This window comes from Podarcis vaucheri, assembly GCF_965113315.1.
Source record: "Podarcis vaucheri genome assembly, chromosome: 5".
Taxonomy (NCBI): domain Eukaryota; kingdom Metazoa; phylum Chordata; class Lepidosauria; order Squamata; family Lacertidae; genus Podarcis; species Podarcis vaucheri.
In genome coordinates this window covers 98,009,434-98,070,381 of record NC_138763.1, presented here as the reverse complement: position 1 = coordinate 98,070,381, position 60,948 = coordinate 98,009,434, and the positions used below count along the sequence as shown (strand labels likewise).

General features: G+C 43.3%; 3 protein-coding genes across 6 annotated transcripts in view; 2 read left to right on the top strand and 1 right to left on the bottom strand.

Moving 5' to 3' along the window:
* Nucleotides 1-278: 278 nt before the first annotated feature.
* On the bottom strand, nt 279-11,260 carry RAD51AP1 (RAD51 associated protein 1). Its single transcript, XM_082223326.1, has 7 exons — nt 11,140-11,260; nt 8,813-8,868; nt 5,927-6,062; nt 5,485-5,594; nt 4,863-5,021; nt 3,992-4,102; nt 279-922 (listed from the first exon to the last, which is right to left on the bottom strand). Exons 1-7 carry the CDS (start codon nt 11,157-11,159, stop codon nt 795-797), a joined length of 720 nt encoding a protein of 239 aa, XP_082079452.1. The 5' UTR covers nt 11,160-11,260; the 3' UTR covers nt 279-794.
* Nucleotides 11,261-11,264: 4 nt separating this feature from the next.
* On the top strand, nt 11,265-42,142 carry FERRY3 (FERRY endosomal RAB5 effector complex subunit 3). Of its 4 annotated transcripts, XM_082223152.1 has the most exons (15): nt 11,307-11,389; nt 12,989-13,041; nt 17,059-17,248; nt 18,063-18,208; nt 20,970-21,151; nt 23,826-23,925; nt 24,006-24,124; nt 25,171-25,277; nt 26,551-26,748; nt 27,719-27,847; nt 28,152-28,226; nt 32,443-32,645; nt 39,086-39,143; nt 40,585-40,652; nt 41,654-42,142. In XM_082223152.1, exons 3-15 carry the CDS (start codon nt 17,071-17,073, stop codon nt 41,744-41,746), a joined length of 1,656 nt encoding a protein of 551 aa, XP_082079278.1. In that variant the 5' UTR covers nt 11,307-11,389; nt 12,989-13,041; nt 17,059-17,070; the 3' UTR covers nt 41,747-42,142. The 4 variants fall into 4 exon arrangements, with proteins under 4 accessions (XP_082079275.1, XP_082079276.1, XP_082079278.1 ...); XM_082223149.1 differs by lacking the exon at nt 12,989-13,041 and having other exon boundaries at nt 11,265-11,389; nt 17,054-17,248; XM_082223150.1 differs by lacking the exon at nt 12,989-13,041 and having other exon boundaries at nt 11,271-11,389.
* An 11,079-nt stretch (nt 42,143-53,221) lies between these two features.
* Nucleotides 53,222-60,948, top strand: part of FGF6 (fibroblast growth factor 6) — a 15,692-nt gene continuing 7,965 nt past the window's right edge. Inside the window, exons 1-2 of the mRNA XM_082223321.1 lie at nt 53,222-54,048; nt 56,286-56,389. Of these exons, the coding sequence (XP_082079447.1) occupies nt 53,526-54,048; nt 56,286-56,389 (627 nt within the window). The 5' untranslated portion in view covers nt 53,222-53,525. The remainder of the gene's footprint in view (nt 54,049-56,285; nt 56,390-60,948) is intronic.

The window sequence follows — 60,948 nt, the reverse complement described above, 5'->3', positions numbered from 1 at the left end:
TCCTTCACAGGCCAAGGCAGGGCTTGACAACAAATAGCATACAATGTGGGAATGAACAATTGCGGTGATCCAGCACACATGGCAACTGTGATCAAAGATCAGCTGGAAGGAGCTGGGGGAACTGGCTTCCGTTAAGTGCTTGCTGTTGTGATCCTTAGCCATTAGGACTTTTCTCCAGCTCAAACTGAAACTGAACCAGTTGTTTTGTGCATTTTGTTTCGTGTATTTTGCTCAAGGTGTCAACAAGGAAGACTTAAAATGGCTAACACAAACAGCTCTTTGCTCTTTATACAGATATTTTATTTCACTTAAAAGGGACAGAGATACATAATATACATTTACCAATAAAATCCACACATCAAACATCAGAAAATAACAGCATAAATTTCTGAAAATATGTTTTCTATCAAAAGGATGATAGAAACTTCAATATTGCTTTTAGCAAAATATCCAAGTTACAAGTAAACTGGTCTTCATGATGATTCTAAATGCAGCATCTAAAAACTGGAAACTAGCCTGGATCACAATTGACTTCTATGAAGTATTAAGCCAGCCAGTGATCTGAAGATTTCAGTGTGGGTGTGTGTCACAGCAACACTGGAGTTTAAGTGTTGTCAATACTTCACACTTTACACTTTTTGAGAATGAAATCTTTTCTAAAATGCATCAACTTTATCTCATTCAGAATGATAAATATATACTGCCTGAAACAAAATCTGCAATTTTAAAAAATTCTACACCACACCCAAAGGATTTAATTTCAATTTGCGACCCTCTGAAGCCAGCGCAGGTACTCAGGTACTGGCAAAACTCGGGTGCAGTGATTTCACTCTTGCCAACCTAGAGAGGCCAAGCCTGAGACCTTGTGTGGGCGATTTCCCATGGGTTCTTCCCAGCTGTATGGCACTGCTTCCAGATGTAGCTGAAAAGATTGTTGAAAAGGTACATTGAGAAAAATAAGTAGACTAGAATATTGTATTCATGTTTCACTGTCTGCATAACAGTGAACCCTTAGTGTTGTACATGCAATTTTGTGTAAGACGCAAGCTCATCTCTGGCACATACTCTTCCTCAAGCTCATTTTATCTCTTTAGAGGCTTCAGAAGAAGTATTTAGAGAGGAATTCAACAGCATGTTTTGCAAATTGTTCCGTCAGTCCAAGCTTTTCAGCTTGCACAACAGAACCATTTCCCCTCTCCTCCCTGAGTACTGTTTGGGGGGTTCTCCAGAGCAAATCAGAGCCAATTTTGGGGGTGAAGGAAGAGATGGAGGAATTCTTGAGCTAGCTCCCACTAGTGCACCTTCTTAGTTGAATCCAGCCCTTAACTATACAAATGCAAGAGGGCGGTAAACTTTAAAGGACTCTTTGCATGACAACAAGTCCTCCTCAAATATATCCAGTCTCCTATTAAGTGGCAACCTCACTTAAAAAGTCTGAGTCTCAAAACAGTGGGAGACAGGGAAATATGTGGGGTAACCCATGGCTCAAGTAATCTACAAGATGCAAGAAACTCCAGTGAAAGAAACAGTGGACAAACTGAACCAAGTAGCATTAAATACCACATAATGCACAATTTCTAGTACATAGAGGGGTATTTCTGTTGTTGTCAGATCATCTCCAGTTTGTGCCAATGTTTCCATTTTGTCTCTGAGATTCCACCTTGTCTATTAGTAGCTGTCAAGGTGAAATGGGGACCTCATTTATTCTGGGATATGGAACTCTTCAGCATCCTAAAGCCAATCTCCTCTCCATCCCAAGGCAAGTCCTTGGCAATACAGTGGTACCTCTGGTTGCGGAAGGGATCCGTTTTGGAGCTCCAGTTGGATCCCGAGGTTTCCACAACCGGAGGGACTGCTTCTGCGCAAGCGCTGGTAGACTGCTTTTGCGCATGCGTGCGTGGCAAAACCCGGAAAAATACTTCTGGGTTTGCCACGTACGTATCCCGAAGGATAAGTAACCGGAGGTGAACGTAAGTAGAGGTACCATTGGAATGAGTCCTGTGTCCTTTTACAACCTCCCACTTAGTACTAAATACATCCATCCAGGATCTATCATGCCTCTTTCTGAAAAATAGCCTTGGCATCTCCCTTTTCATTTCCACAGAAAACCTCTTTCAGCAGACACCCTGGCTTTTGTCTTCTAATACTATATAACTGTTTTCATCCTTGACTTAAGTGTGCTTTTTTGGAGAATGGTCATCCTGGAACCCATATTGTTCTCTCTTGAAGCTTCCAGTAGAATGCTCATGCTGAACCTCAACCCCTGCAGTTCTGCTCAGTGAAACTTCTACTAATATCTGGAAAGGCTTGATATTTTTTCTGGGGTTTTTGTGTGTGCATGTTTTCCAAAAGCAGTCCAGTAGAAGCCCCAGCCTGGTGCCCATTCTTGCACAACTGCATCCCATCAGCCTGCCAAATGAAAGCTCTAGAATGGCATGGGAAGGCAAATTCTCCCTGCCATTGGGACCTATTGCCCAGCCACAAGAATCCATCTTCCCCTTCCTTCCTCCATGTGTCTCAGCAAACTCTAGAGCAGGGGTGGCCAACTCCCAAGAGACTGCAATCTACTCACAGTTAAAGACTGGGGGGGGGGGGTTCAGGTCAAAGTTGTTGAGCTTTTTTTAGGACGGAGGAAAGCCCATTTGGGGTGTCAAACTACTTGAGCATCTTTGGGGGGGATCAAGTGATCTGCCAGGTCACTTTCTTCCCTTCTTCCTTGCTTTGGAGACAGCATGTGCCACAATGCAGCTGTGCAGCTTCAGCTCATGACTGCTCTTTCTCCCTCCCATTATGGGTAACTTGACTATGCTCTTTGTGTCTCTGAATGTCTTTTAATAAACCCGCTCTTCTGGGTCAATTGCCCAAAGTTTCAGTTCCATTTTCCTTCCAAGAAACTATAGGATGACAATTCAAAGACTCAATGTTTTTGAGGACGGGGGTGGGCAGGTGTGGAGGACTCCCTGGTCTTGAATGTGGTAAATGTGCCCCTGAAAGACCAGGTGTGCAGCCTGGGAGTCAATTTGGACTCATGTGGAGGCCCAGGTCAATTCTGTGCCCAGGGCAGCTGTTTACCAGCTCCACCTGGTACGCAGGCTAGGACCCTATCTGTCCGCAGACTGTCTCGCCAGAGTGGTGCATGCTCTGGTTATCTCCCACTTGGACTACTGCAATGTGCTCTATGTGGGGCTACCTTTGAAGGTGACCCGGAAACTACAATTCATCCAGAATGTGGCAGCTAGACTGGTGACTGGGAGCGGCCGCCAAGACCATATAACACCAGTCCTGAAAGACCTACATTGGCTCCCAGTACATTTCAGAGCACAATTCAAAGTGTTGGTGCTGACCTTTAAAGCCCTAAATGGCCTCGGTCCAGTATACCTAAAGGAGTGTCTCCACCTCCAACGTTCTGCCCAGACACTGAGGTCCAGCTCCGAGGGCCTTCTGGCGGTTCCCTCACTGCGAGAAGCCAAGTTACAGGGAACCAGGCAGAGGGCCTTCTCTGTAGTGGCACCCGCCCTGTGGAATGCCCTCCCATCAGAGGTCAAAGAAATAAGCAACTATCTGACTTTTAGAAGACATCTGAAGGCAACCTTCTTTAGGGAAGTTTTTAATGTTTTATTGTGTTTTTAATATTCTGTTGGGAGCCTCCCAGAATGGCTGGGGAAATCCAGCCAAATGGGCGGGGTATAAATAATAAATTGTTATTGTTGTTGTGTTACCCACACCACACTCCTTTTAATGCAGCAAATTGTCCTAGGCCAGCAGCCTGTCTTCTGGCAAAAATAGAGCCAGAGGCTACTGAGGAAAATGGTTAACATGAGAAAGCAGTTTAATATATTTTTCATTATCCATGGTTCCTAAGGGGCTTTACCTGAACATGGAAAATAGGTGAAGTTAATGATTATATTTTTATCCTGGTTTTCAGACAACGATTTTGCATAGATATAGGTATCCTAAGCAACCATATAAACAGTGTATGCATTGAATATACCTGGTGACGTGCAGTTAGGCTTCTTGGCCAAAGAAGGGCTAGATGCTGTCAAAGGCTGTCCAATCTGTTCTAGAGAACTTGACAAATTCTGCAAAGCTGGTTCAGATTTGGCTGGAAGTAGTCCCATGGTTAAAAAAATAAGAAAAAATAAGTTTGGAAAATCATTTTTAATGGATGGATGACACAGAACAGAGACTATATTTAAGAAATATGGAAGTCACTTCTAAATAGCAAATTAATTCGACAGCTACTGGAAAAAAACAAGCACGTTCCTCTGACATATACTTCAATGGAGCAGTTAACAAAAAGTTTGTCCTGATAAGTTGCTAAAAAAAAAGGTAAAGGACCCCTGACAGTTAAGTCCAGTCGCGAACGACTCTGGGGTTGCGGTGCTCATCTCGCTTTACTGGCCAAGGGAGCCGACGTTTGTCCACAGACAGTTTTTCCGGGTCATGTGGCCAGCATGACTAAGCCGCTTCTGGCGGAACGGAACACTGAAACCAGAGCTGCGCACGGAAACGTCGTTTACCTTCCCGCCGGAGTGGTACCTATTTATCTACTTGCAGCTTTTGTCGTGCTTTCGAACTGCTAGGTTGGCAGGAGCTGGGACTGAGCAACGGGAGCACACTGAAAATAAGGTGTTTAAATTGTGCACTTGCACACCTCTTAACTTTCTCAGGATTGCACTTCAGTATGGAAACATGGGCATGGGAAGTTGATTTCATAAAACACTCCTGTGAAAAGGCCTGGAGCGCAAGTTTCACTTAGCTTTAAAATAAGTGCTATTTTATGCATACCACACACACCTCTGAAAACCAGATGCGAGAAAGCTTAGCACCAAAATGGCACCCAGGAAAGAATCAAATCTTACCTATTGAGTCCCTCTCTGATTTGGAATTCTTCTTTTCCTTCTTTTTGCTTTCAGCATTTCGCTCCCTTCCTTCTTTTCTGTTTCCTGTAGCTTTCTTCTTCACAACGAATTCAACATCATCATCTTCACCGAAGCTGGAATCACCCTCAGATTCTTCAGCTGAAACCAGAAATGGTACAAAGTAATGGCATAAAGTTTAGTAGTAATAGGCTAGGAAAATTAACTATATTTCTACCACATTATTAAAAAAGAAGTCACACTGTGGGAACTTTACTCCTGTGTAAGCAGACTGTGGCTGTACAGTGCAATCAGAAATGAGCACTTTTGAACCTTCACCTTATTCCCAGATACAGTCTCTCCTTTTTAAAGTTATCAAAATAATTAACTGAACTTTGAAGGTACACTCTAGTTTTTGTGGCTGAATTTCAGAACTTCTACATATTGTGATTTTCATCGACATCAATATTTCTCAAATAGCTTATTGGTTAAAGGAGAATTATGAATGCCTTTTATTTCTGGTCCTAAACACATGTGGGACTGCAGCCCAAAATGTCAACATTACTTTAAGAGCAGCAAAAAGCACAAGACAGAAATGTTTCTACTGAGAGTCTTCAAGAATCACCTTGTTTCTGTGAATCTTGTACTTTATGGTTCCTTCCTGGTGGTTCATCCATTGATAACGCTAAGGCAACTTCCAAATCTCTCTGGTAAAGTCTGTGATCCAAGGGAAGTCTGAAGCAATTTGAAAAACAGTTATGGAAAACACATTATCAATATGTAAGTTTATTAACCTCAGTGCCAACACAAATTTTAAAAGGAACAAAGAAACTATTTCATGCTCTGAAACCAACTTTAAATCCTGCTTTTAGATTTTATAACCTCCATAATGGTTAAGATCAGTTCCAATAAACTGATCTTAGGTAGGCAAGGGGAATTCACTCCACTCCAAGGGAATGAACTTATATCCCCAAAGCCAGCTACCTGTTTCTTAACCACAGCTAGGAAAAACCCAGTGTTGTATCGCAAACACGTAAGTAAATTTAAAATGAATGGATTTCTCTTACCTTTTGTTCGGTGAACTCTTTTGGCTCTGAATCTCCTGTTTGGGGGGCTTTTGCTCATTTTTTTTCTTTGTCAACTCAGAGCATGTCCTCTTTAATTTTTTGCTTGAAGGTGCAGTTATATTTGCAAAATCTTCATCTGTTTAGCAGAAGCACATTAGATGCACTGTAACAGTGCAAGTTCTTCCAGTTGTTTAAAAAAAACCAATTTTAACAATATGTTCAAAGCATGTATTGTAAGATATTCTAGAGCTTTAGATCTTCTGCAGTAATCCAGGATGATTTAAAACAAAATACAGTGGTACCTTGGTTCTCAAACGCCTTGGAACTCAAACAACTTGGAACCCAAACACTGCAAACCTGGAAGTGTTCCGGTTTGTGACCTGAAGTTTTCGGAAGCTGAACATGCTCTGTTTTGAGTGCCACACTTCCATTTTGAGTGTTACACCAAGGTCTGTCTGTTTTTGCTATTTATTTTGCGTTTTTGTGGCTTTTTTGTTTTGTTTTTGTGACTGTGTGGAACCCAGTTCAGCTACTGATTGATTGATTGATTGATTGATTGTGTGACTGCAGTACATCGTTTATTCCTTTCATTTTATAGATCAATGGTTTCGTTAGACAGTAAAATCCATGTTAAATTGCTGTTTTAGGGGTTGTTTTAAAAGTGTGGAACGGATTAATCCATTCTGCATTACTTTCTATGGGAAAGCGTGCCTTGATTTTGGAATGCTTTGGTTTTGGAATGGACTTCCGGAACGGATTAAGTTTGAGACCCAAGGTACCACTGTACAGGGAGATATTGGCACAGTAAAAGCAGAACAGTACAAGGGAAAGGAAATGGGGACTTCATCTCTCTGCTTAACATTGCCCCGTCCCGAGTGGCACCCACTGCAAGCTGTGAGCAAAGGACGCTGAAATGGGGTGTCTTTGCCTCCTTCCTTTGCCACTGCCCCATTTCTCCTTGCAACATGTCAGCTGAGATGAGGGAACGAGGAGCTTTGTTGCATCCAGAGTTAAGAATGCTATCTCTTCAACACCCCAAAGACAGGGAGCCAGGCAATAGATTATGCTTATTTCATATGAATCAGCCTTGCTGTGTCTGTTCAGAACTTTGTTAGGAAGGATTCTTCAATGAAAGCTGGAGGGTATTAAAATCAGATTACTGGGAAGGAGACATCGACCAGCTTTCTCCTTTTTCTATTTACTTTTGGTGATCTATCTCATGTACCCAGCCAGTCTTTTAAGCCCGTCCAGCTTTCATTACCCAGGACATGGTATGTATCTTCTGTGACTAAAAACCGAAAACTAGTATGTTGTAAACTAAAATGCAATCTAACTGCTATGTGACACTGGGTAAGGATATCCAGACAGTAAAAAGGTCCATTAGGTCCAGTCGCGGATGACTCTGGGGTTGCGCGCTCATCTCGCTTTATTGGCCGAGGGAGCCAACATACAGCTTCTGGGTCATGTGGCCAGCATGACTAAGCCGCTTCTGGCGAAGCAGAGCAGCGCACGGAAATGCTGTTTACCTTCCCGCCAGAGTGGTACCTATTTATCTACTTACACTTTGACGTGCTTTCGAACTGCTAGGTTGGCAGGAGCAGGGACCGAGCAACGGGAGCTCACCCTGTCGCGGGGATTTGAACCGCCGACCTTCTGATTGGCAAGTCCTAGGCTCAGTGGTTTAACCCACAGCGCCACCCGCGTCCCTTTTCCAGACAGTAGAGCTGGGCAATATTTTGATACAGTGGTACCTCGGGTTACAGACGCTTCAGGTTACAGACGCTTCAGGTTACAGACTCCGCTAACCTAGTAATAGTACCTCAGGTTAAGAACTTTGCTTCAGGATGAGAACAGAAATCGCACAGCGGCGGTGCAGTGGCAGTGGGAGGCCCCATTAGCTAAAGTGGTACCTCAGGTTAAGAACAGTTTCAGGTTAAGGACAGACCTCTGGAACGAATCAAGTTCTTAACCCGAGGTACCACTGTACTTTGATAGAAACAGGTATGAAGTTCAGATTGCAAAGATAGTTTCAGACCAGTTCAGTAACAGGAGGAACAACGGACTGGAAGGAAAGCAGCAGCCCATGTCACTTGCTAGGGCGAAGAGGCAAACACACAAACAGGCAGTTAGGAAGGTGGAGCACCTTCAAGGCTGGGCTGTGGAGGGAGAGGCCAGGAGCTCTTTCGCCTGAGCAAGCGGGCAGCCTTCTTCTCTTCCTCTTGGTCGTTCCTTCCTTCCTCCACAGCCCAGCTGCTTTTTCAGATGTTATTTTGGTCATTGTGATATATCACTATATTATGATGGTTAGCTGGTGATATATCACGATGCTGAAAACCAGCTATCGTCCAGAATTTGAAGTGCAGTGTCATCAATATACCAATGATATCCAACTCTTATTTCTCTTTTCATCAGATTCACGTTAAGCTGTCAGAAGTCCTAAACCGGAGTCCAAGATTATTAATGGACTTGATGAAGGCTAATAAACTGAAACTCAATCCAAGTAAAAGACAGGTAGTGCTGGTGAATGGGTCATCCAAATTTGAATATTGTATGGCAGTGTACATGGGCTACCCTTGAAAACCGTTCAGAAGATTGTTTGGAAGTACAAAATACTGCAGCTATGATATTAACTGGGAGCAGATGTATAGAGTGTACCTTGCCAGACTTAAAACAATAGCACTGGCTTGTAGTATGTGCTCATATTTAAATGTACAACAGGTTCGGGAAAAGCTGCGATAAACCTTTATAGAACCAGTGCAAGCAAAGCTTAAACACAATGAACTTTTCTTCTAGTTGCACTCATATAAAACAGTTTTAGCAAGCTTCTGTGTTACTTTCCCACTGAATCTGCCCCCTTTTGGCATGAAGGAACAGCGAATGACTTACCATCATCATCTTCATCCACACTGCCAAACTGAGAATAATCAACTGCTTTCTTATTCCTAGAAAAATAAAACATGGAAATGCATAAGAGGGGTCATTTTTTGTCTGCCCATGGAACCATTATGCATATGTAAGCAGTTGTTGTATTTGAATAAAAATATTCATATTTAATTGCTACTGCTTTATGCAATGATGATTCTGGGAAACATGTAAAAGTAAAATTAATTTAGAAACCGTACACTTGACACTTCTTAAGATACTGTAGCAGCCACACAATGCCCAATTATATTTACATTACACACACACATATATACGTATATGAAACAATTATTCACTTTATTTTTTTTACTAATTATTTTGCTGTAGTAGCTTCTGTATAGCTAGCTGCCTCTGAGTTTTTCTCACTACTATTTCTTTCAACAAGAGCATTATAATTAGTTTTACTGAAATAAATTTGGGGCAGCCAGCTATACAACAAAGTGCAATCTATGAATAAAAATGTAAAATAAACTAATACATTTTAGATTTCTCTTAATAGATTTACGTTGCTGTAGTTTCTGTTTCCGAATCCTAGACTGCTAAAAGAAAAATATGGATAAAAATGCATGTTTCCCTTTACATATCTTCAGGCGCCAGGCAAAAGCATTCAATCAGTCCATGGCCTGGCTGTAAAAAAACAACCAACAGCCTTTTAAGTGTCTGTGGGAGGGAGGATATTGGCTTTTTGTTTCTTTGTTATGAATTTTGTGTTCTCCCTTGGGGTTTTTTGTGATCTTCAGGGGAAGGGTGGTATACAAATTCAAGGAACAAACAACATTCCCGTGTGTCAAAAAAGACTATTTATGTATGCCACTACTGTGTGTTTGATTAGCCCCAAAATGGAAAACAAGCGAGGTCCCAACCAAAGAAGAGTGGAGAATTTTGCAGGCTTAACATATAGAATAAGAGAACATGAGAATTTAGAGAAGACTGGAAAACGTTTGTTGAATACATGGGGAATAACTGTGTACAGCTGAAAACACTGGCAGCATTGAGATAAATTCAACAGTGTAAATAAGCTGTGATGGATGTAATAATGGAATACTGAATGGTATTGTTTCTGTAAAATATGCAGGGGTTTGTGATATGTAAAATGAACCATGGAAAGAGAAGAAGGGAAGTCACTGATATCTTAAGGATGTAAAAATGAGTACTTTAAATTGTAAAACAGAAAATTTAATCATTTAATAAAAAATTATACACAAACAAACAAACAACAGCAGAATTCTAATTGCAAAAGGTTGGAAGGAAGAGGATATCCCATCTAAGTCAGACTGGCAAAATAAATAAAAGAGTACGCAGAATTGGTGAGATTATCAGCAAGGCTAAGAGACGTTACAAATTAAAAAATGTTCAGAGAGCGGGTTATATAGAGTCTATGTAAAAGAACACTGTCAAGAGATCAATCCGTTGGCAGGTTTTGACTGAGCTTCAGTGTGCAAATAGGATAATTGTATAAAATAAAATTTATAGTAAGTCAAATAATATGGAGAAAGTAAAATTTAAGTGGGTATTTAAGGAACGCAAGAGGAAGATCGGAGGACTTGACAAATTTAATCACAAATGGATGTATGAAGCAAGAATGAGTTAAAGAATGAACAACCGTTTATTTATTTTTTTAATTTATCATTTTGCCTATAATACCTATTGTACACTCCTGTTATTTCAACCAATAAAGCACTCAAAAGGGGAGGGAAAAAGAGATAAATTCAACAGTGCAAATAAGTTATGATGAATGTAATAATGGAATACTGAATGGTGTAGTTTAATGAACCATGGAAAGAGAAGAAACGAAGTCACGGATGGAAAAATGAGGACTTTAAATTTCAAAAAAGAAAATGGATGTACAAAGCAAGAATGAGTTAAAGAATGAACAACCGTTTATTCTCTTTAATTTCTCATTTTGCCTGTAATATCTATTGCACACTCCTGTTACAAAGTTTTCAACCAATAAAGCACTCAAAAGCAAAAGGGGGAGGGGAAAAAAGAGATAAATTCAACAGTGCAAATAAGTTATGATGAATGTAATAATGGAATACTGAATGGTGTTGTTTCTGTAAAATATGAGGGGTTTGTGATATGTAAAATGAACCACGGAAAGAAAAGAAGGGAAGTCACGGATATCTTAAGGATGGGAAAATGAGTACTTTAAATTGTAAAAAAAAATTAAAAATTTAACAATTTAATTAAAAAATTAATTTCGAAAAATTATACACAAACGAACGACAGCAGCAGCCCAGGGGCCTCCGCCCGCCCCCGCCCCCGCGCGGGAAGCTCCTGCCCCGGCTCACCTCCGCGACGGCCGCGCCATCCCGGGGCTCCGCTTCGGCCCTCGGCCGTTCGGAAACCGCGCGCGGAGAAGAGGCCGGAAGTGACGGTGACAGGAGGCCGGAAGTGACGAGAGCAGCCCGCCCCACCCGTGAGGAGAAGGTTGAGGGGACGGGAAAGTGGGCGGGGCGTGTCCTGGCCGACGCGGGGACTGGCGTCTCGTGGGAAAGGGGCATTCCGCCGAAGGAGGGCAGCGAGCGGGTTGAGGAGCGGGTGAGTTTGTGGGGTTTTTCCTTGTGTTCTCCAAGGCGAACGCGGACTCTCGGGCTGCTTCCGTGTCGCCTCAGGCGAAGGCCGGGTTGGGGAGGGAGGGAGACTCTTTTTCCTCCCAAATAATGTTTATTAAGTTGCTTACACATATAACACATGCTGCTATATAACATATAACACACACATATATATATGTGTTTTATATATTTTACATATATATATATATATATATTTGCTTTCGTAGATTTTCACGGGTACAGGAATGCAGGTTTTGGTGTCTTCGGGTGTCTTCCCGTGTAAGAGTTGGGGTGTCTGGGCGACGTTTCGACGAGGTCTCACTCGTCATCTTCAGGCTGGTGCTTTCGGCTTCTTGTTACTGGAACAGAGCAGGATCTTAGTGTTCGAGTTCCTATAAATACTGTTGAGGGGTGTGGTGTATAGCCTCCAACGTTCTGGGCAGAGAGGAAGTTCCTAGATTAGTGTGCCTTTTCTTCTTTTGTTCCTTGATTATTTGAGGGATATCTTGAGTGATTTCATGAGTGATATTCTGAATACCACTTAGGTGGGTCATTAAGACCCAAACCCATACCCTCTCCACAGATAAATTACAGACTCCATCCAGTAGCCAAACTATAGCGGCACCTCCGGATGCTGCACCCCCCTGCAATCCCTACACAGATCTGGCTGGCACAGGGCACAAAACCACAGCTCGCCCCTATACACGAAGCCAAGCCAGAGCACAACTAAATGCAGCACAGCCATCTTCTCAAAAAAACTCTTCACAAGCTCAAGAGGTCAAGACACGAAAGCTTTAGCAACTAATCCACACTTAATGACCCACCTAAGTGGTATTCAGAATATCACTCATGAAATCACTCAAGATATCCCTCAAATAATCAAGGAACAAAAGAAGAAAAGGCACACTAATCTAGGAACTTCCTCTCTGCCCAGAACGTTGGAGGCTATACACCACACCTCCTCAACAGTATTTATAGGAACTCGAACACTAAGATCCTGCTCTGTTCCAGTAACAAGAAGCCGAAAGCACCAGCCTGAAGATGACGAGTGAGACCTCGTCGAAACGTCGCCCAGACACCCCAACTCTTACACGGGAAGACACCCGAAGACACCAAAACCTGCATATATATATATATATATATATATATATATATATATATATATAACATATATAATATATAACATATAACATATAACACAAACAGATGAAGCAAAAATAAAAAGGAACAAGGGAGAAATAAAACAAATAGCTACCAAAAAAATATGAACAATACAAATTGATTAATCAGTTAAACTTCCAACCTCATAAACATATTGCTTGACTTCCTCTACTCCTTCCCATCTGAATTTCCTTGTAGCAGTTTTCCAACATCATTATTCAAAAACAATATTCTATTTATAATCAAACTTACTAACTTTTCTTAACATTTTAGGTCTCATTTATTTCATTAAATCTTAATTTAATCCTAGGCCTTATTGGTACTTTCAAGTAATTTCTAATATTACAATATGTATTCAAATAGTCTTTAGATTTCTTCCAATCTTCTTGATATTCCTCTTCTTTCTGGTCGCGGATTCGTCCAGTGAGGTCAGCTGGCTCCATAAAGTCCATCATCTTCATCTGCCGTTCTTCCACGGTTGGTAGTTCTTGTGTTTTCCATTTCTTGGCTATTAAAATTCGAGCAGCAGTTGTGGGAGGGAGACGCTTTGCTTAGACGAAACTTCGCTTTTCCGAAAGAAAAAAGAACCCGAGGAATGCCTGCAGTTTTTGTTTGCTGTAATGTAACAGGTGTTATAGGGACGTGGGTGGCGCTGTGGGTTAAACCACAGAGCCTAAGACTTGCCGATCAGAAGGTCGGTGGTTCGAATCCCCATGATGGGGTGAGCTCCCGTTGCTCTGTCCCTGCTCCTGCCCACCTAGCAGTTCGAAAGCACGTCAAAGTGCAAGTAGATAAATAGGTATCGCTCCAGTGGGAAGGTAAACAGCGTTTCCGTGCTCTGCTCTGGTTCGCCAGAAGTGGCTTAGTCATGCTGGCCACGTGACCCGGAAGCTGTACACCGGCTCTCTTGGCCAATAAAGTGAGATGAGCGCCACAACCCCAGAGTCGGTCACGACTGGACCTAATGGCCAGGGGTCCCTTTACCTTTACCCTTAACGGGTGTTATAAACGCGTGTCGTGAAGAAGGAAACCAAGAAGCGCATCTGATTCCCCCTGCAGGTGGGGCGGGGGGGGAGACGGACTTGAATAAAATATTTGGGGCCCAGGCAAGCCCCGCCCTGCACAATTGATCGCAAGATGGGTCGCCCCGAGTGCCGGATTTACGTATAAGCTAAAGAAGCTATAGCTTAGGGCCCCCCTCTCTTGGGGGGCCCTAAAAAATATAAAGGGGGGGGAACACAGCAACAGTATTTGTGTGTTGTGTAGGCTCCTGTGATGTAAGCAATGGGCCCCGCCTGCTAGCCTGCTCCCTAAAATATCACTGGTTTGCTCATTTCTATAGGAACTTTTGTTATTGCCAAATGCCAGTGTGTTTGCGTTATTAAGTTTGTCATGAATAAAAAACCATGTTAAGTTAAAGTTTAATAATTATTACAGTGGTACCCCGCAAGACGAACGCCTCGCGAGACGAAAAACTCGCAAAACGAAAGGTTTTTTCGTTTTCGAGTTGCCTCGCAAGACGAATTTCCCTATGGGCTTGCTTCGCAAAACGAAGCTTGCCCCGGGGACAGCGGGTCTTCTCTTTTGAAGCAAGGGGCTGCGGGGAGATAGCGATCTCCCTGCAGCCCCTTGCTGCAAAAGACGTCCGGGGGAAGCGGGGAAGCGAAGCGCTTCGCTTCCCGCTGCCCCCGGACCTCTTCTGAAGCAAGGGGCTGGGGGGAGATAGCGATCTCCCTGCAGCCCCTTGCTTCAGAAGAGGTCCGGGGGAAGCGGGGAAGCGAAGCGCTTCGCTTCCCGCTTCCCCCGGACCTCTTCTGAAGCAAGGGGCTGGGGGGACCTCTTCTGAAGGCTGGCGGGGGGCAAAAGTCTTTGTCCCCCCTGCCTGCCTTCCCAGGGGCTTTTAAATCGCCTCCGCTGTCCGGGGCGATTTTAAAATGCCGCCCGCCAGCATTTTAAGATCGCCTGGACAGCGGAGAAGTCCTCCGCTGTCCCAGGGTTTTTTTAAATGCTGGGGGTGGAAAGAAAAGCCCTTGTCCCCCCCCCCAGCCTTCAGAAGATGTCCGGGGACAGACTGTCCCCGGACCTGGTCTGAAGGCGGTTTCCCTAGGAACGCATTAATTGATTTTCAATGCATTCCTATGGGAAACCGTGCATCGCAAGACGAAAAAACCGCAAGACGAAGAGACTTGCGGAACGAATTAATTTCGTCTTGCGAGGCACCACTGTACACTATTAATATAAAAGGTAAAGGGACTGCTGACTGTTAGGTCCAGTTGTGGACGACTCTGCGGTTGTGGCACTCATATAGGCTGAGGGAGTTGGCATTTGTCTGCAGACAGTTTCCAAATCATGTGGCCAGCATGACTAAGCCGCTTCTGGCAAACCAGAGCAGCACACGGAAACGGCGTTTACCTTCCCACCGGAGTGGTACCTATTTATCTACTTGCACTGATGTGTTTTCGAACTGCTAGGTGGGCAGAAGCTGGGACTGAACAGCGGGAGCGCACCCCGCCGCGGGGATTCGAACCGCCAACCTTCTGATCGGCAAGCCCTAGGGTCTGTGGTTTAGACTGCAGCGGCACCCACATCCCACTATGGATATACTTCTTAAATATATTTCAGTTCAACAATTACTTTGATAAAATACATATTTTGTTTTTGTGCAAATGGCTTTAAATACCTATTAGGTCCATAAATTGCCATATACTGTATATATTCAACACAAAAAAGAGCCGCAATTTGTTGATGACACAGCTGGACATATAAAGGGCCCCGTTACCTCCAGTAGCTTAGGGGCTCATCAAACCTAAATCCAACCCTACTTAAATGGCAACGTCCTCAGATATTTTATTGGGGATGCCCTCCTGTTTTCCCCACCATAAACCCCTGCAGGATCAGGCCAAAGGGAGGCCCCTCTAGCCCACCACCCTCTTCTCACAAGCGCCAACCAGATGACCATGGGGGACCCTTGGGAAGAGCCTTCTCTCTCTCCCCCACCAGGGGTCTCCAGCAAATGATCATTCAGAAGAATTGATTCTTTTGGGACAGAGACCAAGATACACAATGTCCTTTGTGGAATTGGGAGAGTGGGGGGTTTCTGCTGGTGGATCTCTTGCTGGCAGGTTCCTAGTGGCCCACTAAGCAGCTGCTACTTTTCTTGTGAATGATTCTGGCCAGGATAGACCATAAGCAAACTTAATTCAATTGTCAGTTGGTTTCTGAAATGTAAAATATTGTGTATGGGGGGGGGGGGAGGGAGAGTTACAGTACTACTACTACTACTAATAATAATAATAATAGTAATGTGTTTTATTGTGAGGGGGCTGTTGGGTGGCTTTTTTGTTTTTCTTGTGTATTTTGTGGTTTTATATCTTGATTTTATTCTGTGAACTGCCCTGAGACCCCCGGGTATAGGGTAGCATATAAATAATAATAATAATAATAATAATAATAATAATAATAATAATAATAATACATATATATTGTAAGCTACATAAAACTGAAGCCAGCCCATCTTCTAAACACTGTAGCCTGTGGATGCCAATGCAATTTCTTCTACATGCACCCTGCTCCCCCCAGTAGGCTGGAGCCATCAACCGTACTTCAGGTTCCCTATGTTTAAAAGATGAAGTCACCAAAAATTGGGGTCTTAAGATGCAGCAGCCCTGTTGTAAAACACCCTGTCCAAGCAGGCCTGCCCAAGCAACCTCTTGAGCTTGTACATATTTCCTAAAATGTATTTAACTTCAGAAGCTATTTGAAAGGCTTAAAGAAACACATAAAACTATGTGTGTAGAAGTGGTTTTATATGTATTAGAAATGGGGCTTACAACAAAATGTTGTCGCATATTCTCACCCCTAACAGAAATGTTTCTATTCAAAATAGTAGCTGGTTGTTCCTTCCTCTAAGATACTAAAATCTTTTTCGGAAGGTTGTTTTAAACTATTTTGTAGAAGTTTTAATTCTATTATGATGTTTGCCTTCCTTGATTCTTTGAAGGAGTGTGTGAAGGAAGTTGCAAAGACGTCAGTCCATCCCTTTTTGTGACTTTTGGGGTAACTTCTGGGTTCAGTGCAATGCACGTGAGCACGGTCACACACATATTAGATGTGCCTAAAATGGCATCTGTCTGTACTTTGTTTGTAAACTTCATTTTTTAACTTGAGGTTGCAATTGCCTTATCAGATCTTTAAAACAAACAAACAAACAAACAAACAAAAACCCACCACTTTAAAAATAAACAACAGTGGTGCTATTCTGTGACTGTGTCCTGTTTTAGTCCAGGGAACATCTGGCAAATCTTATTTACTGCAATATTAATTTATGCAGGGTGAATAAAATAAGAAAATACCTTATTTTTTAACAAATGTGAATGTCTTCAATCTCCTTTTTTGTTTTACTTTTTAAAAATTCACTTACTGGCTACTCTGCCCTTCCTGTGTGTTTGTGTAAAGATATAACAGTAATAGCATTCTCCTTTTGCTTCAGTGCAGGAAGCTTTTGAAATGAAGGGTGACCAAGGAACAATCTGTACTAAGGAGAGAGGGTTTCTGTATGAATTCAGGGCTGGAAACCAACGTTTTGTGCTTACAGTTCCTCTGAAATTCCCAGTTCAAGAAAGTGCTACCCATTTGCATAGGCATCTGATGCGTCCTTACAACTTGCCATGCTTCATAGAAAATGGTAAGGATTTCTTCTATACCATCAAACATAGACTTTCTCACAGCTGCATAGGGCCTCTAAAGAACTTGGATTTCACGTAATGCCATCTGCAGATGTCGGAGGGAGATACATAGGTGGCCCATTGCACATGCAAAACTCTGTTTTTGGATGTAGGGCAGTTGAGGCTATAACTCATAGCTGCTTATTTTGCCCAAGGGTGGGGGCGAAACTCCTGTTGCGTATTCAGTCACATCATTTGGATAAAATGACCCACAAGATACTGTGATCACTTAAAATAATGGAATAATCACTTTAAAAGGAGCATTGTTTGCCACAGTGGCTAATAAACTGTGTGCTGTATAGACATATTATCTGGATGGCATGGGATTCATTCATGTGATGAATTGCACTGTGTTTAGCCCAAGACAGAGACATGGGACTGACATTTGTTGGAGTTCTACTCCCTTGTTTTTCTTTAACTCTGCTTTGCTAGCTTTAATTTTGATCTCAGCTTTCCTCCCCTCCTCTTTAAACAGTCGGGGGTGGGGGGCGGGCTTCCTTCCTTCCCTCCCTTCTCTGAACTCTTCCTCCTCCCTTCTTTCTGCTGTGGTAATGATCCCTCCACCTGTGAAGCAGACCACCAAGCTGTAATGCATAAAAATATTAAATCGGATATGAGGGATTTGAACACCAAATGTGTGGAACTTACAACCTTTCCTATGTATGTCCTCTTAGTAACCATTAAAAATTGAATTTACCCTTTATAATGACTGTAAATTAATAAGATAAGCATTTCAGTTGATGGATGCCCCCCCAAAAACTGCCATTATTTCAGATTTAAAAGAATCCCTGAGTAGATTCATTGAGGAGGAATCCATAAAAGATCACGATGAAGAAGCAGAAGCAGCCCTGGAAGCTGTAAAGTCTGGCAAAGTAGATTTACACCAACTGGCAAATGCTTGGGCCAAAACTTATACTGAGGTAAGAAGTCTCCATAGCATTATATACGCTTCAGAAGATGATGCTGAAACTTATTTTTGTAGCATACTCATTCTTTACTGGTTATTTCCCTCTCTGATTAGAAAGACATGAACCAACTACTGTTGTTTTGGCTCCATCAGGATCCATGCTCAGAGAATGAGTTTGCTTTTCCATTGTTCAGTTATTTGCCTTCCTCCCTTCTCTGGCTCTAACGAATGATGGTTAATTTGAACATAAACTACTTCGCAAGGCATTACCAACTAATTATTGCTAGAAGGCTGGTTGAGTTTTCATCTCTGGCTTATGCCTTCCCTTTTTCTGCTATTACATGAATTGCTTTTTAGTTTGTTTGCTTTTTTCCTTTTTTAACAAACACTGGCAAAAATGTTATTAATGCATTATATATTAGATACTTAAGAACTGTGTGTGCTTGCACAGAATCTTTTAAGTACAGTGGAACCTCTACTTATGGACATAATCAGTTCCGGAGGTCCGTCCGTAAGTCGATCCAGGTCACTGGTAGAAGTGCCGTTGTGTTCAGGCGCATTTGGTGGCAACGCACTTCTCCGCATGTGCAGACGGCGGCAGCCACTTCTGCTGGTGCGCGAATCGTGGCAAACCCGCGGTCGCAACTTGGATTGGGCCCAAGTAGAGGCAGTCGTAAGTAGAGGTTCTACTGTAGTTGGTAGCACATGAATGGATTTAAGTTATTAACAGATAAAAAAGATAGGTGGTACTGAGTTTTTCTTTCTGGGAATGATGGGAGTTATCGTTCAGAAGCATCTGGAGAGCTGAAGTGCCCCACTCCTGTCTGTTTAAAGGTATGTGGTGCACTAACAAATATAATTTGATTACCGTATTTTTCGCTCTATAGGATGCACTTTTCCCCCTCCAAAAATGAAGGGGAAATGTGTGTGCATCCTATGGAGCGAATGCAGGCTTTCGCTGAAGCCTGGAGAGCAAGAGGGATTGGTGCGCACCGACCGCTCTCCCTCTCCAGGCTTCAGGAAGCTATCCGCAAGCCTTCAGACCACAGTCTGAGTGCCCGCCGGGCTCCCAAGGCTTGCGGATAGCAGCCTCCAAACCCAACGTGGTTTGGAGGCTGGCGGTGAGGGAAAGCAGCGCTTCTCCCCACCACCAGCCCCACAAGCTCGAGGGACAACGGGGAGGCGGAGTGCCGCCTTCCCGCTGTTCCCCGATCTGGTTTGGAGCCTGGTGATCGGGGAAAGGAGTGCTCCCCCCCCCCCGCCAGCCCCAAAGAGCAGGTCGAAAGGAACCCAAAGCGTCCAAAGCCCAGCGGGAACTCCTTGAATGCACCTTGAACAAGGTGCTTGTTTTAGAGGGGGAGAACAAGAAAAAAAATGCGTCCAATAGAGCAAAAAATACTGTACATCTGTAATCTACTGTATTGCCTTAAGTTTGCATTGATCAATAAAATCACTTGTACTAGGAAAGTACTGTTAAACACTGACAGTATGAGCCATTGATATTATTTAACATACTGTTCACAATCTTTAATGCAGATAAAGAACATTTTAAAGTTATCTTGCTGCCTTTTCTAAAGATTCTTATAAACACAGAACAGCAATAATTATTCAAAACGAATGGGGTTTAAAAGGAAGAATGATACCGAATAATTTTTTGTACCTCTGTGTTATTATTTATATTCATTTGTAAAAATATTTATATACTGTTATTCCTTAAAAAAAATATCAAGAGTGGTTTACAACAATTGTTGTAAACCATGCAATAAAAGTAACATATAAAATAGTTAAAATGAGAAATCAGCTACCTGTTGTAGAAAGATGTATTCTTAATTGCCTAAATAAGCCTGATGGAATAGAAACTTTTTCAAGAGGAGTTGAAAAGTTGAAACAATGCAGAACAATGGAATGAAAACCTCCCTGGTGTGATTGGTGTCTGTTCTCAGATTCTGGTTGGCAGTGCTTCTAACTGGCATATGCTCATCAATCATTTTCATATCTTCATAACCTTATATAAATCTTACATAGCCAAATAGTAGGATACTGAATCGAATAGTGAATTGTAGCTGTCTTGTATCTCACATTAATTTTCAGAAATCCTGTATCTTAGGGCATTCCCAATAAATGTGATACACATCCGCTGTTGTTGAGGCACATACCCAGCAGCTGTCGTTAGCCCCTGGATCAATCTGGTTCAATCAGTGGAGTCAAATATCAGCTAATAGGAATTTATGAAAAGTCTACATAGAGTTGATTCTGCCACGGTGTCCCCTGATCAAATTCAAGTTCTCACAGATTTCCTTTCAGAAATCTTGTTTCTCCAGGGACTATTGGCATCAACTTCCAAATTAAGAATCATAGATCTGAATCAAAGCCCCTTTTTGACAGATTACCTGAAATCAGCATCTTAAAACTATGTGACACCTCTTGGGAAACTATGGCCCAAATCAGGGATCACCAACCTTTTTGGGCCAGTTGGCAAAATTACTGAAGTGCCTTTTTTGTGCTTAGCATCTTGTTGGAGCATAAAAAAAACGCTTTATTTGGGTTATTGACAGTTGCTATACAAGAATGAATGTGGGAGAGATCACCAGTTTGCTAGATATGGCTGCAGTTGTCAGCACGTGGATTCTGAACCATGGAGGCAAAATCTTCAAGGGAAAACCCACAAATTTTATCAAAACAAAAATGTCCCACAGGCAACCAATCAGTATAACAATTTAATTTTTTATTTTTTTAGTTTTCATGTGCATTATCATCATTTTATAATTTTCCAGGCAACATTGGAATATGCAAGACCTGAAGACCCAAGCTGGGATGAAGATTTTGCAGATGTCTATCATGATCTTATCCATTCTCCTGCTTCTGAAACGCTGTTAAATCTGGAACACAATTATTTTGTTAGCATCTCTGAACTGATAAGTGAAAGAGATGTGGAACTGAAAAAATTACGAGAAAGGTAATTCTTTAAACTTGGCATTTTCTGTTAGACCTAAAATTATTATAAAGAGAGAAGAAGTTAATCTGGTGTGTGTTGTTTTTCTAAAGAACTACCAGAAATTTAGATACTGTCAGGAACCGAAGCACAGACAGTTGATTTTCTTTTTTTAATGCACCTCCTTTTTTAATGTATTGTTCCCGCCGAAGACAGTTTTTGAAGTTTCCCTTTGCCAGAGTTGAGTGTGTGTGACACTGTTGATTAAAAACAAATCTGCAGTCCTTTACAAACTTAAAAGTAATGGTCATGGAAGGGTCTTAATAAGCCTCCTTATGAAGTTGATAGAACTAGTTTTAGGGTCATAGTTCTTTGGATCCTGGCCACTAGCTGTGTAGCATGGAGTTTTCTGGAAACACTTCATGGGGACAGGTCACTATTTCACACATTTAACTTGTGCGATATCAGCTTCACACACTTGATGGCTGGGCAGCTGATACTGCACAAATAAAATTCATGCAAGGTAGACAGCTTAAAAGCTCTTTCTGTGCCCGGTTTTCCCTGCTGGGAAGAGAGAGCTTTTAAGCTTGTCAGATTTGCTTCCTGGGCTCTGTAAACCTCCCTACTTTTTCAAAGAAAGGAAGAAAGCCTATGCTAAATGGATATTGCAGCATGTAAACTGCCCTGCCCCATCATCTGGCCATGCTGGCTGTTGCAATTCCTTTTTTATAATAGTTTTTATTAATTTTAACATATAAATTATAATACACACCACAGAACTTCCTCACTTACATAATCTTTTTTAGACTTCCATCAGCACCTCTTATGATCCACCATTTTGACCACTTCTTATGCATTTCTTAGTTTCATATTGGCTTTACCGTATTTTGCGCCCCATAAGACGCTCCGGCCCATAAGACGCACCTAGTTTTTTTGGGGGGGAAATAAAGAAAAAAAATTTATTTCCCCCCCCCCCCCAGGTGCGGGGCTGGAAGAACCAGGTCGGGGAACAGTGGGAAGGCACGCTCTGTCTCCCCGCTGTCCCCCGAGCTTGTGGGGCTGGCGATGGGGAGAAGTGCACCAGTCCCGGGAGGGCAGGCAGCTCTGTGCCGCCATCCCGAGCGGGGCGGGACTTAGCGCCCCGCTCGGGATGGCGGCGTAGACCTGCCTGCAGTCCCGGGAGGGCAGGCAGCTCTGTGCCGCCATCCCGAGCGGGGCGGGACTTAGCGCCCCGCTCGGGATGGCGGCGTAGACCTGCCTGCAGTCCCGCGACGGCAGGCAGCTCTGTGCCGCCATCCCGAGGGGGGCGGGACTTAGCGCCCCGCTCGGGATGGCGGCGCAGAGCTGCGTTGGTCCCAGGACCGCAGGCAGCTCTGCACGGCCACCGGGAGCGGGGCGGAGCTTCTCCCCCGGCTCCCGGTGGCCGGGCAGAGCTGCGCTGGTCCCGGGATTGCAGGCAGCTCTGCGCAACCCTCGGAGCCGGTCTCCCGAGGGTTGCGGAGAGCTTCCTGAAGCCTGGAGAGCGAGAGGGGTCGGTGCGTACCGACCCCCCTCGCTCTCCAGGCTTCAGCGAAAGCCTGCATTCGCCCCATAAGACGCAGGCACATTTCCCCTTCATTTTTGGAGGGGAAAAAGTGCGTCTTATGGGGCGAAAAATACGGTAATTGTTTTAACTAACCATCCTCCCCCTTATCCATTTTTGCAATAATTCCAATAATACTCCTCACAAAACTTCTTGCAAACCTACAAATATAGTCTGAGCATCACAAATACTTTTCAAATAATCTGTAAATTTACTCCAGTCTTCTTTGAATTTCTGGTCCCGCCGATTTCGAATCCTTCCTGTTAGTTTATCCAATTCTGCATAGTCCTTTAGTTTCATCCTCCACCTGGCTGTTGCAGTTCCAAACATCTGGAGGGCAGCTTACATAATGGCAGTGAGATAATAATAATAATAATAATAATAATAATAATAATAATAATAATAATAATAATAATAATTTATTATTTATACCCTGCCCATCTGGCTGGGCTTCCCCAGCCACTCTGGGCGGCTTCCAAAAGAATATTAAAATGCTATAATACATCAAACATTAAAAGCTTCCCTAAACAGGGCTGCCTTCAGATGTCTTCTAAAAGCCTGGTAGTTGTTGTTCTCTTTGACATCTGGTGGGAGGGTGTTCCACAGGGAGGGCGCCACTACCAAGAAGGCCCTCTGCCTGGTTCCCTGTAACTTGGCTTCTTGCAGTGAGGGAACTGCCAGAAGGCCCTTGGCGCTGGATCTCAGTGCGCTGAACGATGGGGGTGGAGACGCTCCTTCAGATATACTGGACCAAGGCCGTTTAGGGCTTTAAAGGTCAGCACCAATACTTTGAATTGTGCTCGGAAACGTACTGGGAGCCAATGTGAGAGGAGACAAACCATTTTTTGGTGGCAGAAACCCTGTCGCGAACTCTCCCCCCCAGGGAAATTTGACTTCCCCCCCCCTTTGGTGGTTTTCATTCCACCGAGCCTTTAATGGTTTTTAGTGCTGATTGTCTTTTATGCTCTTATTCAAGACGCTGTTTTAAATATATTTATTCTCAGCTTTTCTTCTATTGACATATGTTTATGGTGCCGGGAGGGGGTCTCTTGTCAGGGCCAAATTGTGATGCATATCTATTTTTTACAAATATTTCTGACTAGATTTTTATTGTAGGCAAGGTGCTGAAATGGATAAGGTGATGCAAGAACTAGGGAAGTCACTATCGGATCAAGACGTAAACATGCTGGCAGCACAACACTTTGAATCCCAGCAGGTAAATGAAGTACCTGATTTAAATAAATTGGGCAGCTCATTTGTTGTTAATCAATTGGCTGACTCAACGTCTCCTTTTAGGCTTTGGAGAACAAGTGGAACAATGAACTGAAGCAAACTACAGCTATCCAGAAACAGGAGTATCAGGAATGGGTGGTAAAGCTTCATGAGGATCTGAAAAACCCCGGCACCACTCTCGGGTACCCTTCTTTCTTAGTTTTCTTCTTAATTTGCTGATTAGGGATTATATCTGTTAGAAAGAGCAGATTAGGGATGTTGGGGTCCGTCGCTTCTTCTGGCCAAATGTTGAATCTAGTCCTGGATTAAGGCAGCAGAGAGCATTGTTGGCTGCCCACTCTCCACCTTAGAGCAGATTTATGCCACAAGGTGCCATAGGAAGGCACTGGACATAGTAAAAGATCCATTGCATCCTGGTCACTGTCTCTTCGAGCTCTTGCCGTCGGGACGGAGATACAGGACGATGAAGACAAGAACGAGCCGTCTTAAGAACAGCTTCTTCTCCAGAGCGATCTCGGCCCTGAATGGGAAGTCATCTAATCTCCCTTGCTGTATTATACTGTATTGTTTAATTAGTGTTTTTATGGAGCAGTCAAGTAATTTTGTTGTCCCCGAAGGGGGCAATGACAATAAATATATTATTATTATTATTATTATTATTATTATTATTATTATTATTAATTTATGGAACTGTTATTTTATTTTAGTGTAGAAAATCCACACCCTGATGTGAACTAAAAGCACACAGGAGGTGGTAGAGACCCGGATAGGATGTTACTCTGTCACAACAAAGGGGTCTGCTTGTGTTGCAAGATCAGCACCAGGGACTTAAATATGAAGGTGGCAGCTGGTTGCCTGTTGGCTAAGTTTCTCTGTGCTATGCTGTTTGTTTTAACAAAGTGCTCAAAGGGGTGAGCACAGCGCTTCCCCTACCCATTTTGTCATTGCAACAACCCTGTGAGGTACGTTAGGCTGAAGGGCAGCGTTTGGTTCAGGATCATCCAGCAAGCAATTAGGGTTTTGTGGGGATTTGAACATTGGTTTCCCAGATCCTAGTCCAATACTCTTAACTGCTACACCACATGGGCTCTCTAGCTCTGCCCCTGAAGCTGTTGCAGTTCACATGGTTAGGGTAAAATGCCTGTTCCTGTCAAATTAATAAATACGGAGGCAGTGGGGGACAGAAAGCTTTGTCTGGCTTCATTTTCTTTCTTTTTTGTCATTTCAGTGATGAAATAAATGTCCAACCCAATCAGTGGAGAGAATCTGCAGAAGGCAATGGGAGGCTTTTTGAAGACCAGAGACAGCTGGAAGAAAGTTTCACTATTCATCTGGGTAAGTGAAAGATTGAACGTCCAGAGCTTTTTCTCACAGCCACGTTTTCATTCATTTCCAGATTGAACATGTTTGTCCACATATCCATATTCAATGGCTTAACACACATACAGGCCACAAATTACCAAAATTTGAAACATGTTTTAAGTTGTGATCTAAACCTAATCTTGGTAACCACATCAGTGAGTGGTATTGATTAAAGGTAAAGTTAAAGGTACCCCTGCCCGTACGGGCCAGTCTTGCCAGACTCTAGGGTTGTGCGCTCATCTCACTCTAGAGGCCGGGAGCCAGCGCTGTCCGCAGACACTTCCGGGTCACACAGAGCCGCACACGGAAACGGCGTTTACCTTCCCGCTAGTAGGCGGTCCCTATTTATCTACTTGCACCCGGGGGTGCTTTCGAACTGCTAGGTTGGCAGGCGCTGGGACTGAGCAACGGGAGCGCACCCCGCCGCGAGGATTCGAACCGCCGACCATGCGATCAGCAAGTCCTAGGCGCTGAGGTTTAACCCACAGCGCCACCCGCATCCTGTGGTATTGATTATGAAAAAGGTTGTGCAGATATTCCATCACTAAGTTTACTTAGTGTAAAGCAAGTTTCGTGCACCAGCAAAAGTAATTCATTTTGGAAATCGCATCAGTGATGACTAATGTGTCTTCTCTGATAGCCCAATGATTTTCTAAATGCAAATGGACCCAAAATGGGTTTATTTCAAATAGACGGCTGCTAAAACTGTCTGATTTCCCCTGAAGTCAAATTATTGTTTTCTAGATATTTTTGTATTCCACCTCCCTCTGTTATGGATTGGGTTGCTTGATATTGCTGCAATGTTAGCAGACTTGCTGCTATCTCTCTCTGAACTGGTGTACTTTGCCTTCACCAGAACATTGCTACACTATGGTTAAGTAAATTTCTTTTCTGACCTGGGGTGAGTCTACTGGGCTTATTTCACTATACATATCTCTGTTCTTCCACAAGTTACTAAGAGAATGTATATGTTCACCTTTGGTGAGAGAATGTGTGTGGTTTGATATTAGAAGCTAACAGTAGTTAAATGTCTTTAAACTGAGACATACAGTATAGCTCTGGTCTTTGCTATTGCTCCCTCTATATGTGGGATGAGATAACTGATTTTATAGTGTGTTTTAGATTAGCTTTAGCAGTAAAGTCAGATTATCTGGACATGCTTATTCCGAGGTGACTTGAGCTCCTTTTGGTCCTTCTCCCACTCCCTGTCTCTCGCACACACATCTTATTTTTTCCTCCTGCCTAGGAGCCCAATTGAAAACGATGCATAACTTGAGACTGCTGAGGGCAGATATGCTGGACTTCTGCAAGCACAAGCGTCATCACCGCAGTGGAGTCAAACTCCACAGGCTTCAAACGGCACTGTCGCTTTATTCAACTTCTCTTTGTGGCCTGGTCTTGTTAGTGGATAATCGCATCAGTTCATACAGTGGGATCAAAAGAGGTAAGTCGTCCTCATTGAATTGGATTTCTTCCTGTTGAGTTCAGGTCAAAAGTTATAAAACTACAGTGGTACCCCGCAGGACGAACGCCTCGCGAGACGAAAAACTCGCAAAACGAAAGGTTTTTTCGTTTTCGAGTTGCTTCGCAAGACGAATTTCCCTATGGGCTTGCTTCGCAAAATGAAGCTTGCCCCGCAAGCTCCGGGGACAGCGGGAAGTGCAGCGCATCTTCCCTGCTGTCCCCGGACCTCTTTTGAAGCAAGGGGTGGCGGGGAGAAGATCGCTTCTCCCGTTGGCAGCCCCGCAAGCTCCGGGGACAGAGGGGAAGGCACAGCGCCTTCCCCTCTCTCCCCGGACCCCTTTTGAACCAAGGGGCGGCAAGGGGGAGAAGCGATCTTCTCCTCTCCGCCCCTTGCTTCAAAAGAGGGGACAGAGCGGCACTTCCCCTCTGTCCCCAGACGGTCTCCATAGGAACGCATTGATTGATTTTCAATGCATTCCTATGGGAAACCGTGCTTCACAAGACGAAAAACTCGCAAGAAGAAAAAACTTGCGGAACGAATTAATTTTGTCTTGCGAGGCACCACTGTACTTCCTTTTTTTGCCCGATCTAACATATAATTGATAATTTGACAGCCACCTCTTATTTGATATAATGAAGTGCATCACACAGACAAATAGTTGTAAGTCCCACTTGTAAGAATGAAAAATGGGATAAATAACATTCTGTTTGGCTGTAAATTAACACTATTCACTAGTCAGGTTTGCACCCTTTTTTCCTTGCTGGTTTTAAATCATTGGTTTTTAATTTAAATCAAAGCCCTCCTGCATGCTAGAACCTTTCCCCAACATCTAGTCTTCTGTGTGAAGGGAATGTTTTTACACAGAAAAGTATTCAATCATGTGAACTTATGGCTCGTAAACCAGGTTCTTCTCCACTGAGATCTACGATCTTTCTTTCCTTTCTTCCAGATTTTGCAACAGTTTGCCAGGAGTGCACAGACTTCCACTTCCCTGGGATTCAGGAGCAACTTGAAGTTGTTCAGCAGGTTGTGCTTTATGCCAGGGCACAACGCAGCAGTAAATCCAAGAGACTGCGTGGTCAGTACTAGTTGTAGTTGCTTTCCTTCAAATATAAACTGAAAGTGATTTCTAGCGTCCTTTCCACTAAAAATGAGGAAAATAAACATCTCAAAAGTGTTATTGAAGAATACATTTCTGCACCCAGAATTTTTGTTTTAATTCTCAAGTTTCAATTGGTCGCTGCTGCTTGAGTTATAAATGTTCTAGTCACTTCTTCCTTGTTTGTGTAGAAAATAATTTGATCTTTCCTTGTGTGACATAATATATAACCAAGATACATTCAGTTACATGTGATGTACTATTTTTTTTTTATAATCTACAGATTCAGGAAACAGAAACAATGGCAATGAAGATAAATCTAAGAACACAGAACAAAACCTATCAAATATTTTGCCTGGTACGTTTAGTTATGTAGTTTGTTCAGTAAGATGCGTTCCTTGCTAGAATTCATATTGCAGTCTTTTTTAAATTCCTGTGTCAATTTATCTTTTTTTAAAAAAGATATTTATTGAGGTTTCAAAAATTATATATATAAAAAAACAGTAATACACAGTAGTACAAACAAAACAAAAACAAAAAACAGGTATAATTTCAATCCCTTATTTTCTTATCACTTACTTCCAAACTTAAAACACAATTAAAAACACGTAAAATTTCAATTGCTTATTTTCTTTTAACTTATTTCTCAGACCTCCTCACACCTCCCCTTCTTGTGTACCAATTCTAATTATTAGCTCAGCAAATTCTTATTACTTATTTCTCAACTTTAACTTAATAGTTTATCTTAGATTTATTTTTGCAAACCTTATTTTCATTTAATTTAGTTCATTTTAGAAATCCAATTTTACCTTATCCAAACTTAAACCTCGAACTTATACATCGATTCTTATTCTTAAAACGTTTTTTCCTAAGGTCGACCAATTTATCATTCAAAGTGTCAATTTATCATTCAAAGCTACTTGCCAAATATGCTTTAACTGAAAGGCACCCCAGAGTTTCCCAGTGCTAGGCAATTTTGAGATGGGCCACAACCAGTAACCTAATTCAGGTCTCTGTGAATTAAAGAATGATTTGTGTCATCTTGAAGCACAAAGGGAAGAAAAGCTAACAGAGGATCTGGTTTAATAGGTTGCTGTGTGATTTGGGTAAATACTACAGTGGTGCCTCGCAAGACGGAAAACTCGCTAGACGAAAGAGTTTTCCGTTTTGGAGGTGCTTCGCAAAACGAATTTCCTATGGGCTTGCTTCGCAAGACGACAATGTCTTGCGAGTTCCTGCTTTTTTTCCCCCTTCCCTCCCCCCTTTTAATAAGCCGCTAAGCTGCTTATCAGCTGATCCGATCAGCAGATAAGCCGCTAATAGCGCTAATCCTCTAATCCGTCAATGGGCTTGCTTCGCAAGACAAAAAAACCGCTAGACTAAGAGAATCACAGAACGGATTCTTTTCGTCTTGCGAGGCACCACTGTATCTTCCAAAAATCTGCCACTCTGGCATAGTCCTCCACAGGTGAAAAAGCACTTCCTTAACCTGACAAACCCACCAACAACATGCGGAGAGACTCCAATGAATATAATTCAGGTGAATTGGAGTCCTGTGCCATCAGGCTAGTCTCCTGTACTTTAGCAGAGATAGAGTGTAAATGAGGTCGGGATCATGTAGCTTTCCATTCAGCTTCAGTAATTTTAATATTCATATCATCCCATAGCTGACAAGATTCAGAGCAGTCTGGGTATTGGAAATACAGCAACATTTTATAAATTTCCAAAATATTTTTTTTTTAAAATAAAATTTTTTATTGGGTTTTCACATTTTTTAAAGACAAACATACAGATAAAACAAACAGACAAAAAATACACAAAAACAAAAAAGATATAAAGTTTCAGAAAAGAAAAAACTTGTTTTCATAACCCTGGTCTGCGACTTCCCCCCACCCCCTCCCTTGCATCCCTATTCCCAAATTTAGATCAGCAAATTTTTGTTTCTCAAAGAACTTAACCAGCTCAATAATAGCCCTTTTATAAAAGAATACGATTGTTCTAAGCAGGATCTCAGTTTTCTTCCATCGATTTCCCATTTTATCTTTCATATTGATCATATTAATTAATTTCCATTATCCTGAGTGTTGTTAAAGTTACATCTTTCCCTCCCTCCCATCCCCGATTTGCGTCCCTTCCCAATATATGTCCAAAATATCAGTTCTTAGCCTGGGTTCCTCACGTCCGAGGCTCTCCCATCTCTCACAGTCCCTCTCCGCCGGTCTTGTTGGTAATCCTTTATGTCGGTCCTCAAATCTCGAAAGAGATCTATCACAGTCCATCCATAGTCTCTTACATACAACTGCTGAAGAATTTCCACAAGGCATGGATCTTTCAAATCATAGTCAAAGTCAGAATCAAAGTCAATGTGGAGGCCCCAATTGTATTTCTTTATTTTAGATTCCTGTATTCCATAAACTTCCAGGGCCTCCACAGTCGTCTTTTGCTTCCTTCGTGGATTTGTTGTAGGTTTAATCCAATAGTCTCCTTGCTTGTATTCCACAGATGTCAAATTCTTGTTAGTATCTTCCAGCTTTGCTTTCTCTTTCTCTTGTTTTGTCTCCTTCTCTTTGATTGTCACTTCAGATTCAGCTGTGGGTTCTTTCTCATTCCAGTCCTCCTTACAGTCAGCAGAGCTACTTGTTTCTGTATTGAAGGTCATTATATGTTTACCCATTTCTGAGATATGCTCTTGTAAGGTTCCCACCAGAGAAAACATCCTTTCGATTTCAGCCAGTACCTTTCCATCCACAGCCATTGTAATTCCACAGAGTTCCCCCTAGAGGGAATCTGGTTATTTCCAACAGTCCTCTTTCTTATTTTTATTACTTTGTTTCCAACAGTTTAAGTTCAATTGTAACACCTTTTAATCCAGAAGGATCTTAAGTAACAATTTTTCCTATAAGCTGTATGTTTGGCAGCTTTGACAGCTGTCAAATTCTTTGCTTACAGGCTCCAAAGTAGGACGCTCCCGGGCCGGGGGGGGGTTGTTTACAGCAAAGAAAGGAACTTCCAAAACTCCACTCTTCTGCACAAGATTACTTTTTCTCTTTTGCCAATCTTGGAAGTCAATATCTTTTCCAAACTCACCCTTTCCAGGGCAGGCACTCCAGCTTAGTTCTTACGTCGTTGCTTTAGCTCGTCTACAAGGTGAGGGTGCGGACTTCCTTTTAACACACACCCCGATCGTCTCAAATTCAAACGGAAAGTTCTTAAAATCCAATTTCAGTTTACTCACGGGTTGTTTTTTCAGCCGAATTTCGAGGAAGGAAGTCAGCGCTTTTCGGTCATGGCTCGCGGCTTCGCTCAGCAGGGGTAGCGATGGACTCTCGGTGCCACGCCACCCCCCGTATCCCCTCCGCAGCCTTTAAAAAGGCTCTTTGCGAATCAGGGGGGGCGCTTAAGGCACCCGCCGAGTCTTCAGTCCGCAGGCTTCCGTGCCTGCGGTTTTAAGGGTCCCCGTGTCGCCGGCACGGCAAAGACCCGTCCCCTGCTGAGCCGATTCCCTCCGGAGCTCGGAGGGAATCCGCCATTCCCGTATCGCGCCAACCCCGGAAGTCTATAAATTTCCAAAATAGCCCCCTCTCTCATAGACTAGTGTCTCATAGACTTTCATACATTGTCAGAGATTGAGGAGGACCGTAACTGACAGAGTAGACTTGGGCTTTCTGAAACCAGGAAACTTTTATACCTTATAGTAAGGAATCCAGCATTTTTTTTTTCTAAAATTTGTTTGTTTTATCAAATCTTTCTACTGTGTGGTGCCCTTTTCCTTCCAAACCAGAGAACTGAGAGTAGTTCTCTGGGGTTTTAAAATTTAGGTGGTTTTTTAAAAAGTAGAAGTGAGGATGTAAAAGGACTGAGCTTTTGGCCCGTCTCTTCCGTGTCATGTCAGACTCAGGAAAAAGTTTTTAAAGTGAAGCAGAGATGGCAAGGCAAAGAGGCAGGGAGGAAAGCATGTTGTTTCCATTGAAACACACAGGAATTTTTAGCATTACAAGTCAGTACTTGTAATAGTTAACCTAATTGACAGGAGTCAGAATAAAAACTAATGACATTCCAGATCTCTTACACTGTTCACTAAAGGATTCAGATATCTTCTGCCACTTTTTAAAAGTAGAATCAGATATATACCTAGGAAGAATTTAGAATAAAAACATAAACTTTGGCAGAATCATTGTTTTCAAGGCTGCTATATGCCCAAGCCAATATAAATTGAGAGTGGTCCAACTTATAATATCTTTCTCAATAGAAACTGCCAAAGGAGTAAAATTGTGTTTCACAGTCAAGAAGTTACAATCTCAAATGAATTTGTAAGTCCACTGTTGCACTACCTTGTTTTGACTATGTTCTATTTGTCCACACATGTAAATGTTAAATAGCATGGGGTACATTTTTACACTTTGCCATGTAATCTTGCCAAAAAACAACATGACCTATATTTAATTCTTACCTAATAGAACACATCTGATATCCAGAATTGGGATCTGATGCTAAAATACTTTCCGACATTTTACTCCTTTCATAGGTTTGGTTTTAAATTTATCACTAAACTTATTATAACATTTTTCCCTTAGGAGAATTTTACATCACCCGTCATTCAAATCTCTCTGAGATTCATGTTACTTTTCACCTCTGTGTGGATGATAATGTGAGGTCAGGTAATATTACTGCCCGGGATCCTGCAATAATGGGCCTACGAAATATCCTCAAAGTGTGTTGCACACATGACATCACCACAGTTAGTATTCCTCTTCTGCTGGTACACGATATGTCTGAGGTAAGCAACTTATCACCAGTGACTTCTTGTTCTTGTTTAACAATATTGTGGCTGACCCTGCTAGTCTAGACCTGCTAGTTTCCTAAAGTGGTGGGCATCGACCCACAGTGAATAAAGACCTAGGAGTCTAAGGGTTCCTGGAGCAGAAAAACGGTTTACAAGATATAATGTGAAAAACCTAATTGGGAACTGTGATCTTCAGGCATAAAGGTCATAGGCATATACAGAGTGCATCTCCCTTGCGACTGAAAAGCCTCTATATTTAACAAGATTCCACAGTGCAGCAGTGTTCTCAGACCCTACTATATTGCGTTTAAAAAAGTATACAGGTGAAGAGTTTCAGTTTTAAAACCATTGTGAGGTGTGTGGGTTTTTTTGCCGTACCAAAAGGAAAATTCTTTATTTCCTCCAAAGATAGAGGTATACAATCAAGCTGCCTTCTGGAAAACTTCAAGGACCTTTTAAAAAGGCTTTGGAGCTTGGCTTCAAAGCTACATTCCCGCCCTACATCACCACAAACACATACTTCAGGCCTCCTTGCTGCTGCTTAACGCCATCATTTTAAAAAATTCTCGACACCGTTTGAAAACCTGTGTTAAAAATGGGAGGAGGAGCAAGCACTCTCTCCCACAATTATTTTTTCTCCCATCCCAAATGCAGTAGGAACATAAGTAAGATACTCACATTTTGTTCACTGGTATTCTGCCTCCCTCTCCCTGCTTGCTTAGGGTAGCTAGCCTAGCTAGTACACACATTCATGGGGCTCTGCAAAATGTGGTGTGTTCTGTCGCTCGGTAGGCACATCCTGCGAGGAAATAGCTTTGGGCACAGTCAGAATCTAGAATCGATTCTGATTGACTTATTAGGGCTTGATAATACCTGCCCTCTCTGGTTTATTAATAGGATCTTGTGCTGTGTGCTCATTCCAGTATTGTGATTGGCGTGATTATTAATAGATGGCAACTTCTGCTATTCAACAAACACACAATTACCAAGTGTTCATTGGCTTTTATCTGGCAGTATGTTGCATCATGATCCTAAGAAAAAATGTCACCAGTATACAAAGAATACAGTGGTACCTCTAGTTACGGACTCGATCCGTTCCAAGGTGCCGTTCGCACCCCAAAAAGTCCACAACTAGAGTGCCGCTTACGCGCACAGCATGCTAAAGCACTTCTGCACATGCGCGCATGGGGTGAAACCCGGAAGTTCGTATCCTGAAAAAACGCAGCTGGAGACTGACGTAACAAGAGGTACGACTGTACTCGAAAATGGGGTTTCTCTGTTAGCCTACTGACATATGCCCATGTGTGTGATATGTGAAAATGCATATCAGAATGATGGGGGCCCTCCAGAGAAACGGGGAAAATTTGTGACCCCTCCTTAAGAACAACTCTTTTCGTGTGAAAGGAGGGGAATTTGGTTTTCACCCAGGGATGTCTCCACTCACCCTGATATTGGATCACCCTGCTTTTTGACTTTGGGATAATATCAGCAGTTCCAGGCCTGGGAATCAATGGGAGTCCATAGAATGGGTGCCATTAAGGAGGAGGTTATAATTGCATTGCTAGAGAGGACCCTATCGTTCCTCCTGATAGGGTCACTGGGTTGGGCTCCAGCTCCACCTAGTAGACAGGCGGGAAGTGGGTGTCTCCTAATCAGCTTTTGCTCCCACCTGAGGCATTCTCATCACTCTTGGTCAGGGGTCAACAAAGTTGTTGTGGCTTGGGCCAGTTCACGATCCCACAGACACCGCGGTGGGCTGGAGTGTGTGTATGTGCGCATGCACAAATGCTATTTCCGGCGCTCCTTCCAGCGTGGAGGAAGCGTGCGCAGTTTCCCATTGATTGCAGGAGCTTCCTGCAGCCAATGGGAAGCCGGACAGCATCATGGAAGGCGGTTCCCACTGTGCTCCGTGCCAGCACATGGGAGCCGACCGAGCGGGCAGTGGGGGTCCCCGAGTGGGAGGCGGGGGTCCATGGGCCAGTTAAATGACCCCCATGGGCTGTTTGTGGCCCATGGACCTTAGGTTGCCAACCCCTGCTCTTCGTTCTAGCTTATTCTACATTTTTTTTCCACTCCTCTGAAGCCCCTCTCCATCCACCTGTCATCCAGATCTTCCAACCTCCCTCCATTTGGAGTGGCAGCTTCCTCCCACCCTTTTCCACCTTTCCTATCCTAAACGTTTTTTTCAGCTTGTTTAGCTAAAAGTTGAAGAAGAAAGGACATTCCCTCTTTCTCCTTCCTCTTCCTTTCCCTGCTCAACAAACCATATTCAGGAAAGTGGACTTGGATCACAGCCTGCCCGTGACCCATAGAGCTGTTCCACATGGTTCATGATCAGGCCCATGTCTTTCTTGGGTGCGCATGTCTGTAACTCCCCTTGCCTGCCCAAATGTCAACAGGGCAGCAGCCTCCAGCACTTTTCAGCAACTCAGGACCCCCCAGTAGGCCACAAGCACGATACAGTACCTTGACAAGGTATTGATACTATGGAATTATGATGGCGTCCGGCACATTTCTGCTGCGCCACTGCGCTCCTGTGCCTAGCTCTCTCTTAGCTTCGTCTCAGCAGAGTCTCGCAGCGGTAGGAACTGTTGCAGTGTGTGGGTAATAAATCAGACTGTACGCAGGCTTCATGCTTATCTCCAACAGTCTTTAATTGTGTAGGAAAACATCATAAATCAGCCCAGCGAAAGAGCACACATCTTTTCGCCTCTCGGTCAAAACCGAAAGAAAACTCACACACAGAGAACACTCCCGTATGTGAAACATAGCCACGCCTCCCACGCCTCAGAATGTGAGACGTCACTCAGAACTGTTTAACCCTGTAAGTTCTGATTCTCTTCACAGATACATCACCCAGGACTGGCTTGAGGGCCAGAGCATGATGGGGCTTTCACCTGGCAGTATATTGTGGGTCGAACCACTGCCGTCAGGTGTGGGCACCGTCACACACTGGCCCTTAAACCGAGGGGGAAACGAGGCACAGAGGAATGAGTTCCATTGGCCCTGGCCCCATGGCCGATGGAGCTTGAAACTCCCTCTGTGCAGTGGCTCCAAGTGCCACATAATGCTCATTCCTCACCTGCAAGAAAGCCTCTCCTCTTCCCAGAGGGGAGGTGTTGTGAGGGGGAACCGTTCCTGTGTCAGCAGGGGGGCGTGTTTGGCTCCCTGCATCATCTCCCCGGCTGCTGCCCCGCCCTGCAGTGGGCCAGCCAATAGGGTTGGCCTGGAGGCGGGGTTTAGCCGTATTCAAGCGGCCACGGCAGCCTCCCCGCCTCATTCTGCTTTCTGGAAGACGTCGGATCACCCACCCTTTAGGATAGGTTTGTGCTCTTGACCTTGCTGTGGACCTTGGTTGGTTGCCTAGGGGGCCTGGTAGGAGTTTTTGTCAATTTGGCTAAATTGGCACCAGCCTCTGGCTTTTTCGCCTGTTGTTGTTTAGTCGTTTAGTCGTGTTTGACTCTTCGTGACCCCATGGACCAGAGCACGCCAGGCACTCCTGTCTTCTACTGCCTCCCACAGTTTGGTCAAACTCATGCTGGTAGCTTCGAGAACACTGTCCAACCATCTCGTCCTCTGTCGTCCCCTTCTCTTTGTGCCCTCCATCTTTCCCAACATCAGGGTCTTTTCCAGGGAATCTTCTCTTCTCATGAGGTGGCCAAAGTATTGGAGCCTCAGCTTCAGGACCTGTCCTTCCAGCGAGCAGTCAGGGCTGGTTTCCTTCAGAATGGAGAGGTTTGATCTTCTTGCAGTCCATGGGACTCTCAAGAGTCTCTTCCAGCACCAGAATTCAAAAGCATCCATTCTTCGGCGATCAGCCTTCATTATGGTCCAGCTCTCACTTCCATACATCACTACTGAATTGCCTACTTCGTAGCAATTCGTCACAACTTTTCCGGTTTTGGTGGTTAGGCATTGGAATATGTGTTGGGGGGCGGGGTGTGGCCGTCACCTACCCCGCCCCATTTTGGGTATTCCATTAAAGGAATCTGGCAGTTGTGGATCCTGTCTGACACCCTTGCTGGTGGCTAGGGCCATGGCACGACCCCCGGTGACATCAGGGGAAGCTTCCAGTTGTATTTGCATCAACAAGCTCCTCCCACTGGTTGTTAACCTTCAAATGACACCCCCCCCCCGCTGCGCAGGTAGGTACACCTGATATAGGTAGTTTGATCCCTGATATATACCTGAGTATATATCCCTGAGTATATACCTGATATAGGTAGTTTGATCCAATGCCTAAGCCAATAACGCTCACATGCTGTAACCAATAAAAGTTGTGGCCTTTTTCAGCCTGTTAACTTAAAGTACTTGTGTCCATGTCCATTACGCCTCCACTACGCGGGTTAGGGTCCTCGACTCACACATCATTCTTTCATTGTGGCAGCACCCATACTTTGGATCTCCTTCCCTCTTGACTCCAGGCAGGTGACTTTGTTGTACTTTTTGCCAGTTGTTAAAACATTATTGTTTAGACAAGCCTGTCCATTGACAGCCTGTCCATTGACGTTACCTTGTTTTAATCTCTCTTTAGTCTATTGTTCATTTTAATTGTTTTTTTAATGTTTTGACTTGTTTTTGCCTGTTTTTTATTTACAATTCTCAGATTTCTTGTAAACTACTTCGAGCTTTTATTACAATCCAGCGGTGTATAAATTTTGTTAAATAAGATAAACAAACGGTGCTGTTCTGAGAAGATTAATTTTATAGATTTAAATTCTGTGCCATTCTCTGTGCCCCGGCTTATTTTTATTCTGTGTATACCCAAAATGACAAGTACACACGTTGTCATCCAAAGCAGTCATCATCCAAGTGTCACATCCTGTTTCTTCCAGAAAGCCTTTTATGGCATCATCTCGTAACCTCACTGACTGCCAAATGTGCTGCTAATTTCCCTTCAGAATAACAGGACCTTCCTTTTTATATCCTGGTTTTTATCTTCGCCAAGACGCAGATCAAAACCACCGGCAAACACCCACATTGCATGTGAGCAAGAGAGCGTGTGGGCAGATGAAATTACAATGGAGATCTAGTATTTCTTCCGCTAAGCCTGAAAAATCCCTATGTCTGTATTCCGTTATCCCTTGCTTCTCTTTCTGATTCATATATTACATAACCCCAAGGGCTAAGTAAACAGACGTTAAGGATTTGCATCATGAGAAAATTGATTCTAAATGTTTCCAGTTTACAAGATGTTTTGTGGTTTTACCTTCAGTCTGTATTTTATACATGTTCACTGAATCTAGGTATTTTAGTCTTGCTATCCTTGTAGGACATGGTGGGACAGATTTGGCTGCTTCCAAACAATGCGTCTGAAATTTAACCTGAATTTAACATAAAAAAATTTTTTCCTTCCAGTTGCACCTTAAAGACCAACTAAGTTAGTTCTTGGTATGAGCTTTCGTGTGCATGCACACTTCTTCAGATACACTGAAACAGAAGTTGCCAGATCCTTCTATATAGTGAGAAGGTGGGGAGGGGTATTACTCAGAAGGGTGGTGGGAATGGGAGATTGGCAGATAGCTGAGATGAGCCTGTTGACGACTCTTAACGACTGCAATAGGTCTTACAGGAAAAGGCAAGGGGTGAGAAGGTGAAAGATGGCTTAGTCATGTATAATGAGATAAGAATCCAATGTCTTTGTTCAGACCAGGTCTCTCCATGGTTTTAAGTTTGGTAATGAGTTTAACAGTTATTTATTTTATCAGATGTAAGCTTTGGCTTTCTATACTAGGTCCTCAAGGTGGCTAAGTGAATAACGTCGAAAATACAACATAAAACAAAAACCAGTAAAAAGCACAGATGGCAACTGATAAAGCAGCAAGATAAATGCAGTCATCAGCTGATATAAAGTGGTGTATTTTGAGAACCCAATAATGAATTTACAGAGCTTATTTATTAGCAGACTTATGAAATGATTGGGACCCTTAATGTGCTTTCGCAGTATGATGACATAGTGCATGGCAGGGGAGCAGATTTAATCACAGTATAGTTTGACTGTGGCATGATAGATTCAGAGCCGGAGAGGATCTTTTAGGCCATGTAGTGCAACTCCCACTTGATAGAACTACATCATCCCCAATGTCCAGCCTCTTCTTGAAGAGCTCTAGAAAGTGAGAACCCACAGACCTTCTAGAGACTTGTTCCCATTGCCCATTGTCTCACTGTTAAATTAAATGAGACTTGTATTAATAAAGATATTGGGGGAGGACAAGCAACAGGCAGTGGTTTGGGGCAGAGATTGAGTGAGCATAGCAACCGTATATTCCATGAATTTGAGATGTTAAAGTTGGATGAATGAAGAAATGGTGACAGTTAACTTGTTGCAATGGCTTATTAATTTGAGTCATTTGCTGAGTGTCTTGATCTGTATATAAAACACCTGCTATTTAATTGATAATTAATCAATTTTAATTTTTGTTTTTTATTTTAAGGAAATGACTATATCCTGGTGTCTGAAAAGGGCAGAGCTTGTATTTAAGTGTGTTAAAGGTTAGTAGTGCACAGTCATATTCTACATTTTTGGAAATGCCAATTTCAAGAGTAATGGGAACAGCCTTAACTCAGTGAGCACGTGCATTGCAAGCAAAAAGTTCCAGGTTCATTCCCTTGCGTCTCTGGTTACAAAGCTCAAATAGTACGGTTCGGAAAGACCTGAGACCTTTGATAGCACTTTGTTGTTGTTTAGTCATTTAGTCGTGTCCGACTCTTCGTGACCCCATGGACCAGAGCATGCCAGGCACTTCTGTCTTCCACTGCCTCCCACAGTTTAGTCAAACTCATGCTGGTAGCTTCGAGGACACTGTCCAACCATCTCGTCCTCTGTCGTCCCCTTCTCCTTGTGCCCTCCATCTTTCCCAACATCAGGGTCTTTTCCAGGGAGTCTTCTCTTCTCATGAGGTGGCCAAAGTATTGGAGCCTCTTCTCATGAGGTGGCCAAAGTATTGGAGCCTCAGCTTCAGGATCTGTCCTTCCAGTGAGCACTCAGGGCTGATTTCCCTCAGAATGGATAGGTTTGATCTTCTTGCAGTCCATGGGACTCTCAAGAGTCTCCTCCAGCACCATAATCCAAAAGCATCAATTCTTCGGCAATCAGCCTTCTTGATGGTCCAGCTCTCACTTCCATGCATCACTACTGGGAAAACCTTTGCTTTAACTATACGGACCTTTGTTGGCAAGGTGATGTCTCTGCTTTTTAAGATCCTGTCTAGCTTTGTCAGAGTAAATCAGCATGAGTCAACTTCGTATGTTCAACTAAAGTAGAGATTTCTGAACTGTTTGAAAACTAGACTTAACTACTATGCAAATGTGTGTGGAATTGCAGCCTGAACCACACTGCATATCAATATTATTATTTTCTTCTGAACGGGGTATCCATCATAAAATCCACTATGCCAAGAGCTCTTTGTCTTATTGAGCTTTGGGCCTTCCCGTTGAGAATTCCAGATAGACACCATAAACATAGAAGAAACTGCTCTGCATGATCTAATAATAGTACATTAGGTAAGACCATGTTGACTTGTTTCTCTGCACTAAGAAATGCAGCCTTCTTCCAGTCCCAGCCAAGCCTTGTATGAAAAGCAGCATGTTGCAGGAACCTGTCCATGGCTTTTAGAGTTGTGGGCAATGTAGTGTGGGGAGATAGGAATTCCTCTTCCAAGGATGTTCCTTTCCAGTTCTATTCCACATTGAATTGTACTAGCAGAACCACCGAAAGTCTGCACTCCTTTAGGTGGAACTTGGGCAAAAACTTGTACTCTTGACTCAAGCCAGTTCCTTTCATGTTGTGATGTGAAGCTGTTGTAGAAAATTGGGAGCGCCTAACTGGCTTTGATCAGTCAGGTGGCTTAATCACAGAAGCCAGGTTCTATTATATACAGTCCTGGTTGGAGCCATGACTTACAGGGTCACTGTGTTTTTGAATTCCTTCCAGGATTCATGATGGAAATGGCTTCATGGGATGGAGGGATTTCTCGGACGGTTCAATTCCTGGTACCGCAGGTAAGTTAATGAAGACACACATAGACTTTAAATTTTGTTATGTTCTAGAACAGAAATTTTGATAGGTTCTAGGGACACGGGTGGCGCTGTGGGTTAAACCACAGAGCCTAGGACTTGCCGATCGGAAGGTCAGCAGTTCGAATCCCCGTGACAGGGTGAGTTTCCATGCGTTTCCATGTGCTGCTCTGGTTCGCCAGAAGCGGCTTAGTCATGCTGGCCACATGACCCGGAAGCTGTACACCGGCTCCCTCGGCCAATAAAGCGAGATGAGCGCCTTAGCCCCAGAGTCAGTCACGACTGGACCTAATGGTCAGGGGTCCCTTTACCTTTACCTTTAGAACAGAAATGGTTCATAGATTGCCCTGTGTGTTGGTGTTACTTAAAAAAAATTTAAAATCTTGTGACTTTCAACTTTATGCCACCTAATGAGAAGAGACGACTCCCAATCCCATGGTTTTGTTAGTATTTTTTTAAAAAATATATAATAGCAGTGTGGTTTATCAGATGGAATGCCTGCCCTGGATTCGAATCTCAGTTCAGCTTTGGAACTCCCTAGTTTATATCCCAGCTTACAGGTTCATTGTACAGATAAATTGGGGGTGGTCATCGTATATGTTGCCCTGAGCTGCTTGGGGGGAGGGTGGGATAAAAATATAATTAAGTGGCTATTTGTAGCTGATAAGCAGAACTTTGCAAATATGTGGCTTAGATTCACACATTTTGTACAATAGCTCTTTGTATAAAATAAACAAAGTTTATTTTGTGAAATGAGAGGTGTGTTTTATTTATCGCTGGGATGAATCTGAATAGCTGGAAATTCCCTCTCCCACTTGGATGTGTAGAGCGCCCTTATGAGGCTCTTTCGGGAGGAAGAGCGGGATATAAATTAAATAAATAAAAAATTTAAAAGTTGCAAGGAAAGCTCAGAGGCTTAATTTGTGTTTGAGCTAGAGAGAACAAGAAACATATTTACCCTTTGGCTCTCTTCCTTTTTATTACAGAGTATTTCTGAAGAAATGTTTTATCAGCTGAGTAATATGTTGCCACAGATTTTCCGTGTCTCATCTACGCTCACTCTGACATCCAAACACTGAGTGCCGTCAAATACTCTGAAAAGGAAATATAGGAAGACAACACTGGATCCATTTTAATACATTAATCATCTCCTCCTTAGTGATAACCACCTGAATGTGATTGTGGTGCAAATTCCTTGAAAAAGCTGGGATTCAAGACATACTTTAAAGCTTGCACGAGGGGAAGTGGGTTGGTTTGTTGATTTCCTGCCCCTCACTTTTGTCTGCATGCCCTCTCACCATATTATGGGATGTTTTGGGTCCTCCAAGCTTCAGAAGCAGTGGGGAGACAGGGGCAGTAGGGAGTGTGGTAGAAGCCTAATTGAAATACAACAGTGGAGCTCTGGGTCAAGCCGTAATGTATTTTCCTGTACATAAATATTGTCAAACAGAGATAAATACTTTTTAAAAAATGGATCTCTTGACAAATGTGTTGATACTTTGTATGGAGTGTAACGTTGATCTCATTTACATCTTTGCATTTATTTATATGTGCAGAAATGGCTACAATTTGCTTCAGCGCACAGGTTGCAATCATAAGCTTCTGTAGGCCGGTGGCCGCTGCTGGGAACAGTGGTCTATAGCATTTCTGTCATCCCTCGCCCCCACCCAAAAAAAAGTTTCGTACAACTTACCTGTGGCCAGATACCATGGCTTTGTGCATTTGACCTGCTCACATTCCACATCATTGGCTGCTAGGAGCCAAGGAAATGCACAATTTTAGGAAGCCAGAATATGGGTTACCAAGGGGAAGGGATTTAGACATAACACTGCTGTTTTCATTTGCAGTATATTGTAGCATTGGACCTTGTTAAGAAGCAAGTTTGGCGAGTCCACTGCAACTTCTTTCCAAGTGGAGTGCTGGCTTAATGGAGCGAGATACTTTTCTATTCCTTCATTATTATACTTGTTCAGTAATACGTAGTAAAGCATGAAATATGATACGTAAGCCCTTTAGCAGTATGATACATTTAAACAAAATGGGAGGAGAATCACCTTCCTTGCAGTTAGCAAATGAAAAGTAATGATCATTTCTCACCATCCTAGATTCGTGCCACGAGATTTGTGTGGTGTGGTACAGTTCTGAGGCCTAGGTCACGTTGTTTCATTCTTTTGCTGATCGTTCTTGTAATTGTCACCCATTTCTAGAATGGAATTTTCCTTTCCGAGGTACAGTGTTTTTGTGTTGGGATAAGATATGACATATCGGCTCCTCTGCTCTCCCACCACTCCATTCCTCTTGAGAGTCTGTGCACAGAATGCTCTGGAAGATAAAACTGTCTTTTCTTTCATCTTAACTTATAATACTAAATAACCTGAAACACTCAAAGAGCGTGGCTCAAATAAACTGAGCATATATCCTCATAAGAACGACATCGTAGCAAGACATGAGAGACGGTTTCCACCTCTATCAGGCCACAGGGGCAGATTCGCTCCGCATACAGTTTTATCTGCCCTGCGTTGAGGTAGATGGCAGCATGTTGAATCTAGCAAGGGTGAACGACTGTCTTTTAATTTTGACAGATATATTGCTGGGCTAAAACCTCTCCCAGTGTCTTTGATTGAAGGGTTCTTATTCATCTCACTCACATGACACCGAAATTCTGCATCCCAGATTCATTGGTTGAGTGGCTTTGTTTTGCTTCCAAACCGATAGACACAGACCCATCCATGCAGTTTTAGGCGAATTATGTCATAAAGGTTAGGCCTCTCCATAATTTAAAATGTAATCTGTTTAAGTAAGGATCCTTCGTTTAACCCAAAGGAGGACCTTCTCAAGGGGGGAAGCAAAAATTCCAAGCAAGTTGGAAGATCGGTGGGAGTTTGGAGACCCTGGAGAGGAGAAAGGGAATCAAAATTAAAAGGGTATATGAACCTGATGCTTATAGAGCATGGGTAGGCAAACTAAGGCTCGGGGGCCAGATCCAGCCCAATCGTCGCCTAAATCTGGCCCGCAGACGGTCTGGGAATCAGAGTGTTTTTACATGAGTAGAATGTGTGCTTTTATTTAAAATGCATCTCTGGGTTATTTGTGGGGCACAGGAATTCATTCATTATTTTTTTTCAAAATATAGTCCAGTCCCCCACAAGGTCTGAGGGACAGTGGACTGGCCCCCTGCTGAAAAAGTTTGCTGACCCCTGTTATAGAGTAATACCGGTTATGTTAACAAACTGCTCCATTGATGTGAATAAGCACACTTTTTAAAAGAAAATTTAAAAAATTATCCAGCAGCACCTTAGAGACCAATGTAAGTTTGTTCTGGGTATAAGCTTTTCTGTGCACGCACACTTCTTCAGATTCTATTTTCTAAAAGAGTGACTCTGCCTCTGTTTTTTAAAGAAATAATTAATATCTGGTCAGCAGACAAGGAAGGACAAGAACCCAAGCAGCTGTTTCCCATTAGAAAGGGACGATAGGGAAGGACTCTTGAGAAAATTTCCCCATACAAAATCATAATAGTATTTGCTGTGTCCATTTAGTTCAGTAGTCCAGCCTGGATCTCCTGGTGACCTTGCATTAGTTGCTTAAGCATTGCCCATTTTTTGCTAATCATCCTTGTTCCCTGCAGACTGCTGTACCCCTTCTCTTACCCGATAACAGCATTTTTTGTTTGGGGCTGCGTGTGAAAGGGATTGCAGCAGCAAGCAAATAGGAGAGCCCTGTTCCATATTTGCTCATATTTGGCTTTCCTGTGTCATTACAATACACCATCCATTCAGATAGATTCTGCCTCTATAAACATAGGATTTTAGCAATTGTGACCAATGTGATCATAGACAGATTAGTCCTTTCTCTCTTTTTAAGCCACCTAAGCTAGTGGACACGGACGCGGGTGGCGCTGTGGGTTAAACCACAGAGCCTAGGACTTGCCGATCAGGAGGTCGGTGGTTCGAATCCCCGCGACGGAGTGAGCTCCCGTTGCTCGGTCCCTGCTCCTGCCAACTTAGCAGTTCAAAAGCACGTCAAAGTGCAAATAGATAAATAGGTACCGCTCTGGCGGGAAGGCAAATGACATTTCCGTGTGCTGCTCTGGTTCGCCAGAAGTGGCTTAGTCCTGCTGGCCACATGACCCGGAAGCTGTACGCCGGCTCCCTCAGCCAATAAAGCGAGATGAGCGCCACAACCCTAGAGTCGGCCACAACTGGACCTAATGGTCAGGGGTCCCTTTACCTTTACCTTAAGCTAGTGGACATTGAATGCCGTCATAATGCTTTGTAAAGCCATTGTTTTTGCCTCGTGAACCTGCTGTAAGTCAACTTAATTGGAATGGCCTGAGTTCCACAGTTATTATTCTGTAATTGTTTTACAATCTGGGTTCTTTTCATCGCTATGTAAGGGGAAAGGATGGGCTGAAGGAAGACAGCTGAGCGTTGCATCTGGGGATGTCAGTTTCGTTTCTGGGCAACCATTTTACAGCTGCTGTGAGTCTGAAGCTAAAGGTCAGTACAGAGACGCTGCAGAAGAGAGTTCCATGCACATTCCAGCTGTGAACACATGGCTGCTGCTTGTCTGTTTCGGAGGAATTTTCAGTGTACCCTCGCATGCTTGCCTTGACCTCGCTCCATGCCTTCCGTCTAGTGTGAATCAGGCAGGAGCTATTCTCTAATCTCACGTCAAATAGGCATTCTGCACAGGAGATGCTTTGAATAGCTGCATATCATCATTAGAGCGGTGGCTATGAATGGATCTCATTTATCTTTAGCCCAAGGTTTGCATCCTATTTGCAAGGGCCTCACGGGATCATCAAGCCAAGATCAAGCTTAAAAACTCTGGAATATTGAATAATTTGTGGAATTTGTTGACTTCTAAATAGGAGGAATGTTCAGTTCCTTTAAAAAGGAGGGTTGGGCCAAAATTATCTCATTTTCGGATCATTTTCATATGTCAAAGAAGCTCCCCCCATTTTTGGCAATTTCCTGCACTTGTTACAAGCATATTCACATTGTTTCCATACTGTTCCTCTTGGGACCATTTTGTCAAGCAATCTGGCAGCAAATTTCACATTGTGACTGCAGAAACTCCGTTTGTATCACATCACATTTATCTATTAAAAATTTTATTCTGCTTTTCTCCCAGATTGAATCATTTAGAATCAAATTAACAGCGCAATAGCATATACGTATACACAGAAAGAAGTCCCACTGAGTTTAATGCAACATTTTCCTGGGTATTTGAGTGCAGGATTTCAGCTGTAAAGGGTTAAATAACTTATCATAATAATCAACTATGGTTCTAAAATTCAGTACGTATTTTAGTTCATGATTTCTCTAGCTTCCATTTGTTTTGTTTTTTAAGGGTATGAGCTGTCCCACCCAGGTAAGTAAAAGGAAAGAGTTTGGAATATAATTTTGTGAAGCCTTCCTGCCTCTCCTCCTCTATTTAGTCACATGGTTTGCAGTCTCTCCATTCATTGCTCACCATATAAGTCCATTCTAGGGATCATTTCCATGCAAGACCCTGGCCCACAATGTTTCAGCCTCAGGGTCCACATGTATGGAAGGAAAGGGCCCTATTAAGCCCTAGGCTGATGGTTTGTGCACAATTGTACCATTCATTTTTATGAATCGATATCTAAAAGATGGACGGTTGAGCAACTACAAATCTAATCTGTTGAAACACATAGCTGTTACTGCTTAAGATAATGATCTGTTTGTTTATAATTAGACTTTTTTATATGGCACAAGTTGGAAGTCTCTACAGCTACAAAGGCTTTCGCCAGCTAGAGGACATACTTTGGTAACATCAGTTGATAAAAATAAGACGGTCTTTTTAATAGAACAAGTTACTTACATTTTATATTTAACCCCTGTCAGTACTATTATTTCAAAATACTTTCGAAATCTGATCTTGATCTTGCATATGTTAAGAGCTGTCACAAACAGATGCCTTCGCTCTTTGGCAGGGGTCAGAAACCTTTCCAAGCAGGCACACCAGACCCTGAAGTCCCCCACCCTTGGCAGCCAATCTGGCAGGGGGGGCGCCCCCCACCTGTTAATCACCTGACATCACAATGACATCAGGCAACCCATTTTTCCTTTGCAGCACTTTTCTAGACTAATTTAAATCTGATTTCTCAACTTGGGCGTACTAGCTTTTAACAAATTATTCCCATTTCTTTGGCTGTGTAGGAACTCAAAAAACCCCCAATCCAAACAAGAAGGAATAATAGCAAGGGTTAGGAGTCCACATGCTCAATTGGATCCACTTCAGAGGGAATTCTAGGTGTGTAAATCTGAGGCAGCTGCTGAGGAAGACAAAGAAGAAGGATTTCCAAGGGATCTCCTTATTTTAATGCCAAATTTGCCTGTGCACAGTGTAAAAGGATTTCCAGCACATGTACTCGGCATAACATTCAACTGCTGCTTACATTTGTGCACCTTGCAAAATGGTTTGCATACAGAATACAGTGGTACCTTGGGTTACGAACTTAATTCGTTCCGGAGGTCCGTTCTTAACCGCCGCCCTGTGATTTCCATTCTCATCCTGGGGCAAAGTTTGTAACCCGAGGTACTACTTCCGGGTTAGTGGAGTTTGTAACCCAAAGCATTTGTAATCCGAGGTACCACTGTATACTTTAATAGGATATAGCTTTAACCCACAGAGACTTGTGCAGCTATCAAAGACAGTGAAGAAAGTAATTCCAAGCTGATAAGGACATTCTGTAGATAACGGCTCACAAGGCTGGGAGCCACATCTCTCTTGCGATCCATACTGAGAAAGATGTGAATGCAGGAAGCTTATTTCACTAATAGAAAATAAGACAGCAATCACCACTACACCTGCTGACAGGAACATCAATTGTCAAGGTGGAACATGACATGGACTCCTCACGTTTGGTTTGCAGGCAATGGTGATAACTTGTTGCAGCTTACCCAAAATTAACACTTTGGGGGAGCTCACTGATTTATTTGTTCAACTGAAAAACACAGGAGCAATATTCAAGTTAGCTTTGAGGGGGAGGGCAGATACCAATGAAAGTCAATTAAGGCTCATATTTGTTAGAAATTCATGCATACCTCCACACTGTTGTATGCTGAGGTTACCAAATTTTTTTCAATGAATCCAGGGACACTTTTCAACTTCAATGGATTTTGTATGGGGACTGATTTGCAAATCCGGGGACCGCCCCCGGGAAACGGGGATGTCTGGTAACCTTATTGTATACAGGTTGTCCTTCCTGACAAATGCAGTATTTTTTGCTCTATAAGACTCACTTTTTCCCTCCTAAAAAGTAAGGGGAAATGTGTGTGCGTCTTATGGAGCGAATGCAGGCTGCGCAGCTATCCCAGAAGCCAGGACAGCAAGAGGGATTGCTGCTTTCACTGCGCAGCGATCCCTCTTGCTGTTCTGGCTTCTGAGATTCAGAATATTTTTTCCTTGTTTTCCTCCTCCAAAAACTAGGTGCGTCTTGTGGTCTGGTGCGTCTTATAGAGCGAGAAATACGGTAATTGGGGAAGCTTCCCTGTATGCCCGAGAATTAGTCCTTGCTTGATTTGTTTCTCAATTGATATGTGAGACCCTCAATGTTGTCGTTGCTGAAGGATTCTAAGGTGAAAGGAACATGGAGCCAATTAGACCAGTGTTTCCCAACCTTTTTTGGGCAAAGGCACACTTGTTTCATGAAAAAAATCTCGAGGCACACCACCATTAGAAAATGTTTAAAAAAATTAACTCTGTGCCTATATTGACTATATATAAAGTAATTCTCTTTAATAGGAATCAAATAAACACAAAGAAAGTATTTTACATTGTCTGGTTTTGTTTTTAACAGAAATGATTGTGCGTGTTTTTGGTACTCAGAGTTGTATGTAAGTGAGCTGGGCTAGAAGCAGAATGGAAGCTGGAGACCTAGAGACATGCTTGTTCTCGGCTGGATCCAAAGCTTTGATTACTGTCTTTCATTTTGCAGTTGTCTGATTGGTGCTCATACATAACGGAGAAGGAAGATCGGTTAATTCTGTGAGCCCCTCCATCTTATGCTCAGGTTGCATAGATGTGTAAATAAAACCATATGTTCTAAAGACACCACAGTCTCCACTGACCTTCATTCTGGGGAAACAAAACCTGCGCAAGCACTTGGAACCCCTGGATTCTCTCATCACTTGTAGATTGGGGTGGCCTGCAACAGTTTGCATTGAAAAACCTTTGCAGGATCCTGCCTGGGGCCGAGTCTTGCTTTGGAAATGCCAGCTTTGGTGTCCCTGTTACCGTAAGTAGCAGTGGACACTGGAAGAAAGCAAGAATATACACTGGGGAAGTATTTCTAAAGTTTTGGGGAACTTTTCCCCAACCTACCTCCACTCTCCTCACCCCGAAGAAGAAGAAAGCCAAAAGGTTGGATTTGCAGACAATACTTCTTGCCATAGCCCAGTAGTAAAAGCGTTTCAATGCCATATAAACAAAAGTGGTGAGATTTTAAACAAGTGATCCATTCAAAATGTTTAAAAAGTGTGAAAACAGGGTCCCTCGAGAGTTTCAGATTCAAGTGAGAGATCTGATAAACATGGTCTCTCTCTCTCTCTCTCTCTCTCTCTCTCTCTCTCTCACACACACACACACACACACACACACACACACACTTCTGAATGCCTTAAGGCCAACGCCAAGAATTTCCCGGCTCCTCCATTGCTGTCTTTCCCACAGTTGTTTCCCTTGCCATCTGCTCAATAGCAGCCAGCTCAGAAAAAGATGGGTGGCTGGCGCTGTGTCTTCTCCCCCCCCCCCAACCCATGGGCAAACCACATTCTTCCCCTTTTGAGGGAGACGTTCCCCTTTGAGCAATGCCCCATTTGAGTGAGACTCCTCCCGACTGGTGGGCAACTGCCTTTGTCCTTCTGGGCCTCCGGATCCCATTGCTCCCTCCAGCGCAGCAATAAATCTCTGAAAGAAAGGCGGGGGGAGGGAACCTGCCGCGCTGCCTTCCTTAGTCATTGCAGATGACTAGCCGCAGGCAGACGGCGAGAGCCCCGCGCTGGGCGGTCTCTCCTCGCCGCCGCCGCCCCGTCTCTCGCCGCCCGACTCGCCCGCCTCCCTCCCATGGCACACCAGGCAACGTCTCGTGGCACACTAGTGTGCTGCGGAACAGTGGTTGGGAAACACTGAATTAGACTATTGATGTTATGCAGCTTCAGGAAGCTCATGAAAACTCTAGAATTGCACAGTGCACAGTTGCAGCTATGTTAATGGGCATAGAGACCTTTCTTTCCTTAATGCACCACTTCTGTGCATCGTTGGTTGATGGCTAGCGCAACATAAAATAGGAAGTACATGTTCCAGTCCTCAGACTTTGCAGCCAGCATCCCTGTTCGATGATGGAGTGCTTTGCATTACTCAAACACGAAGGTGAGCTCTGCATCAGTTTGCTTGTTTGCCTACCAAGCAAGCAAGCCAGCTGGTAGGTTTTATACCAATTTTAAAAAATAAAATCGTCCCTCTCTCTTGCTCTTTGATTTGTCTGATCTCTCTCCATGGTTTCTGCCTGAAAATGGCTGCCATCAACCAACAAAACACAAACAAGTGAGGCAAATACACTGTCTGTATGGATAGCTGAATCAGCTGTGAGGGGCTGTCTTTGGGGGATTTGGTTGATGGTTTGAGTTTGATTGGCAGGTGGAGACCTCAGAAATGGGTGTCCATCTCCTCAATAGGGATGGGGGATGGCAATCAAAACAAGAACAGTCAAAACAACTTCTAGTATCCACTAAACCACTTGCTCAGAATCAATTTACACTACATTGACTAACACTCAGCCTTAGGTCTTCCTCCTCGCTAACTGAAACTCAATCCCTCTCAAGCAGAGATTTCTGCCCATCCTCCCGGCTTTGCTCTTTGAAAACTGAAAACTAACCTTTTCACAAATCACCGTACTGGGCCAAGTTAACACAATGCAAATAGTAACGTGATCAAAAGACAAACGGATACAGAACAGTATCTAGTAACCTGGAATATTTACTTGCATCCTGTAGCTTTGGAACTGTTAAAATTTGTGTTCCACATAACTAGCAAGGAACTGACTGCAGATTGTTTTGAGCTGGAGCAGAGTATCAGAACAACAGATGACCAGGCACTCGATATTTGGGAAGAAATCAGAACCCCTGCCTTCTGCAACCAAGCTGACACCTTCTGCATCGTATCAAGACTGCTATACAGCAGAGTGCAGTTACCTAATCCTATGAGCTATACCGGAAAAAAGGTCTCACTCCCCATCCATATAATATTTCATCCTTTCCTCTTAATGTAATGGTGTGAGGTTGCAAAACCAGCTGTTCAAGAAAGTACAATTACTGTGCAGAAATGTTTCTTTGGTGCTACCTGTGTAAATGTGGATTATTCCCTTTAATTGTTCCGTCCTTCTGTGCATTGATTAGTTCTTTCTTAAAAGCTTTTGTGGCATATTAAACATCTTCATAAGTTAGGGTTGTCACATTTCAGAAAGCTTTTTAGGCAAAGTTGTTGATCCTTTCCCCCCGAGGTTTCTCCCCAGAAATTGAGCTCCCCCCCCCCGAAATTGCCAAAAATGGCACTTCCGATATGGGTTGTCATACAGCCGAATCCTGGGTATGTCTGGAAAAATTCTGGACATATGGCAGCCCTCTAGTCATTGCATTGCATTTTAATCTGATATATCTCATATTAGCCTATAAGTCATGCAAACCAGACAAAAAACATTGGGACTCAATTTGACAGATGATGATAGATAGATAGATAGATAGATAGATAGATAGATAGATAGATGATAGATAGATGATAGATAGATAGATAGACAAATAGATAGACAAATAGATAGACAGATAGATTTAGATAGATAGATAGATAGATAGATAGATAGATAGATAGATAGATAGATAGATGATAGATATAAATTTCAGCAAGCATAACATTTAATTTATAAAGAATAATTCAAAACATTGTCCTGTTTCCAAATGTAATATTTAATTCAAATATTTTATAGAGCAAGACAAGCTCAAAGCACTCATATGGTTTACTGATATTATATGGGGGCTTCAAAATTGATTAAATGAACGGATATTGTGGGACCCGTTTGTTATGTGTATTCTTGTTTTTATACACTCCTGAAACCCCCAACTGAGTCGCTGAGTTTCTACTCTCAAGCTCCTCCTATACTGCCATAGAAACAGAAGCATTGGTTCAAAGCATCTTGGAAACCATCTTGAAATCTAGCCTGTTCTGTTGACAAATCAGCTTAGGAACAGTGATTTTCAGAAGTGGCATGGGGGTCTTGTTATGCTAGACAAGCGATTTACCAAAAATGCTTATTAAAAGGCCATAGATTTGTCAAAACCTGGGAGAAGAGGAATGTTTTATGTTTTATCTTGTATTTTTATGCTATGAACCACCTGATGAAGGGTGGTATGCAAATTTAATAAATAATAATGTTTTTGCCTGGATCCAAAAGATATGTAACAAAGGCTTCAAGTGAGCCTCCCAGGGGAGAGCGTTCCACTAACAGGGGAGCCACCACAGAAAAGGCCCGTTCTCGTGTTGCCTCTGGAGATTCACCTGCTGTAACAATGGAGTCAAGTCCTGGTGATGTAAGTGATTTTATCCTCAAAATGCTTTGCAAAAAACAACAACAGCAAGATACCGTCAGTCCCACCACCTTCAGGCCAGACTGTAAGAAGCCCCTCACTCTCTGGAAAGCTCTAGTTAAAGGTAAAGGGACCCCTGACCATTAGGTCCAGTCGTGGCCAACTCTGGGGTTGCAGTGCTCATCTCGCTTTATTGGCCAAGGGAGCCGGCGTACAGCTTCCGGGTCATGTGGCCAGCATGACTAAGCCGCTTCGGGCGAACCAGAGCAGCACACGGAAACGCCATTTACCTTCCCGCTGGAGCGGTACTTATTTATCTACTTGCACTTTGACATGCTTTCGAACTGCTAGGTTGGCAGGAGCAGGGACTGAGCAACGAGAGCTCACTCCGTCGTGGGGATTCGAACCGCCGACCTTCTGATCAGCAAGTCCTAGGCTCTGTGGTTTAACCCACAGCGCCACCTGCATATTGAGGATGCAATGGAGGCAGCAAAGTATGCCTTCTTTACTGTCTCCACTGCCACTAGTGAAGCCCTCAGGAGTGTTCAATTGCTGGAGGTTTCTCCACTTGGGTTTCAGCCGTCTCCCAGCTTGTTTCCTTGCCCTAAACTCTGGATTATACCAGGGAGCCAAGGGGACTCCACAAAGTGGGAGAAGGCACTCGGGGCAATGGTGTCAACAGCCTGAGCCATTCCGATGTTCCAGCAGTTGGCTGGGGCTTTGACAGGAGCATCAGTCATATCAGCCGGGAAATCCCCCAGTGCTGTCTGGGAACCCATTGGAATTTCCAATTATTATTATCATCCTAATAGCTCTCCTGCGTCTGCAGATGGGAAACGGTGCTGAAAGCCTAAATCTCAGCTCATCTGTGAAGCTCCCTGGGCTGCCTTGGGCGAGTCACTGTCAGCCTACATCTCAATGATTATTTTCATCAGCTAAGCAGAGAAGATGGGCAGAAATATTGAGGAAGCCTCTCAGTCTGGGAAATGCTTTAATTCACTGTTATGCCTGAGTGGCAGGAGAGTGGACCATGGCTGCAGAAGTTTGGAGGGACTAGAATCTTTGTAGGGCTACACCCCACTTTGCTCAACAGAGGAGCTTCCGCTGATTAAGGGTTACACGGATGTAACCCTTAGGCAGAACACTGATGCCAGATCGATACTGCAGGGTGGGGTCTCCCTTTTAAACATAACGATAGATCAATCAAATATAGAACGCTGCTGACTGGAGAGCAGGAAGTATTCAAAACATGGTCCCCACCAGGCTTCTCGTTCTCTCCCTGACCCAACTGCTCTTGGGCTTTAGTTTCATGTCCAAAATCTTCCTCTGCTTTCCAAAAATAAGCCACTGCCACCATGCTGAAGGGAGAAAAACAAGAAGGGTGGTATTTTTAGGGCCATTAATTCTGACCACGTGCCCAGGAGGTGAACGGATGGCTATTGCACAAAGGCTTCTCATCACTATGTCCTACGAAGCCAGCATTCACTTGACGTTCCCTGCTTTTGTTCTCCTGGGCTTTCTGGCTGAGATTCTCTTTTCCTACCCAGTTGTCGTCAGAACAAATGGCACCCTGTTGGACAGAGGATGGGAGTCTATCTTATCCAGGTCCCTTGCTGGAATGTCAGGGGAGAAATCTGAAGTCAACTGGGAGACTGACTATTTGCTAGGAATCAAGAGGCGGCGGAGGCTTTACTGCAACGTGGGCATTGGGTTTCATCTCCAGATATTTCCAGATGGACAGATAAGTGGTATTCATGCTGAAAACCAATACAGTGAGTTGCAAACTGCATCACAATGCAAAATGGTGGAATTGATATCACTTTTTGACTTGATTTCTAACACCCTACCTAGAACCTGAAAGCTACTGCTGATTATTATTATTATTAGTCTTAAGTACTTCTGTGGCCTTTTTAAATGTTTCAGGATCAATCAGCACCCAAAACCTCCAGGCTGAAACACGTCCTGAATACTTGGACAAAATTAGATACCAACTTATTTTTAGTTGGTTTGACTTTACAGCCTTGAAAAAGCAAAGAGGTTGGGATCTTTCTCTCTCTCTCTCTTTTTAAGATGCTCTTCCAGCTCCCCCATGCCCCCCCTTTTTTGCAGGTAGATGGACTTGCAGCCTGAATGTATGGGATGTTTGGGGAGAAGTTGGGAATACTGAGAAATCTTAAAAGACGGCTTTCACGGCAATAATATAGGTTGTTAATTTTAATCCAGGAAATTAAAAGACTGCTTTGAAAAATAATGCCAGCAATTGGTTGCGAAGTATAGAAAATGACTTCATCATTCATTTTGCGATCTACATTGTGGAGATCACTGTAAATGGGTTGGAATTCGAAGAGCTGAGTGGGAATTATATTTATGGTTTGTTTTAAATTCATTGCTGCAAGTTCTGAGCTTGCCAAAAATGCAGAGAAGGCGGGGTTTGCTGGCTCTGAACCAGCAATTACATTATGACAGCATCACCACAGATAAAGAGAGGGATATTTGTTCATCAAAGCACCTATTATCACACCAAGAAATCACTACTTAAGCCTTCCATTTCGTTCCTCCTGCTGGATAGAGTATGTATATGTTCTGGAACAATATGTCCTGTATCAGATGTGCTACTAGATTGAGAACAATCATTTCCTGCTTTCTTTTAACAAATTAAGAATGCAAAAAATAATCTTTTATCTCACAATGGATCTGACTGCAGAAGAAGGAAATCTGCCACTCAAACAACCTTGAGCCGTATTTACTGTCTGGACAGATGGCTTGGGAGGGGGAATGGAAGGAAAACCAGCGTGCTGGTGTCTGAATGCCTGTGTGTACTTGTGTACTAGAGACAAGATGCACACACATGGAGCGCTTTTACATCTAGAGACCTGGAAGAAGGGGAAGAAACCTAAAGAACGTGTACATTTATGTACATGCTGCCATTTTTTTAAATGTTGCTCAAAAGGCAATACACAAATGAGGAAACAGTGTCTAGTTATGGACAGAAAATAGTCTGTGAACAAGCAAAACAGGATAGCTACCTATCACACAACAACTGGACTGGGGTTTTGGGGGGGGGAAGGGGTTACACTGCTGCCCAGCTTTGTAATGTTATGTTAAAATATTGAATTACTCCATTGATTTCTATGGGCAAATCTCACTTCCATCCCTGGGAACATTTAAGAATAGTTTCTCAGTAAGAACCAGGAAATTACCTAGCCAGACAATGAGATTGTGCTCTCTCTCTCTTTCTGGCTCTCTTCTTCTCCTTCCCAGCCATTCCGTTCCATTCCCTCTCTTCCCAAATTTTCAGCCTCCTCTCCCAATAATAGAATCGTAGAAAGGGACCCCAAGGGTCATCTAGCCCAACCCCCTGAAATGCAGGAATAGGAGGCAGTTAGCATTCTGTTAGCACTATTCAGTCTTCAATGTGTTGTTTTGGGGTCTCTTCTAAGTGGAATTGCCCTCTGGTGTGCGGCACACTCTCGTATAGACACACAGAAAAGAACTAGAATTAAAATAGGATGGTGATTTAGTGCACAGTCCAGCCACACTTAAACATATGTGTGTTCCTTTGATTAAGAATTAAGATTTTAAGTCTCCCCCTTGAAATCAACGAGAAATGAAGGTGCTTAACTGTCGGGTTCTAAATTCACAGTGCAATCCTATATATGTCTACTCAGAAGGAAGCTCCATTCCTTTCAGTAGGACTTGCTTTCTCAGGTAAGTGCGCAGAGGATTGCAGACACAAATGATTTAATTCCTTGTCTAACTGATTATTCACTTATAAAAGGCAGATCAACTAAAATGCATTTATTTGTGCACCAGCCTATTTGTGATTTTTTAAAATTTGGTTTTAGTTTCTTAAGATCAGTTAGATGAAAAATCTGTTGCACAAAAGTTACTGTTTTCTATTAAATTTTGTATAACTTTTTAAAATAGGGGTTTCTATATTTAATAATGTTCCTTCAGCAGCTATAAAAAAGCGGCTTTCAATCTCCATTGCATCTGTCTGCTTCTCTAGGTCTCTTGGAAATATCAACAGTAGAGAGAGGTGTGGTTAGTCTGTTTGGTGTCAAAAGTGCACTCTTTATTGCAATGAACAGCAACGGGAAATTATACGGCACGGTGAGTAGTCTTACAATCTGGTTTTCAGTCAAGGAAATGCTAATACGTTGCTATGCGTTTTGCTGAGAAATCTTGAATATTTTCACCTTTGAAAAAGTATCAGCTCCTGTCAAGATCTGCATTCACTGGCATTCCAAAATGTATGAGATTAGTTGGTCCAAATTGCCGTATTTTTTGCTCTATAAGACTCACTTTTTCCCTCCTAAAAAGTAAGGGGAAATGTGTGTGCGTCTTATGGAGCGAATGCAGGCTGCGCAGCTATCCCAGAAGCCAGAACAGCAAGAGGGATTGCTGCTTTCACTGCGCAGTGATCCCTCTTGCTGTTCTGGCTTCTGGGATTCACAATATTTTTTTTCTTGTTTTCCTCCTCCAAAAACTAGGTGCGTCTTGTGGTCTGGTGCGTCTTATAGAGCGAAAAATACAGTAACTGTATTTATTATGCAAGATATAGTCTCTGTAACTTTTGTAGGATTCTCGTGTTGCCTTGTAGGCAGTTTCCCCATCTCTGTATGTTGATGGCTTTTACTGTACTACTGATGAATCAGAGCTGCATGTGTGAGCTGTTTCTCAAACAGCGGCCACCAATACCACTTAAAAACCCGCTTTCAAAACCATGGGGAGTTTCAAAACATATTTGTGATGCGTAGCGGGAACTTGCTGCTCAAAGGAAACTGGTGCTGGTGTGTTTTTAATCTACCCAGCCATCAGGAGATACCGAATTTGATCTGTCACGTTACAGCTATGATCACTGATTCACACATGCAAGTTACCTTGATAGCTGTATTAGCCAACAGGGGTCAGCAAGGTTTACCTCGCCTGGACTGGTTAACCCCAGTGGAGATCCCTCCGTGGGCTGGATCATGCGCATGTGTGAGCACACTCAGCAATATTTGGCACCTGAGCATGCGCAGACGCGATTTCCAGGACCGCGGAAGCGAGTCCCCGCGCTGTGCTGCGCTGGTTTAGCGCAGTGGGTGGGGACACTCCAAGCTCAGTTTGGGGGCTGCTCATGGGCTGGTTAAACAACTCCCGTGGGCTACTTGTGGCCCATGGGCCTTAGGTTGCCTATCTGAAATATACTCGGAGTTGAGAATGGATTTCATGCTCTTTATTCAGCTCCTAGTGGTGAGGAGGAATGGAAGTTCCCCACAATATCTGCTTTATATACATTATTTACACAATGGGCTGCACGTGATTGGCTAATTCCAGGATTCTCCTGTAGGCCAATCAGGTTGTGGAGTCACTTCCACCTGGAGCTGGATTGGGTGGCTCCTGCGGACCAATCATACTGCTGCATTGCTCTAGGACCAATCAGACTGCTGCATTTTGGATCCTATTGTTCTAGGACCAATCAGACTGCTGCATTTTGGATCCTATTCAACTCACTATCCCTGAGCCAACCATTGGTCTGCATTTTGCACTCACGGGAACCATTAATTTACATGGGTAACGGAATACAAGGAGCCACCGTTTTCTGATTTATTCTACGGCAAGTCCAACCCTCTAGAGGCTGCAATCTACTCCCAGTATAATAAAACTGGCAGTGATTTACCCATTGTCATTGCCTTGCCAAGAGTTTTTTTGGGGGAGCATTCCCCAGAGTTGTTGAGCTTTTTTTGGGAAGGATAGGCAAGAGTTGTTGGAGCGATCCATATAATCCCGCAGTCAACAAGGGGTACCCCGGCAATCTACCAGTCAACTGTCTGTTCTATGGTATACTACCATGGTCTTCCGTGCTCAAAAAGTCATTGGGACTTCTGACCATGTTTTTCTTAACATTTCGTTACAGGCTATTACATTTCCAATAAAAGGCCCTCCCAGTAGCTTTCGTCACCACCAGCATGGCTTAACCTACTTAAGTCGGCTAAGGAAGGAACAGCTAAGGGAGCTGGGCATGTTTAGCCTGGAGAAGAGAAGGTTAAGGGGTGATATGATAGCCATGTTCAAATATATAAAAGGATGTCATATAGAGGAGGGAGAAAGGTTGTTTTCTGCTGCTCCAGAGAAGCGGACATGGAGCAATGGATCCAAACTACAAGATTCCACCTAAACATTAGGAAGAACTTCCTGACAGTAAGAGCTGTTCGACAGTGGAATTTGCTGCCAAGGAGTGTGGTGGAGTCTCCTACTTTGGAGGTCTTTAAGCAGAGGCTTGACAACCATATGTCAGGAGTGCTCTGATGGTGTTTCCTGCTTGGCAGGGGGTTGGACTCAATGGCCCTTGTGGTCTCTTCCAACTCTATGATTCTATGATTCTATGATTCTAAGTCTGCACAAAATATTTTCCACACCATTATAGCAACACGCAGGCAGTGCTGCAGCTAAGGCTCAAATTCAGGGTCCGAACTCCAAATGTTCAACCAGAGAATGGCAGCTGATGGGGGTAGGGGTGTACCTAGGGAGTGGCAAAACTGGGGTGCAGGCCCGGGGTACACCAGAGGTCATCGAGTCCAACCCCCAACAAGGCAGGAATCTCAACTAGATTATGGAGTGGATCACACATATGTGTGTGGTGATGCGTCGTGGCCAGGGGCGTAGAAAGGGGGGGTGCGGGGGTGCAGTCCAGCCCAGGTGTCACCCTGACAGGAGGTGACAAAATGGCAGGCCTGCAGCATGCATGAGGCACACATCTCGGTGCCCGCAGGCTCCGCACTGTCCACCCACTGCCTCCCCCTCCCAGCCGTAGGGTGGCTGAAGCCACACGGCACGCCCCGTCCCTAAGGGCCCCAAGCATCCTGTCCCGTCCCTCTCTAAGGGCGCTGTGACTATGGGCGCCCCGTGGCCCCTCCCTATGGGTGCCACGCACCCCGTCCCTATGGCTGCAGCTGCCACGGCAGGAGAAGCTATTGGCAAAACCTATTTGGTGTTTTGCAACTTTCTGACTAGTTGCAGGACCTTAGCCAGACCTAGCAGAGTAAATGCAGAATCCACGGAAGCAATTGGCGACTTGGCTGCAGACAGGATAGATGAAGCAGGAACCAGGAACTTGTAGTTAGGTGTTTATTATATACAGTGGACTATATACAGGAACAGAACACGGATCTTATGCTAGCTCTCTCTGATATGACTCTCAGCTCCAACACCTACTAGCTCTCATTCCAGTTAGTAGGCCATTAATTATCACTCCCTTGAGAGAGCTTGACCAATCAGGGAGCAGTCTTCATGTCTCTGTTATCACCAGGCAGACTTACTCCTTCAGATTGCCTTCTGGCTGTCTGCCAAACCTTGATTGACTCTGTGTGAGTAGCTGCACGTACACAGTTTCCCAACAGAAGCTTCCCATCCTGCTTGCACCATGGCAGAAATGGAAACAGAAACAGATCTTGCCAAGGGGCGCAAAGGATCCTAGTTGTGCCTCTGGATGGGGGCAGTGGCAAAGAGGCCCAGTGTTGGCACCGGAGCTAGCGTGGGCATCCCTGGTCCTAGCAGCCATGACACTGGTTGTTTCGGCTTCCTTTCTTCTGATTTAAACATACAAAAGTAACAAGAGGGGTGCCACAGGATTCTGTCTTGGGCCCATTGTCATCCAACATCTTTATAAACAACCTGGACGGAGGAATTGAGGGGATGCTCAGCAAATTTGCAGATGACACCAAACTGGGAGTGGTAGCTAATGCCTCAGGAGGCAGATTCGGGGTTCGAAAAATGACCTTAGCAGATTGGAGAACTGGACCCAAGCTAAGAAAATGAATGTCAATAGGGACAAATGTGAGGATCTGCACTTAGGCAGGAAAAACCAGATGGGGAACACCTAGCTTGCCATTATTTTCATTATTTTATTTCTATACTGCCCTATACCTGAAAGGTTTCAGGGCGGTTCACATTAAAAATCACTTACATAAAATCAAAACAAAAACCAGATCTCAAACCCCCGCTCCAAAAAAAAGAGCCAGCATTTTAAAAAGGGTATAGGATGTCAGGTCAGGCAAAGGCCTGCTTGAAGAGGAATGTTTTTGCCTGGCACCTAAAGATGTATAGTGAAGGCGCCAGGTGAACTTTCCTGGGGAGAGCATTCTACAGGCAGGGAGCCACTGTAGAGAAGGCCCCATTCTCGTGTTGCCACCCTCCTGAGCCCTCAAGGAGGAGGCACACAAAGAAGAGCCTCAGAAGATGATCTCAGGGTCCGGGCAGGTTCATATGGAAAGAGGCGGTCCTTTTTTTTTCTTTCCCCCCCAAATTTTTTTTATTGGTTTTCACAACATTATAAACAAACAAACACATAAGACAAACAAACATAAATCATAGCCTTATTGAAAATTGCACTTGTTAACATTGTTAAGTGACTTCCTTGCTTCCTCTTGGTTGAATTTCATTGAATGTCCTTTTAACGGTTTTCCAAATCACAGTTCTTATAAAATTTAACTTAAACATTAACATCCTTAGATCTTCACATTATGAAATTAAACATATTAATTCGATATTCAACATAAATAAAATCCTAAGCCAATTAAGTATCTGCAAGTTGTTTTCAGTTAATTTAACTTAACATATTTAACTAAGTAATCATTAAATTTAATCCACTCTTCCTGATACTCCTCCTCCTTCTGGTCGCAGACTCT

Bases quoted from the DNA above. Each gene is read 5' to 3' on its own strand.
- FERRY3 (XM_082223149.1), top strand. From the start codon at position 17,071: ATGAAGGGTGACCAAGGAACAATCTGTACTAAGGAGAGAGGGTTTCTG. The intron at 28,227-32,442 runs GTACGTTTAGTT...TTTTTCCCTTAG, and splicing joins CCTATCAAATATTTTGCCTG to GAGAATTTTACATCACCCGT. The intron at 32,646-39,085 runs GTAAGCAACTTA...TTTTATTTTAAG, and splicing joins TGGTACACGATATGTCTGAG to GAAATGACTATATCCTGGTG.
- RAD51AP1 (XM_082223326.1), bottom strand. From the start codon at position 11,159: ATGGCGCGGCCGTCGCGGAG. The intron at 6,063-8,812 runs GTAAGTCATTCG...TCTGCTAAACAG, and splicing joins TGTGGATGAAGATGATGATG to ATGAAGATTTTGCAAATATA. The intron at 923-3,991 runs GTATATTCAATG...CAATCTTTTCAG, and splicing joins GCCTAACTGCACGTCACCAG to CTACATCTGGAAGCAGTGCC.